General features: G+C 36.9%; 3 protein-coding genes across 5 annotated transcripts; 2 read left to right on the plus strand and 1 right to left on the minus strand.

Annotated features, from left to right (window-relative positions):
- The first annotated feature begins 8,223 nt into the window (after nucleotides 1–8,223).
- Nucleotides 8,224–12,056, plus strand: LOC121239272. 2 transcript variants are annotated; one of them, XM_041136483.1, is made up of 3 exons: nucleotides 8,224–8,376; nucleotides 9,052–10,366; nucleotides 11,937–12,056. In XM_041136483.1, exon 2 carries the CDS (start codon nucleotides 9,123–9,125, stop codon nucleotides 10,332–10,334), a length of 1,212 nt encoding a protein of 403 aa, XP_040992417.1. In that variant the 5' UTR covers nucleotides 8,224–8,376; nucleotides 9,052–9,122; the 3' UTR covers nucleotides 10,335–10,366; nucleotides 11,937–12,056. The 2 variants fall into 2 exon arrangements, with proteins under 2 accessions (XP_040992417.1, XP_040992416.1); XM_041136482.1 differs by lacking the exon at nucleotides 11,937–12,056 and adding an exon at nucleotides 11,265–11,358.
- On the plus strand, nucleotides 12,011–15,173 carry LOC121239273 (1-deoxyxylulose-5-phosphate synthase YajO). Its single transcript, XM_041136484.1, is given in 10 exon segments — nucleotides 12,011–12,182; nucleotides 12,184–12,280; nucleotides 12,510–12,594; nucleotides 12,806–12,922; nucleotides 13,627–13,691; nucleotides 13,779–13,867; nucleotides 13,967–14,046; nucleotides 14,358–14,469; nucleotides 14,653–14,772; nucleotides 14,889–15,173. Coding segments are annotated over 10 exon segments (981 nt in total). The 5' UTR covers nucleotides 12,011–12,152; the 3' UTR covers nucleotides 15,075–15,173.
- Nucleotides 15,174–15,789: 616 nt separating this feature from the next.
- On the minus strand, nucleotides 15,790–54,601 carry LOC121239687 (DNA polymerase epsilon catalytic subunit A-like). 2 transcript variants are annotated; one of them, XM_041136963.1, is made up of 41 exons: nucleotides 54,300–54,601; nucleotides 53,769–53,834; nucleotides 53,588–53,647; nucleotides 53,386–53,481; nucleotides 47,730–47,890; nucleotides 47,414–47,502; nucleotides 47,078–47,295; nucleotides 46,081–46,167; nucleotides 45,755–45,889; nucleotides 42,532–42,654; nucleotides 40,536–40,619; nucleotides 39,428–39,592; nucleotides 39,138–39,314; nucleotides 38,029–38,142; nucleotides 37,621–37,725; nucleotides 36,550–36,668; nucleotides 36,308–36,449; nucleotides 36,137–36,231; nucleotides 35,670–35,775; nucleotides 35,503–35,582; nucleotides 35,223–35,399; nucleotides 34,911–34,998; nucleotides 34,691–34,771; nucleotides 34,461–34,604; nucleotides 33,502–33,597; nucleotides 33,105–33,305; nucleotides 31,012–31,066; nucleotides 30,784–30,926; nucleotides 30,228–30,700; nucleotides 29,446–29,593; nucleotides 29,166–29,363; nucleotides 28,976–29,050; nucleotides 23,103–24,259; nucleotides 22,976–23,024; nucleotides 22,522–22,682; nucleotides 22,385–22,451; nucleotides 19,065–19,175; nucleotides 18,720–18,890; nucleotides 18,411–18,623; nucleotides 17,175–17,281; nucleotides 15,790–16,616 (listed from the first exon to the last, which is right to left on the minus strand). In XM_041136963.1, exons 1-41 carry the CDS (start codon nucleotides 54,456–54,458, stop codon nucleotides 16,256–16,258), a joined length of 6,657 nt encoding a protein of 2,218 aa, XP_040992897.1. In that variant the 5' UTR covers nucleotides 54,459–54,601; the 3' UTR covers nucleotides 15,790–16,255. The 2 variants fall into 2 exon arrangements, with proteins under 2 accessions (XP_040992897.1, XP_040992896.1); XM_041136962.1 differs by having other exon boundaries at nucleotides 23,103–24,277.
- Between the last annotated feature and the right edge of the window lie 12,752 nt (nucleotides 54,602–67,353).

Raw genomic sequence — 67,353 nt, forward strand, 5'->3', positions numbered from 1 at the left:
CTATAGTAGCCTATTATACCTAAAAACCCTCTCAGAGACTTCAAGGTTTTAGGTACAGGCCAGTGCACCATAACTGTTGTTTTACAGGAATCTGTTTGCACCCATTTTCTAGAAATGATGTGACCCAGATATTCTATCTCCTCAACACCAAACTTACATTTTGACATCTTAGCATATAAAGTATGTTGTTTCAACACCTTCAAGGAAGTTCTTACGTGCAAAAGATGGCTAGCCACATTCTAACTATACATTAATATATCATAAAAAAAAAAACTAACACAAACTTTCTCAAAAAAGGGTTTAAAAATGTTATTCATCAACCCTTGAAAAGTTACAGGGGCATTTGTGAGTCCAAATGGCATAACCAAGAACTCATAATGACTTTCATGAGTTATAAAGGCTGATTTTTGGATATCTTCTTCTCTAACACGAATCTGATGGTAACCAGCCCTCAAGTCCAATTTGGAAAACACCCTAGCTCCAAAAAGCCCATCAAGTAACTCATTAATGACAGGTATTAGAAACTTATCTTTGATGATTTCTTGATCAAGTGCACGATAGTCTATGCACATACTCCAAATCCCATCAGCTTTCTTCAACAGTAAAACAGGTGAAGAAAATAGACTTTGGTTGGGTCTCACCATCCTAGGCTGCAACAAATCATGGACTATCTTTTCTATTTCAGGCTTTTGATAATGAGGGTACCTGTATGGCTATATTGATACAGGAGCAGTGCCCTCATTGAGGTTGATTGGGTGATCAAAGGCTCTTCTTGGTGGTAAGCCCACAAGTTTTGCAAAGACATCTTTGTACTCAGTGAGTAATTCAGTCATCACACCTTTAGGATTCTCATCATTTAACTTCTCATCCACATGCATCAACTGTAAAAACCACCTTGTTTCCTTACAAAGTCAGACTTCAACCCTCTACTATCTATCAACACATCCACACTACTAGACTTCAGCCCTTGCAATCTCAACACTTCACCACCCAGTTTGAAACTCATAGCCATATCTGTAAAATCCCACTAGATAGAGCCCAAAATTTTAAGCCTTTGAATCCCAAGGACTATATCACAGTCCCCTAGAGTTAACACATGAAAAGGCACTGAAAACTTGGACCCTTGGATTCGAATTATTTCTTCACCTCTCCCTTGGCTCAAGATCTTATCCCCATTAGCAACCTTGACTTGCAAGCTAGAATCTCTTTCAATCTTCAGTTTAGCTTCTTGAATCACTTAAGGATCCAAGAAATTGTGTGTACTCCCCGAGTCTACCAAAATTTCCACAGCACATGTCTCAATTCTACCATGCAATCTCATAGCATTATTATTAGAACAACCTAAAATTGCATTGATAGAAACCTTTAAGCCCCCAGCCTCATCTTTTTGCAACTCTTCAATGCTAGACCTCTCACTCTCTTCTAATACAGCTTGTTGCATATCATTATGCTCAACTTGAAATAAGTACACTTTTGGATTTTTTACGCAAGTGGGCTGGACTCCACTTCTCATCACAATGATAGCAGAGACCCTTCCTCCTTTACTCATCCATTTGAGATGAGAAAATCTTCTTTATAGGCACATTACTCCTTTGTATCTTAGTATTATCCTCTCCAATCCTCTCCAACTTCATAATGACTTTTACTCGCATACACTACATTGTTCCTCCAAGACTTCCTTGAAGCCAATAAATATTCCTCCTGAGTCTTAGCAAGGCCAAAGGCAACATTCAAATTAATGGGATTACGCATTCGAATAGGAAATCGAATCTCATCTTTTAACCCACTCAGCTTATGTTTTTCAGACAATCCCTTCAATCTATTCAATAGAGGCTCAAATTGTGCCTTATAAATAGCCACATACGACAATCGCTTTAAACGTGTCAACGCCTCCATAGGATCATCATAGGTTATAGGGCCAAATCTGACTTGAAAGGCCTTCACAAAGGAATCCCAACTTATAAAGATGCTACAATCAACAACATCTTGATACCACATAAGGGCCTCACCCTCCATGTGATATAAGGCCATTAAGAGCCTCTGATTCATCGATATTTAATGAAATTCAAAATACTGGGTGGCTTTGAAAATCCACCTAACAAGATTAGATTCATCAAAATGTGGAAAGTCTAATCTAATTCCCCTTGGAAATGTCTCTTCATGATACAAACTCCTCTCATAAAACCCTTCTTCATAATTCTCTTCTCTACCCCTACCAAAATCACTAGGAAAAGAATTAACTTGTTGATGTTCTAGTAAAGTTTGAAGCATATCGGTAAGTTGGTCTAACCTGCCCGTAATGCCATTGATAGCATGATGGAGTTCTTTCAATTGTTTTAGAATTCCTTTTTGCTGCCTCAAAGTACCTTCTTGTTGTGCCTTCAAAGTTGTTGCACGCTTGTTCTCTGCCATGAGAGATCGTCTTCTCTGATACCAATTGTTAAGTATCTACTTCTCCACCAGCCAAGTAACCAGAATTGTGATAAAAAAAACAATTAAGAAGACTCAAGAACAAATCAAGAACCCTCTCAAGAACTCAAGATGAAAATTAAGAAACCATTCTCATTTCTTGAAAGAAATTTTCGAGTAATCTCCCAAACTCCAAACAATTCACACTTAACATCCAAAAGTAAAGCCTCAGAATACGCTACGAGTATCTTTTATACCTACAGCTAATTCTCATTACAACACATCATTTTATTACAAGAATACATTCAATACAACACCATATTTAGTGAAAACCACTGCTGCTCGTGTCACGCTTCCACACACCATTTCATTAAAGCCCTTCCACGCACTGTTTTATTAAAGACCTGTCGCCGACAAGAAGGTCCTCGTTCCACTTAATCCCAAAACGCTCCATTCCACTTAATCTCAACACATCGTTTTGCCAATAGCAGTTTATTCTGTTACATTCTTCTTCTTCTCGCCTTACAACCTAGAGCCCCTTACACAAGGACATAACCGAAGGGGGTTTCCCCGCCGGTATCTCACTGCCAAGAACCCAAACACTACTAGGAAGCCACCCTCTAATTGCCCCGAGACTATTTAGGCCATAGGTGGCCATGAATCAACCTACTTTCATTGTTTGTCACCGGCAGGTGCTACCTTCCAGGTGGTATGCCCAGGTTCGATGAATGGAGGCGGGCATATCGTGCGTGATGCACTTTGCCGGCAACTTCACCCGTCGATGACTCACTAGCTAGCGACCACCATCGACCTCTGTCACTAGCGCAGGGATCCTCGCCCCCATAGCCCTGCTCGCCACACCACCCCAGTGACTCCACAAATGATCGTCGAGCTTGATCGCACCATGTACGCTGCCGAAGGCCTGAAGTCGGGCATCCATGTGCCAACAGGAACATCGGCAGCCACCACCACTCGCACCGCCTAAGATGGATCCATGGGGTCGACAGACACTCTGACCACTTAAGCGCGGGTTACTACAAATAAACTCTTACATCTACATCAAAACGAGAAAGTAACAATAGAAAATTGCAACCCGAGAAAAAATCCACTAATGCCACTGAAAACAAAAAACGATCACCGAGCACAAAAATATGCGCAGTTCACTATCATTCACATACAATCATCTATACACTCAATTATCACACAAATGTTCTTACAAACAAACTTCACAGAAGTCCATCCTCGAAGGACCTAACTACAAATTTCACAAATTCTTCTTGAGGACCACTCATGAAGACCACCATTGCATTGCATAAAAGTAACAAACTATGGACCAGTTCCCAAAATTTCTTTTTATGCAGTTTCTTATAGGTTACCTCTATCACGATTAACTTGAAGATTCTCAAGGCTTTCTTAATAAACAAGTCGACCTTAAGAATCGCGAACATCTATAGGGGTCAAATCAGCAGCCTATAATTCAGTCTCGAGATAAGGCCGAAAAATCAAGCCAAGAGATCAAGCCTATAAGAGATAAAACAAGTTGACTCAGACTCTTAAAAAGAAAGACACTCAGACTCCTAAAAGGATAGAAAATCAAAAAAGAAAAATGTTTCACAAGGTAAGTTGGACTCAATCACTCTAACGAAATAAACCTCTATATAATGAGGAGATCCCCACAAATCTCAACAGAAGCTCCATACGTACAAAACTTCACTACACATAGCGCAACCAAATCTCTCTCAAACGAGGCATCGTCTTCAACTTTCTGAAACTCTGGATTTCTCCATTGTATTTAGCGATATGTGAGGTCATAAGAGATTGTAAAATCACCAACTATAGTGAATTTTTCCCCCAAACAACCCGTGGACTTAGGCTTTTATGCCAAACCACATAAATCTTTGTGTCTCTCTTTATATATTTTATTTGGTCATTTATTATTATTTTTATAGATGAACATGAAGACTACCATATCGACGCCGGAATCACCACCGTATTCAATTGTATAATCTATTTTAAAGTAATTATTAGATACTTTCAGAGTATGTATATATAGTATTTATATCTTATTATAGGATGTCATGTCAATTAAAATTAATACTTCCACTATAAATTTTAAGTGCATAGCATATTAAGATAGGATAATAGTATTACGTCATTTGTACTCCGAAAGTACCTAATAACGTTTCTCTATTTTGAGTGTATGCAGTGAAAACAAAATAATAATCAACTGTAAATTCTAGAGTGGACAATGTAAAAAGAGAAAATCTTAAAATCGGATGAGTGAAAAAGTGAATTTTACACCCTCCAATAGAATGGGGACACGTTAGCAGTCTTATGTATTTACCGTAGATCTAGAGACTTGAATAAAACTTTTTACTTTCACTTTCCCTCTGTGAGAGGCTGAGAACCCATTGGTCACAAATTATGTCTCTGTCGCTCTCTCTCTCCTCACTCTTACCAAGCTTGGTCTCTCCTCAACCTCGATTCTCCCTCGGTCTCTCTCTTTGCCGGAAAACCTTCTAGTCGAACTATCGATCGAGTCCCACATCACATACCATGCAATAATGTTAAGGACCAAAAGTTGCAACAGAGAAGGTTAACCTCTCTAATGAATAACAACATAGATTTGAAAATGATCTTACATTTGCATCAAAAAATGAGAAGCAATGGGGACACAAGGAAAAATCCCCAAAGCTTAAATAAATTAGCTTGCTAAAAAAACAAAATAATAAAAAGTGAATGTGAAAGAGAAACTTCTATACTAGTCGTGTAGATCTTAATTTTTCCTCGAACAAAGTCCTATATAACAAATTTTCTTGGTTATCACATAACTCTTCCTCCACTACAAATTAGTGCAAACAACTGGCTTCTTAATACTGACAGCTTAGAAGCTCTTCACCATTTTTTGATGTTGCTGCCATAATCCCTCCCACCAGAGCCATTGGTGAACTTGTCATTTCTTCTACTACTAAAAATATTGTAGGAAATTTATAAATTATCATTTGCTATTCTGAATTGTACTTCATGTTTACAAATTGTTTTCCATATGCGTGGAAGTATCCACTCGCTTGATATAAGGATGAACAATTAGGGACAAACAAGTAGTGGATTCTGATCATTTTAAACTGAAAAGGAAAAACAAAACAAAATCTCTTTAAGAACCACTAATAAGGGCAGAGAGGGAGGGAGGGAGAGACGGGCTGGCTTGGCCTGTGATTTTGAGAGGAGAGAGAGCTTGAGAGCAATGACATTTGAGTGTAAGGAAAATGTTAGTATGTCGCTTGAGTTTGCCCCCTCATTTTGACCGCTCATGTATTTATTTTTTTTAATTTTTTTTACTTGATGATTAAAAAAGTGATTTTTAGTGTAATGGGATATTTTTTTATTTTTTAAAAATATTTAAATATATAAAAAATATATATATAAAAAAAAAAGAAGATAAAAATTAAAAAGTAACTTTATGCTATCGGCCACACCCAACGGTCAACGCTGGGCGGCACGCTAGCACTGCTCTTGAGTGTAATGAATGCATTTGCTCTGCTACATTTATGTCTATCGTAACAATATCATAAAGGTCACGTGGTTGTGTCTTATCTACGAGTGTAAATCTCAATTTTACAGCGCGTCTAGCCCAAAGAGACCCTCATATAAAAAAATATAGAAAATGATTAATTTATAATTCTTTTTATAACTGTATTGCATTTTTTAATTAAATAAAAAAATTATAAATGTAAAATTTATTTTTAGTGGAAAGACATATTTGCATTAGTTGATTGGGCGTGAAAGAATTGCAATTGCATTGTTGCTTCGTATTGTTAGCATAGGGCTGGAAGGCTATCGATCTAGACTAGAAAAACTGACCGGACCAGACCGATAGTTTTATTGGTCGGTTTCGGAGTGTATTTTTTTTTTTTACTAGACTGGACCAAGACCAACCAAATATATATATATATATATAATATTATTTTATATAGTAGGTGTATAAGTTAATTACGTAATTTTCATCCAAGAGATTACCATTGATCATATATACAATAAAATTATTTAATATTTATTAACCATATATAAAATATTTAAGAGATCACTTAATTTTAATTTTACTAATTTAATTAATTTTTTGAATTAATTTTTCTGCCAAAAAAGAGGAAAAAAACGTTCATGGACTGATAGCTAACAATCTGATCTGGCAAAAATGATAGATCGAAATTTTCGGTCCGTGACTCCTCGAACTGGACCAATTACACCCTTAATTATGCAGGTGAATAATATATTTTGTTTTGAATCATGTCACGGGTATTGATGCATATGACCGATAGCACATTTTCTCCTTTTTTTTAATATTAAAAAAAGGATATAAAATATTGCATCAGTAAGATGCAACAGTTCCGTCGGCATTTTCCTTTTATTTTTGTTATGAATTGCTTTTAACTAATTTAGAGAAAAACTTCCAACTGGTCCATCTATTCTTATCTAAATAACAGCCCTCCAATAAGAAAATGCCATGTATGGGTCCCATTTTATTATCACTGTAACCTCATCACAAACTAATCGTCACGGGAATAGAATTGGATCCCACCAGAAATCCTTCTCCCCCTATCCAGGAGAAATCCTTACTCCACGGACCCTCATCCTCCTCACCCCTCTTGCGACCACCTCGCACCAGCGTCGAGCCCTCCCCCCACCACCTCGCACCGGCATCGAGCCTTCCCTCCAACCCCTTTTAGAGCCAAACCCCTCACCCCCGAGGTGAACCCCCCTCACCTGCAGCCTTCCTGCCCCCATCTCTCGCAACCAAGCCCTCCCCTCGTCATTAGCGTTGTCCAATTCCTACCTTCACACCAGCATTGATCCTCCCCCTCTCTCAATAGAAACCCACAATCTGTCATACTTAAGGCACCCTGTCGGAGCCTTACCCAACCTCTCAACCGAGACGCAATTGGACTCTTCACCCTCTCAGCCGACGACAAGCCATCGGTCATGAAGGTCAATGGTGATGCTATTTCTTATGAATTAAATTTGTGATAACGGATATTTTGATGCCCTAATTTTTTGTTCAAAACAAATGGTGATATGAATTGGATTTGTGATTATTTGATGCATGTTTGGGCCTGTGATCTAAGTTGGTTTGGGAAAAAATCCAACTCCATGAAAGCCAAAGAACTTGTTGTTTTGTTGAAAGCAAATGATTATCTGAAATGGGATGATCTGAAATGGGTCTATGATTATTATGATGCATGTTTGGGTACGGCGATGATGGACACTGCTAAGGGGACAGTGGCAATGGACACTACTAATGCAAATGCACAGCTCTAGACAACGGTGAAACTTGACTGCTATGGACGATGGTGAAACTTCATGGATGTGGACTCAAAGAGGGAATAATGTGAATGTTTGGCGACAGACGATGAACAAAGACAATGAAAACTTGGAATCATCTAGTGCTTTGGTTTTATGTTCTTTAGTGTAGACTTACTGACATGGTGCCCTTTGATTAGGGTGTTAAACGCCCAAAACCAGCAGGATCATTCCAAAGAAAATTGACTATAAATAATACTACTCTTACCAATGGTTTATATCCCTTGTTTTTATGGATGTGATTTTTTTAACTTTTTATTATTATTTTTTTACTTAATGATTAAGTAAGTACTTTTTAATAATATTATGAATTTTTTATTTTTTAAAAAATATTTAAATGTGTAAAAAAATGCATGTAAAAAAATACAAAAAAAAAAAAAAAAGAAAAAATCCAAAACCACTAAAGGTAGCTCTGCGGTAGCCGTAGTGCCACTCAACTGACTATATATATTTTTTAATTTCATCTCAATTTATTTAATATCTTTTACTTATTTTGAGATCCTACCGTTTGCTTATCTTTTCAGTTCCACAGCATTCATATCTTTCAGCTTCTCTCCCCTTCATTTCAGTCCGTTATTGTTCACGCCGAGCACCACCAACGCCTTGCCACCGGTAATTTCTCTCTCTCCCTTTGTCTCTCTCTCTCTCTCTGAGATCTAACTTGTTTCATTCTGAGTCATTGTCTCTCTCGAACGTTTCATTCCGTTGATTTTTGCTATATTTCTGTTTGATGATATTTGCCATTTGGGAGTTGCTATTTTTCTTTGGGGCCGATTGCATGCACAAAAATGGGAAAAAAAACCTGCCCGCTCTGGGCGGCTGGGGGCGGTTTCGATTGTTGGATTAGGGCTGATTACGGTCGACCTTTTCTGACAGCGTACTGCACCGTTCAGTTACTTCACAACCATGCTTTTCAAACCCTTTACTGGTAGCAACAGTTGTCCACTTTTTACCATTTTTTCCAACATAATTAGAACACTGCTGAAACTTATCTAATGTAAAATTATCCAAGTAGCTTTAGATGCTCCTTAAATGCCCTTGATTTAGCTCAAACATGGTCTGCTCATATATTATTTGAGCTCAATTTGAGTTCAAACATGCCCCAGCATATAGCCGAACTTGAAAATCCTGAATACTTGGCTCGGATGGTTTTCACTTCTAGGCACAAACTATTCTATACAGGCATTTGACATAGTAGAATGACACTGTCTTAGCACTATAGAACACATAAAACAATAACAGAAACTAGTTTCTACCAAAGCAAGATTAAACCCAGGCTTATTTCAGACAACAATCGCAAGATCAGAGATACAAACTGAGTTCAAGCAAGTAAGCGAGAGCTAGATTGTATTCGAGAAATGGAACTCACTATGTGCTCGGCTATGGGTATGAAATACAGAAGCATCTCCCCAAAAAATCTCACCAGGCATTATGGACACAAATTCTCTCCTACTGCTCCCAGAAATGGAATGGTTGTAGCAGTAAGCCGGCCCTCCTCCTCCTCTGGTCTAACTACCAATGGGCATGTCTATGAAGTGAGCAGCGGCAGCTCCCAAATTACTTCCAATAATGGTAGGTTTTATAGGAGGCAAGATTCCTGTTTGGTGATTGCTCCACCCAGTGGTATGAAGCCACGTGCAATTATCAAGTTCTTGGGCGGTGCATTCATTGGAGCTGTTCCTGAAGTCACCTACAGTTACCTAATCGAGCAATTGGCACAGGAAGGGTTTCTCATCATTTCGGTACCTTATAATGTAACTTTCGACCACGCCCTGGCTGCTGCACAGGTTTACGAGAGGTTCAATGCCTGCTTGGACTCGGTGCTCACCTCTGGATTGCCTCATGCCAATTTAACACCTGCCCAACTTGCTGGCCTTCCTCTCTTTTCTGTCGGCCATAGCAATGGTGCACTTCTCCAGGTACTTGTGGGAAGCTATTTCTCTGAGAAGGTACCAAAGGCGAATGTCATAATCTCATACAACAACAAGCCAGCAACAGAGGCAGTGCCTTACTTTGAGCAGCTGGGTCCTTTGGTTCGTCAAATCATGCCGGTTGTTGAAGCATCTCCAGTTTATGCGATGACTAGGAGTGCCTCGGAAGATGCATGGAAGATGCTACTTGATGTAGCTGGAGCAATGATTCCTGATGGTGATCGGGAATCCTTAGTTTCACTAAACAAATTTGTTGATCAGTTGCCATCGGTACTAAATCAGGTCACTCAAGGGATATCAGAGTTCAGGCCAAATCCATCTGAGAATCGTGATCGTTGCAAGAGCTCATACAATGTCCAACACACCCTGTTGGTGAAGTTCAGCTTTGACACCATAGATGAGACGGACCTTCTGGAGGAGGCATTGAAGCCTCGTGTGGAGTTAATGGGTGGGACACTGGAAAAGGTGCAATTGACTGGTAATCACATCACTCCATGTGCACAGGAACCAAAGTGGCAAGTGGGTTATGTGTATACTCCAGCAGATGCCATTGCTCAGGGGCTTAAAACTCTTTCCTTGAATGAGACTAGACAACTTGCTAGAACCATAAGCAACTGGTTGGGTCGTTTTGAAGACTGAAATGTCGAAGTTTCTATTACAAATGATAAAGTGTATGTTGTGTACAAAAGTTGAGTTACGTAGCAAAAACAAGTTGTAGAACTGAGCTTGTTTCTGTGTAAGGGTAGCTGGACAAAAAGTATTACTTGATAAGCATGCTTGTGATGATCCATAGAGTTAGAACCCAATTGTTATATGATTTTGAATTTATCAAATGGCCATATATTAGAGTAGCACTTTTCAAGCCCTTGATTGAGTGGGTATCCTTTTATTTTTGGCATTTTGGTTTCCATATTCTTCTCAATATGCTTCTATGCATTGGGCTGTCAATGGTTACTATTTGGATTCAAATGTGATTGAATCTGTCCTTATCAATTTGAAGCTTCAAGTGCTCAAGTTACAAGCTACTGCATTTGAATTTTATTCTACTGCACTGAATAGAGATAGATCTGATTCTATTAGAATCCAGGTTCGATTGATTTTATTCCATATATAAGGTACATAAAAAAGAATTGTATATATACATGTGAGGATATCAAAGGATTTTATGAGATACAATGCTTATCTGTTACCCGGCCAATGAACTAAAAATGCAATACTTACAGAGGAATAGAATCCTCAGAATCCCATCACATAAATCAACTCCTTTGAGCAGGTGAGAGGCAAAGTCTGGTCGAATGAGAGGTGATGCTGGGCCCGACACCAGATCATCACCAACCAGAATAGTCTCCTCCATAGCAGGCTGTGAATCCACTGAAGGTCAAAAAACAATAACGAATCTTAGTTATACCAGTAGTTAAATATTAATTTTCACCTAACTATTTTGTCTGGCATTAGTTTTGGTGTTGAAAGATGGCAACTTATTTTCATCAGGTGTTTAGGGGTAAATCTTATTATGCGATGAAAGTTTCCTGTGCCATCCATGATTGTTTTCTTATTACCCTATTACAGAGACCCTAGGATTCAATTAAATCACAAGTGGTTGAAACCTGGAAACTATCAGACACACTACACATGAACACAGAATAAGAAGAAACTCAAGAAAATATTTTTTTATAAGTAACTCAAGAAAATATCTTCAGTTAAGTTTCTGGCGGTGTACTAGTTTTTCCCACTCACACACTCCAGTCACTTTCACTGGTTTTCTATGTGTGTGTGTGTGTGTCTGTGCCACATGGGGTCTTAATCTACATTATGTTGATCCACAGTCATGTTGAAAACCTGTAGAAACAGCTTCATTTCAAAGCATATAGGATTGGAATTCTATGGCTTGGTTTTCTTGAATTGTGATGCGGTACTCCAAACTGGGTTTAAGCTATGCCATTTATCTGTTAAATGAATTGCTTCAATATTAGAGACCCAACTATAGGATCAGAATTTATGCCTTTGTTTTCTTGAATCGTGATGCAGTTCTCTAAACTGGGTTTAAGCTATGCCGTTTATCTGTTAAATAAATTGCTTCAATAAGTTTTTGTTTAGAAGAAAACTAAAACAGGTTATTAGAGACCCAACTAATAACCCCCCCCCCCCCCCCAAAAAAAAAAAAAAGGAAAAAAGGAAAAAAACTTTGAAATTCATTCTTGCACTTGTATTTTCTTGAGTTTCTTCTTATTCAGTGTTTAGTGGTTTCCAGGTTTCAACTGCCCCACTTGTGCGGATGGCAATGGCAGTGACTCTACGCCCAACTATCTTCACCAATATCACCCATCTCAAATCCACCACTACCAGGGTGAAGACCGCAACTCATCGTAACTCGCAAGCAAACTCGGTGAGGTGCTTCGAGGGAACTGTGGAGGCCCAGCGAGTCACTGTCCAGAACGGGAATGATTCGCTGGATATATGCCGAGTCCTGAACGGGATGTGGCAGACTAGTGGTGGTTGGGGCCGAATTGATCGAGATGACGCTGTCGAAGCCATGCTCCGATACGCTGATGCAGGCCTCTCCACCTTCGACATGGCTGATCACTGTAAGTGGAGGATCTCTACGTATCCTGCTCACCGCTGCTCTCTCAGGCAAAAATAGTCAAAGTTCTTGCTCTCACCTTTTTTTTTTGTTTACATGGGAGATTTTGATTGGGCCATATCCAACTATCTGTGACAGATTGTTGCGTAAATAACCATACCACATGGCCTCTCATTAGTCACTGCTTGACCAAGAATTAGGGTTTGTCTCTAATTGTTATTATGATATTGTAGATGGGCCTGCTGAAGACCTATATGGCATCTTTATCAATCGTGTTCGTCGAGAGCGCCCGCCAGAGTTCGCAGATAAGGTCAGAGGGTGAGTTTCTACCAGTATATTGGACATAAATATTACATGCGATCATTATCCTGTAATTATATTTATTGGAGCAACATCAATCCAGTTTACGTCGTTTGTTGCATAGAAAGAAGTTAAAGCCTTATGATTCATTATTCTGAAAGTTGTGGACAATATAGAAATGAAACTTTACAGTATGTTTGCCTCATTGCTGTTCTATGATGTGATGCAGTCTTACAAAATGGGTGCCACCACCAGTTAAGATGACAAGTAGCTATGTGAGGGAGAACATCAATGTTTCGCGGAAGAGAATGGACGTGGCTTCCTTGGATATGCTTCAGTTTCATTGGTACCCACACACACCCCCCACACACATATTCCATTCCTAGCATATTTTTTTAAGTTGATTGATGTAGTAGCATGGTTTTTCTAGTGATGCAATTACCCAATATCATGTTTTGTTGTCTAGTTTGAAAATGATTCCGAACCAACCATTATTATTTATAGCTGTAAAATTACAAACGTAGACTAAGTAATAATGCTTATCTCAGCTGTGCATGACAGGGTACTAATTTTTATTGGAGTGCCCATGTTACAAAATCTACAAGTGTTCTAAATTGCACCTACAAAAAATAAGCGTTCAGAAGTGCAGTATCTGTTAACTTCAAGCCCTATGAACCTCAACAAGATTTGATAATGACATAAATTTCCTACACAATTATAGTGAAACTAACTTATACGCAAAGGCAAATCTAGATAATGATTTTGAAAAATCCCACTAGTATCTAGTTTGGTGTAGAATGGAATACTCTGCCATGTATAAGTCACCATCACTCTATAGATTGTCATTCATTATTTGTTTTGCTTGCTACTATCCTGCCCCATACAACATAGTTTATTTGTGTTCTATGATTTGATTAACTCAAAAAAAGACAATTTATGGCTTTTTACTTGCACTCCAACGTATATGAAATAATAGACAGCGAAGAGTAAGTTAGTTTTCTTCCAGAGTATTATCTGATAGTAGTCTTCTGTATTTCTACTCTGAAATAGGTGGGACTATTCAAATCCTGGTTACCTCGATGCACTAAAACACCTTGCAGATCTGAAAGCAGAAGGTAGTGTCATTTCTCTCATTAATTTTCAATTAATACCTAAATTGCATTCCTCGACTTGATCAGATTATTTCAGCAAGTGGTTTACAGGTAAAATCAAGACAGTTGCTTTAACAAATTTTGATACAGAAAGATTGCAAATAATCCTTGAAAATGAAATTCCTGTTGTAAGCAATCAGGTAATACTAAATATATTGTTTCTTTTCTTAAATATGTTTTCATAATCCCTTATGTTGCATTTTATATTCTAATGCATTATTAGAATATAATCTTTTTAGGTGCAACATTCAATTGTTGACATGCGTCCTCAACAGAAGATGGCAGAGCTTTGTCAGCTTACAGGAGTCAAACTTATAACGTCTCTCTCTCTCTCTCTCACACCACACACACACGCACAAATGCATATGCGCACACAACAATATTATCTAGTAGACAATCCTATAATTGAACCATCTTAAACACGAGTCATTTTGCCCAAAAAAATGTTCTTCTCCAGTGCATTGCACTGACATTGGCCAATAGGACACCATTTTGACGACCAAAATATAGTCCTTTCAGGGGATGTCCAACTTAGATGTTCAGATTGATGTAGGGTTTTTTTATATTGTCCCTGCTAGACAACTAAACATTCCTTCACATTTCTCTTTTTTGAATGTAATATTAATGCAGGTATGGAACAGTAATGGGTGGTCTGTTATCTGAGAAGTTTCTCGACACCAACTTAGCAATCCCTTTTGCTGGCCCTCCATTAAACACACCCTCCCTCCAGAAGTACAAAAGGGTACGAAGTCCTTTAACAGAACTATCCAGTCTTAGTGATTCTGAAAATTGTAAAACTCTGTTAGGTAATGCAAATTTTGTAAAATAATTTTGGGGTGAGGGGGAGTGGTTTAGTAGAATTTGAATTTTGTGCATGATGTTGATATATCCAAATCTTTGTTTAAAATTTTGCAATATATGGCAGATGGTTGATGCCTGGGGAGGATGGAGCCTGTTCCAAGTCCTGCTTCAAACGCTTAAAAAAGTAGCATCTAAACACAAGGTTTCGATCCCAACTGTTGCAGTGAAATATATTCTAGATCAGGTAAAATCAGTTTCCACTTTTTTTTTTTTTTTTTTGAATTTTTCCCCTTTCTTTGGATAGGCCACATTGAGAAGTCCCCCCATTTTTTTTGTTTTTTTTGTTTTCGGATATGGCAGCCCACAGTGGCAGGATCAATGATTGGCGTTAGACTTGGGCTGTCAGAACACATCAACGACTCAAATGCTATCTTTTCTCTTGATCTTGACGAGGACGATATAAACAGCATACAAGAAGTCACAAAAAAAGGGAAAGATCTCCTTCGTGTAATTGGTGACTGTGGAGATGAATATAGGCGTTTATGAGACTAGACAGTGTTGACTTATATGTTCTTCTCACTTTAATTGCTTTTACTTGAGTAATAATAATAAATAAATAAAATACTTCGCTGATTTTTCTGTTAATGTATGTTGTAAATCTTACCTGAGTTTGTTCATTGTACTTCCCTTTTTGGTTCTATCCAGATTTTATTTTTTGTTTGTTAAAAAAAAAATTATAGATGTAATGTTTGGGCCCAATATTATTTAGTAGAATTTAGGTAAATTGTTTACTATATTTTCTTCAACCTTTACTTCAAAGCATTGTTTAGTCAGTTCAACTTTAAAACATTAATTTTAAGCTCATTATATATGTGAGCCAAGCTCGATCAAACTCGTGCTTGCATCCAACAACTCTGGTTAATTTAGAGTTAAAAATTCTATGGTTTTTTTATTATTTAAATGGAAGTTTGGTAGATTAGCGTTCAACCAGCAACTGCTCTAACTGATTGGAAGATATCTGCACTCATAAAGGTTGTATTATGGGTCCTAAGGGCTGATTTGGATGATAAGATAAGATGTTTTTAGATGAAAGTTAAAAGTTAAATAAAATATTATTAGAATATTATTCTTTTAATATTATTATTATTTTGAAATTTGAAAAAATTAAATTGAAATTTGAAAATGTTAAATTGTTTATTATATAATATGAAATTTAGAAAAATTATAATGATAAGATGATATGAGACTCGACTCAACTCAAAATCCAAATGAGCCCTAAAAGATGTACCATAAATGGAAGGCCGCTAAAATTCATAAAAATGACAATTACATAATTTACATTGAGCACGCCATCTCATTTGGGCCGCCGGAAGAATTCACATTTATTCCATCCCGAGTGACACTCCTTGACCCAAGGTCCCAAACTATATCTTCCAACCTCCATAATCCCCTCCTCCACTTTTGTTTTAATATTTCTTGTTTTCCCATTGAAAAAAACTAAATAAATCACCTCCACTTTTCTGCTCTATTACACCATACAAAATATACAAAAAAATAAAATAAAAGTTGTAGCGACAACAATCTTTAGCCAACTTCCTCAACGTTTACAATTCTACACTCCGCCATTCCAGTTTTAATTTCTTTTTTTGTAACTGCCAACCTTGATCAATCATATAAAAAGAATTCTCTACAAAGCCAAAGCCAAAGGCAAAGGCAAACTCGAAGAGCTAACGAAGTTCTAAAATCCATGAGGTACACTCTTGGAGAAGTTGAAATTTCTGATGAATAGCAATGTTCAAGAAAATCTGCATTTTACTACGGAAGTCATTCAAATCTTCCTTGCATCTAAATGAGCCAGCACATGCGCATTGCTCAGCTAAATGTGCAGCTTTCACCTGTTGGCACCTAAGGCACACCAGATCCTGCAAGTGGTAGATGCGTTCTCTTTGTCGTACAATTTGAAGAAGAGCATTCTCCATGACCTCACGATCATAAGGCTGGCCACATTGTGGCACGGCACAGCGCCACTCCTGATCCACTAAACCCGAATCACGGCATAAGTCTAGGTCTCTGCAGTCATTGCAGTAACTGTCAAGAAAAATGATCACTAATCAGCAACTTCTTCAAAGTTGGGAAGAGGTTAAATGTGATAATTGGATCCAAGGATTTAAAAGAGAGTGAAGGAAATAATAACTTGTTTTTTAACTCTATCAAACAAGGATCAAGCATGTATGAGCTTAAATTCAACAAGCCCCCAAATAAATCGAACATAATTCACATAATCCAACCATCCACAGTTCCTCCTGCCACGATACTTCCTCTAGTTTTGCCATGATTCAGAGTCATACAAGTCCCTTAATGAAATGTCTCCTCTGTCTATTAATGATAAACTGAACTGTTGAATTTATCCAAGGCTCCTTCAAATGTAATTTAACAAATTTCACTCTTTTCCCATAAATTGTTTTCTCCAGGAGTACTTGTACCAACAATACAGTTTTAGTATCTGGAACATATATTATTTGGATTACTGAGGCAATGCAACAATAAACATGAGAAAGAGTTGTGTACACTTCCATTAGTATAATTAGCACAAAACTTAGGAAACGAAAAAACACTTCTATTCTTCGTTTTTAAGAAAAATCTAACCTGCATATAACATTTGGCAAGATGAAAGATGGGCAAGGATCATGAAACTCAGCTTCTGGAGCAAACTCCCTCACACGAATGTATTTTAATAGATTCTTTCTCATCACCTGTAGAATAGGGGCAGATTATCAAAATATCACTTCAGTGTCCAAGCAGACTCAAATAGAACATTTCAACTTGTTCCAATTGTCAGAAAGAGCTGATATTCTGAAGAAGGGAAAAGTGCAGAAGATTTCAGTTGCAAATAATATATAATTTAGAAGCTGAAGTGGCAAAAATCTGAAAGTTGCATGAGAAAAGAAAACTCCAATCAGTCCAACATCACATGCATACTAATTCATAAATACACTTTTGTCCTTGGTATATATGAGCTACTCAAAAGGGCCTATTCCTCAATCTTTCAAATTCTAGAGCTGTCTCTAAGGGTACGTCTGGGTAGTGAGGTGATCTCAGATGATCTGTGAATAGTAGTAAAAAAAATAGTGAAAAAGTAATGATAAAATATTGAATAGTAGTGAAAAATAAGTAAAAAGTACTCATAACTCCACTACCCAAACACAACCCAAGTCAATTGCCAACCAGTCAGCCAGCAAAAGCCCTTACTTGTATCTGGGGTTTACTCCCCACAATGGGTCTGAAGGGCCATACCTTAGTGAGTTCCAGGTCATTTAAAAAAATACTTTGGCGATGCATTAATTGTCCAAGAACAACCTTGCCAAAGCCAAAATTCCAGATAAGATATTTTGGTCTTCAATACTGGCTATAAAAATCATATGATTTTAAAATTAAAATAAATGCAATAATTCAATATAAGAAAATCTCCAAGTAATTAAAAACCTCGAGTGAAGCAGATAAGATTGAGCAAGTACGATATGTGTGTTTTAGTGTGTGTGTATACCTTCGGTCATAGACCCAAGGAAAAGCCAAAGAAATAAAATAAGCATGCATTATACTAAAAAACTATTAGGTACCACTTAAACTTTTTCTAAAGAGCAATTACTACTAGAAGTAGGATTGCCGTTGGGAGCAATAATAACAATGAAAAAGGTTGAAAATAATAGCGAACAGGTAAACCCACTAATCACTGGATAAAACATCTATTTACAAGGTTTCTCTAAAAATGTGAAGATGTTAAGCATATTGCACAAATGTTCCTCAAAATTATATTAAATTGAAATACTGTGACTGAATATGATTTTTACAATATCATGACTTGATCAGTAGAACAAGTATTACCAGAACATCGTGTTGGACATTTTCATCCAGGGCCAGAACAGCACACACATGCTTAATGAACTCCAGCGCAGCATCCCCTTTGTGGGTTTTATCAGCGAATTGTTTGAGGCCAGAAGATGTATGCTGGTCATTTTCAGTATTGTTCACTCCCTTCATATGAAGAATGGTATCACGAACAGTACCCAAAAGTTTGTCTGTGAAGTAAGAGCTGATCTGCAGAATTTTAATAGTAAAAAACAGTTAGTATATACACACAATGAGGAATCAAAGGGTCGTCCAACCTCTGAATATTAGCATTCCCATTTGTACCTGCTCTCTAAGATATTCGGTCATATGTGATTCAAAAGTGTCATTAGCTGCAACAGTTACAGATGGTGTGCAGGAGTTGCCATCCCGCAAAGAGGCTCTTATTGCAGCTTGCTTTTGTGCATAACTCCAAGGAATATACAAGAACTGTGAGACAACGAAAACAAAATGATCCTGCAGAAAGAATAGAATAACTACTCAGCATGGGAAGAAGATGAATCCCCCAAAAACAATTGAATGGTAGTATCACATTTAACTGATAGAACTAAAGCACAGTATATTACTTTACTGGGAAGTTCATCAAGGTTGCATCCCGTTGGACTGCAAAAATATTATTGAGAAACTTACCTGGATTTTCTTGGGCAAATATTCAGCGATATTCCAGCATGACACAATATCCACTTGAGAATCATCATGTATGATATCATCAGCTTTGGCCGGAATTCCACCATAGTTATACTATAAAATTAAAACAACCAAATATTAATAGGTCTATATGCATTGATGGACGATGGACATGATCAAGGTGAACAAAGAAAAAGAGAATAATCTTACTAGCCAAGGCATAACAGCTCCAAGTCACAAATGTCCTAATGCTTTTTTTTTTTTTTTTTTTTGGTTGTTGTTAATCCTCTCAATTTTCACACCAAGTTGGAAGATTTTGTCATTAAGGCTTTGATGCTTAAGTTATATCAACTGAGGAAGGATGATAATATAAACAATTTATTTTACTCAGTTTTTCACTTCAGTTAAACAAAAAGACGAGACATGTCTCTATTATTAAGATGTATACTCCAGCATAAGGTTCTTAAAAGTTAAGTCTAGAAACAGAGACTGACCCATCCCCAAACAGATACAGATATCAGGGCATGACTGTAGCAGCTAGTATTTAGCTCAGGCTCATGCAACCTAAAGCATAGACAATCCTAAAAAATTAAGATGACAAATTTACACCAAAATTTACGGTATTCCAGATTGTAGGGATAACTCTCAAGTGAGATGGATACAGATATAAGATATTAGAAAAACTCAAAGGTAAGGATCCGTGCAAGGTACGGTGTATTCATTGCCCATTGTTGCAGCCATTCAAGAGTATGATAGAGGTGGGATGAGGGGCTAATAGCCATACCAGAAGGTCCCGCATGTAAGGGGTGGATAACCTAAGAGGAAGAACTGCACATGGTGGCAAATTCTTTGGTAAATGCAGCTTGCTTTTGGTAAGCAAAACATTTCAGCCTTGGCGCTTCGCAATTTGTGCTAAAGTGTGCTTTTATCAAAACTGATTGTATGGAGAATTAAAACACGGGTAGGAGCAGCTCCAAGGGTTCTGGGTCTAGTTCTCCCCACTCAAGAAACAATGGAGAAGAATAGAAAATCTCTAGCCTTCAGTAGCAATGGTTGAGGGCATGTGGGTCAGAAAATGCCAAAAATCCTCTATTAATGCTCTATTTGTGCAGAGGAAGTAATGCTCAAAGTTGAGGAAGCCAATGCCAACCCTCTCTATGTATCTCAATGAATACTGACAAGGAGGTTATGGCCAAGGATCATAAGCGTAGAACCCAAGAATATCTCTGAGGGGAATGAGAGTGTGCAAGAAATTGAAGTGATGCATGGGGCATGTGAAGGCATGACAGTTATTGATATGAAGGGGGTAGGTTGTGAGAGTCAAACGCAAAGTGCCAAACAGAGGTATCTTTTGTTGGGGGGGTTGTAACCGGTGGTGGTTTTCCAGTGTCCAAAGATTTGATGGGCGTGGGAAGTGTAATGAAGTTACAGAAAAGGTTTCTGTAACTGAATGGGAAATAAGAATGGGGGAAAGGCAGCAGCTGGGGGAGGTGGTTCCAGAAAATCTCAAAGAGCTGGCTGTGTTAAAAGACCGCAGAAAACAAACATCCTCCTCTGCTCATTTGATTCCTATTGATGGGAATGAGCTGAACTTCTATGAGCAATTAGATGGTAAACCCCCTGAGCCCTCAAGTCGTACCTCAGCCTGGCTGTTGCAAAAGGGACAGTATCTTTGCGATGTAATGAAGATTAGTGAGATGGAAGCGGCTTTATGTTGTACCTTTTTCCCCATCCCAATAGATGTGACCAAACAGTTTTGAGAAAACGTCAACGAGATTTTGTTTGTGGTGGTGTAGATGGTGGGTACAACTACCATTTAATTAATTGGCCTACTTGGTTGTGTTTAATCAAGCATTACTAGGCAAATAGTTGTCACGGTTTGCAACAGAGAGGGAGCACATGTGGCGATCGGTGGTGGAAATGTTTTTTTATAGGCAATTAAAATTTTATTGAGACAATTAAATAGGCATAGCCCAAGTATACAGGAAGGATACAAACACAGAAACCTAGTTACAAGTCAAGAACTAGAAGAAAGAAAAGAAAAAAAAAAAAAAAAAAATCCAAGGAAATCATGGACACTAGATCCATTGAATACAATGGCCGAAGCCCAAAAAAATAAGGTGTTAAAAGAGAAACATCTAAGTTCGTCCACTAAGTGATGTAGCCCTGCAGGAGTAGATGTTCACTTCCTAGAGATTGGCAGTTTGGGGAGGCATATAGGAAGGAAAGTATGTATGGATAATGGTTCTGATGTGCTTGATGTATTTGAAACGAACTCAATGCTGCTGCGATTTTAAAGACCATGAGAGATCACGACTGGAGCTAAAAATTATATGCTTAAATCTTTGTATGAATGGTCAACCATCCACAACACTACTAGATTTTCTTCTCTTATGGCTTCGCAAGAATGAAAGAAGCCTCGATTGCGGATCTATTAATCATCTCCAATAGTATTCCCCAATGGAATGTTACATCCCTCAGAGATGAACAAGATTGGGAAATTGACACTTTTTCGGCGTTCTTTAACCTTGTGTACTCCACCCGTTTGTTGGGGGGAGTTGAAGACGAGATCTTTTGGTGCCCCTCTAAGAAAGGGACATTCAGAGTCTGCTCTTTCTACCAAACCATGACCACACACAACACAAATCCATTCCCATGGAAGAGCATTTGGAAGACAACGGCACCTCCAAAGGCAGCATTTTTTGTATGGACGGCTTCTTTGAGGAAGATTTTCACTCTAGACAACTTGAAGAAACGTCGAATCATAGTCACGGATTGGTATTGTATGTCCAAGAAGAGCAGAGAGTTCGTTAATCATCTACAACTTCAGTGTGAGATTGTCATGACTTTGTGGAATGAAGTCTTTGATCAGTTGGGACTAACTTGGATGATGCCGAGAAGGGTAAGCGACCTCCTAGCTTCTTGGAGAGGCATTCAAGGAAACTCTCAAATTGCATCAATGGAAGATGGTCCCAATATGCCTATGGTGGTGGTTTTAGAGGGAGAGGAATGAAAGAAGTTTTGAAGACAGAGCGGTCAATGGATGAGATTAGAAATTTATTTTTTAATACTTTACTCCATTGGTCGATTGTAATTGATTTTCATGGCATGACCTTTCATGAATTTCTTGTATCACTAAACTAGCATGCTTAGGTATTGCTCTTGTATATGTCTTGTATACTTGGACTCTTGCCTACTCTTTTGATTAATAAAAATTTGTTTACCGATAAAAAAAAAACTTATAAAAATAAAAGATAATAAAAAACTCATAAAAATCCAATCCAGCACAAACCAAGTTACAAACAAGGCGAAGGTGACAAAACCTGATCCATGAAAAGCAGGGAATGCCAGAAATTCAGCGGCTCAAACTCAATCCACTCGAATAGGTCTCTGTAAACGAAGATAAAAAATAATGGGATGGAAGAAAATTGCAATAATCTACTTAAAATTGGAAACCTACCTAGCTTTCAGAGTTTTAAGCAAGCTATCACAGTAAGCCTTGGCAGCAGAGAGATCAAATTTGCCCGTGTCTATAATAATCTTTGAGAAGTTTGCAAAAACAATTTTGGCACCCAATTTGCGAAATTCTGCCAACAATAGTGCAAACACTTTCCGCATCACCTGTAGATATTAAGAAGAATCAAAAGCAGTCATAAATCATTGCACGCCTGCTTTTACATGTACAGACAGTTATAAAAGGGCCAATTATGTAGAACAGAATCTAAATCATTGTAATCATTCTTTTGATTACTTCTCTGTAAGAGGAATATGAGACATTTTGTCAAGAGAATGAAAAAGTAAAAGGAAAAAAAAAAAAAAAAAAACAAACCTAGTGAGCAACCTTATAGTCTGTGCACCCTAGAACATTTTTCATGTCACAAGGAAACACCCTATGTAATCCAACAAGTATTTACCTTGTGAAGAATGCGGTGAAGAGCTGGGTCATGAAGTTTTGATTGAGGGCTGCAATATAAAAGGGAAAGAGGTAATTACTTGAACCAAAAACAATAACCATAAAAATTAAAGTTAAGATACTGCAACCTGCAGAGCCATCGATAGAGATGTTGCAATATTGCATCAGCATATACATTTCCAAATGTGACTGCATCCGCAAGGCACCTTTGGATCAACTGTTTTAGGATACGAAATGCAGGTGCACATGCAGTATCCTCATCAAAGCCACCTTGTTCATTCAGAATATGTACTCCAGAAGTCATGTCCTGGTCATATCCTAACAAAGCACCTCCTTCCATTTCATTCACTTGGTTACTTTTTAAAAGACCATTTACAGCCAGGTGATGAATCTTTAGCTCCACAGTTATTTTTCTATATGCGCCAGGGTATGTAATAACAGGTTGATGGACCTCATCAACAAAACAGGTCTCTTCTTCATTAATGCCTCCTAGATCTGGAACACCATCATCAGATATCCAAAGTACCTGTTGCTGATCATGTAGTGCTCTTGAAAAGAAAATATCTGCTGTAAAGATGAGCCAGTCGAGTTCAAAATTCCCTACTGGTACATGGGCATATTTCGAGAGAGAAATTCTCTCATTCAACCATTGGGATGAAGCTGCACACCGTTGCATCCCTATTTTTGCAGCCACTTGTTGCCACCCAAGAACTTGATAGTGACTATCACGAGCATTGGAAGGAATGTTCACACATGGGAAATCATCTAGAGCTCGTATACCTGACTTCATTGATTGAGGATTTGGGCATTCAATAACAGCAATTGTAGGCCCAGGGTGCTGATGTCTGTGCTCATTTATTGCCCTTTGCAAAATCTTTTCAGCATCCTTAACATATCCAACATAGTCCAACTTGAAAACGACACCATTACTTGAAGGCTGCTTTTCAACAGACACAGCTTGGCAAGCTTCACGGAATTGTTTTTCAAGAAATAATGGTGATAAATCTTTATTTTGATAAGGATTAACCACCACAACCAATATTGTTCTTGATGCAGGAAAATACCCAATGCATATAGCTCGCCTTTCTGACATGCTGTGATACAAGTAAAAGAAAGAGATGGATTGTTCCAGATAAGAGCATTCCGTTGTAGTCTTCATGTGAAGTTCACTTAGACTCCAGCCATCCTGAACATTTCGTTTCTTGGCTGTTTTTTCCACCTTACAGACACAACCAATCTGGAGGACAGCATTGAACTCCAATGGAACCTTCGTTTCGTATATCCCCTGACAAAGGATTGCATTCTAATCAAACTAACATATGCAATTCAACCACTCAAGTAGATATTTCAAATTAGAACTCCAATTGGTAGCATATAAGTTATTCTAGCCCTACTCATAAGAAGTTCAAAATTTCAATGTACTAACCTTAGAGTTGAATCCTCTCAAAAAAATTATTTCCTTTGTCCTCAGAAAAATTTTCATTTTTTTAAAAATGCTTGAAAATTATGATATGAATATGTGGAAGCTTTAAACACAGATACAGTTTTTACCAGCATTTGGAGGAAAAATAACGATGTGCGGAAGCTTTTAAGGCTGAAATATATTTTTTATTGGCATATGTGAAAGCTCTATAAAACTATTGCAACCATAAAACTAATTATTTTACACAGAAAAAGTAAAATTTTTCAAATATAAATAAGAACCAAAGGGGAGCTATACAATGATTTAATAAGGGGATGATTATATACTTTAGGCTTGCGTTCTATACTTTTGATAGCATAGAAGTCAGTGGCTGAGTGATGATGTCTGGGGGAGATTGACTGAGTGATTTGTGAGTGCATGGATAGGAAAATGGTAGCTCCGAATGTTGTTAACATTGAATTTAAGTCCTTTGTGGTGGCGAGAGATGGTTCTTGGGTGCTTATGGTAGGAACCCATGTCTTGTGGCCCATGGTCAAGCCACTAGCCAAGTCAAGACAAGGTTGGACATCCCCAAAACAGGCCCACGGGCATGCCATGGGGCCTGCCTTGACATGCCCAGGATGCCCAAGTAGGTTGGTGACCAAACCAGCCCATTCAGCATGGCCAGCGCGCACAGCACGCACAGCCCAGCGCGCCCAACACGCATGCCGCGCGCTCCCACAGCGCGCAGCACTGTTAGGGACCCCGGTCTTGTCCCAAACACTAAGGTCCACTAGCTTGCCTTAGTGAAGATGACGACTGAGTGACCTTGCCAACTTGGTTGGCCTTCCACAAAATGGTGGTGTTTGGGTGATGGAATGATGATGTATTTGGGTAGGCTAAGTGTTTAGGCTAAGACAAATCAACGTGGGTGGCTAGACTTGTTCTTGAGTGAAGTGCCGAGATGATGGAGGCTAGGGTGAAACGGATGAAATGAGGTTATGGTTCGGGTTGGAAGCAACTAGGGTTGCCGTGGACTATGAGGAAGAAGGGTAGGTGTGGTCTTGGAAGATTGGCTTAGGATTAAGGGTGTGTGATGCAATGGGAATGCCTAAGGTTTACCCTTGATGTTTGGGCCACTTGGATGGTGACTTGGGTAAGTATGGTGTAGTGTAGCTAGGGTTTTGTGGGGTGGCTAAAATGGATTTCGAGATTAGCAAGAGATGGCTTAGGGTTTGAGCTTAGGATGATGCTAGGGTCTGGTTGGCTTAGGAATGGATATGGTAAGTTAGAAAGATGGAAGGAATCTTTGAGTGATGAGGGAAATTTGAATTTGAATTTGAATTGGAGGAAGTCAAGACTCCTAAAAGGAAGGAATCACCTTAGGGAGCCTTGAGGGATTTTAGGAATTGGATGAGTGATTGGAGGGATGGAGTGATTCTAGGGAAGTTCCTAGAATTAGGGATTAGATTGGATTGAGTCAACTTTCCTTGAATTAAGGAAGTTGCCAAAGAGGACTCTTGATGGATGGCTAGGTCAATGGATTAGATGATGGACTTGGCTAAGGTTTGTGTTTAGGGTTTTGGAGTTGGAGTAAGGATGTGGTCGGCTAGGGTTGGCCGAACAAGGTTAGAGAGTGATTCTAGGAAGTTGTTCCTAAAATCTAGGAACTCAATTTGGAAATGATTTGGCCGAGAATGGTGAAGTGTTTGGGTCAACTAGGGTTCCTAAATTATAGGAACGCTAGTTTGGCAAGTGGAATGGGCGGCTAGGGCAAATTCAAATAAGGCAAGTGATTGCTGAAATTTGAATTTGAATGCAAATTGCGAGAGTGTTTCGGCTAGGGCAAGTTTGATGGAGGGAACAATTTATGGTAAGTTTGACAAACTTATGGAAATGATGACAAACTCTATGGTGGTCGAAATTTGTGTATGGCTTGGATTGAATGGATGACACCAATGAATAATGGATGAACACTATGAATGAATAGACTCAACAAAGAATATGAAGACTCTTTTTATGATTTAAGGATATTTTGATATGCAAGAAAATATATGAACAAGATGAAGAACATATATGGACAGGGATAGATAATAGATGAACAAGATAACACTCCAACTATTGATTCACGGATTGCACAATAATTTAAATAAACCTCATATATTGATGAACACAACTTGAATTCACGAATTGCACTAAGTTGCAAGAACAAAATAGATGGATTGAACCACACCTATTCACGAATTGCAAGGTGTGATCCTCTCTTTGGGATTCACGAATTGCGCTCAAAAAGCCCAAGTGCTCTAGCACCGAAATATGATCTCAAGAACAAAAAGTCTACCCACTAGGGAATTTGCCAAAAAATGTGAATGCAAAAACTAAGGGTCCTATTTATAAGGATTACAAGTTGGAAACCCCCAATAGGTCCCTTGAAAAATAAATAATTAAATAAAAATTAATAATAAAAAATAACATAGTTGGCATGGACCAAGTTGACCCATGGCATGCATGAGCCCAAGGGTGGGCTAGGCTGGCTGACAGGGACCTGGGCTGGTCTGGGCGCTGGGGCGCGTGCGCGGGGCTTGCGCGTTGCACGCGCGCTAGGCGTGGGCGAGGCGTGCGCGCGGGGCGCTGCGCTCGCGCGCGGGGCGCGGTCAAGGCTTGCGCACGCGGGGCGCGAGGTCGCGGCATGCGTGCTGGGCGCGCTGGGCTGTGCGTGCTATGTGCGCTGGCCCTGCTGAATGGGCTGGTTTGGTCACCAACCTCCTTGGGCATCCTGGGCATGTCAAGGTAGGCCCCATGGCATACCCGTGGGCCTGTTTTGGGACTGTCCAACCTTGTCTTGACTTGGCTAGTGGTTTGACCATGGGCCACAAGACATGGGTTCCTACCAAGCACGCCCAGCGCACGCAGCACCCCGCGCGCACGCCTCTTCCACGCCCAGCGCGCTCGCACGCCCCAGCACGCCCAGCGCCCCAGCACCCAGCGCCCAGACCAGCCCAGGGCCCTGTCAGCCAGCCTAGCCCACCCATGGGCTCATGCATGCCATGGGTCAACTTGGCCCATGCCAACTATGTTATTTTTTATTATTAATTTTTATTTAATTATTTATTTTTCAAGGGACCTATAGGGGGTTTCCAACTTGTAATCCTTATAAATAGGACCCTTAGTCTTTGCATTCACATCTTTTGGCAAATTCCCTAGTGAGTAGACTATTTTGTTCTTGAGATCATCTTTCGGTGCAAGAGCACTTGGGCTTTTTGGGTGCAATTCGTGAATCCCAAAGAGAGGATCACACTTTGCAATTCGTTAATAGGTGTGGTTCAATCCATCTATCTTGTTCTTGTAACTTGGTGCAATTCGTGAATCCAAGTTGTGTTTATCAATATATGAGGTTTATTCAATTCTTGTGCAATTCGGGAATCAAGTATTGAATTATCTTTTTTGTTCTTTGGTTCATTCAAGTAGTTAAGTATTATTGCTTTTGCTCTTGAGTGTTCTTCAAAGTGTTCTTCATTTGTTCTTTGTGTTCTTCATAATTTTTGTTCTTCCAATCCATCTAAGCCACCAAAGTCTACCAACAAATTGTTTGTCACTTACCATATTTGAATTGCCTCTTCAAACCCTAGCCTAGCCGAAACACACTTTTCCCCCCTTGGTGCCAAGTCCAATTCGGCTACTACTTGCCTTATTTAGACTTGACCTAACCGCCCACTCCACTTGCCAAACTAGTGTTCCTATAATTTAGGAGCCCTAGTTGACCCAAACACTTCACCATTCTCGGCCAAATCCTTTCCAAATTGAGTTTCTAGATTTTAGGAACAACTTCCTAGAATCACTCTCTAACCTTGTTGGGCCAACCCTAGCCGACCACATCCTTACCCCAACTCCAAAGCCCTAAACACAAACCCTAGCCAAGTCCATCATCTAATCCATTGACCTAGCCATCCATCAAGAGTCCTCTTTGGCAACTTCCTTAATTCAAGAATAGTTGACTCAATCCCATCCAATCCCCTAATTCTAAGAACTTCCCTAGAATCACTTCATCCCTCCAATCACTCATCCAATTCCTAAAATCTCTCAAGGCCCCCCTAAGGTGATTCCTTCCTTTTAGGAGTCTTGACTTCCTCCAATTCAAATTCAAATTCAAATTTCCCTCATCACTCAAAGATTCCTTCCATCTTTCCAACTTACCATATCCATTCCTAAAGTTGTAACCTTTTTTTCTTTTTCTGGCTAGCTGAAATTCTGTGTAATGTGATAATATGGTTAGAGTTGCAACAGTCCCTTATATAGGGAACTAATCTAGTAAGGTTGGTTTGTTATCTACAAATAATACCCCACATTACTGTCAATGCACAATAAGAAAACACTGAACTAAAAACCATAAAATAGATTTGCTAAAAATGTCATAATGATTCATAGCCATCACAACAAATGCAAGCAGAAATAACATGAAAGAAGTCCAAGAAACTTGTGACATTTACCGTAAATGATGACCAGTAATATGAACGAGGTACAAAAACAAGAATCAAATATTACTTTTTTTATCTTTTTTGTTTATGAAATGATTAATGTACTTGGTTACCGAGTGCTAACCTCAACTTCAGGGTCTGCCAGGAGGGCTGCAAGTTTTTTACTATATTTTCTAAATTGATCTTCATCGATTGTAACCTATTAAAATTCATCAAAGCAGAAGAAAATCAAAACCTCAGACCTTGAATGTGAAAAATAAAATCAGATGAAAGGACCATTATGAAAACTATAAAAGCCACAACACCAGGCATACCTCATATAAGTTATAGCTATGCCTTCCATGAGGAAGAATCTTGTTGACACGCCTTCCCAGAAACTCTTCAGTTACAGGTGCTTTTGAGTTGAGGTAAAATACTCTGGGAACAGTTATAGGAATCTTATGCATGAATCCTTCTACAACAACCCAGGCAAAAAATTGGCCATTCTCTGAACTCCGAACTAGCTGTACAACCTGAACCATAGATAGATGAGATCAAGCTTTCACATTCTAATCATTCAGCCCAAACATTCAAAAGGAATTAAAGGCATATTACCTGCCAGTGGCAGCGTGTCAGGGCTACTTCATGCCTCCTAAAATATGAACTGACACCAGATTTTTCCAGAGTATCTTTCTGATTTATCACTCCACCCAGCAGTTCAGAAACACCAGTACCATAGTGTCGAGTCTTTGAGTTGCTCAATCTGTAAAAGCCAGTGCCATTACATATGTAGTAGATTATTAATACCATAGGGTAAAACATATCTGCTCACAATAAGGAGGCACACAAACAAATCACAGTCATCCAGATCTGCATCCAATTGGTGAGGGGAACCACATATTTGATCAATCCAAAATAAATTATCAAGCATGTGTTTGTTTTCCCATAAAATTTGGATGGTAATACTGACATACAGCCTAAGCAACATCAACCATCTTGAAGTCATTGACAATAGTTGATGGTATGGATTGATTTTAATAAATTATGGAAGTTCCTTATTTTTTTTTTTTTTTTTATGTTCATGCTTTCCACTTTTGAATTGTCACTAGCCATGATAGATTTTTCACAAAAGCAAACCACCTAACATCCTTTGAAGCTAATAAGGATGATCAACCCCTCTGAACTTTCAGATGGAGCACAAATAAGTGTGACCTTTTAGGTAAATATTTAAACCTAACTATAAATCACATCCCATTCTATAAACAATTTTATGTAAAACTCTGGTTCTCAGAATGAAGGTTGTACTAGGAAAATCTCTGTATCCATAGGATGACATTTTGTACCATATCTCAATCTGCATCCAAGCCTTCATATGTAGGTAACAAAGAATAGCATACCTTTGCCTCTTCCTTCTCTCCAGAGTATCTTTCCACTTTCTTTTCTTCAGTTCAAGCCATCGTTGGTAATCCACATTCCTGTCAATATTTTCAGAAGAGCGAGCATTTTGGTGCAATTGTGGAGACTCTTGAAGCACATTTTCACTATGACCAGTTTTGTTTTGCACAGAGTGTACTTGGCCATTTTTCTTGACCAAATGCTGTTCATCATTAACTTTATAGCTACGAACAATCGGTCTAAGTCCATTTACAGAACTGCTGCTTTTGTTTCGAAAGTCTTCCAAATCTTCGATGATTTCTTCATTGCTCACAACATTGGTGTCAACAGGATCACTGTTCTTTCTTAACAGATCATCTCTGTTCAATGAGTTGAAGATGTCAACTAATTTACGTTGTCGAAACTTGTCCTCCTTTTCACGAACCTTCTTATGCAGCCAATCCGGATGTACAACCCTAGGGACAGGATTTGCAACCTGAAGAATTCAAACAATATGATACAAGGCATGCAAAAGAGAAAGGGAGGTAAATAACCTCAACAAAGAAAAAGTAACAAAACCTTTTGCATTGCTGCCGGAATGGTGATAATTTTCTGAATTGCTGAACTAAGCCGTTGCTTGTAATAAGACCAGTCAATAATGGATCGAATGCCAACATCCGATGAGATCTTGCACCATTTTCGTACATAAAACTTCATTATTTCTGCAAATTTGAACATTTTACCCCCTTTCTTCAATAAACAAACAAACAGAAAATGAAGTTTAAGAAAAAAATGGAAGAACTTTACCTGCATCAGTTTCAAATATTGCAACAGGAACAGCACGCTCACTTACAGGTGTCCCCTACTCAGCCAACATAAAAAATGTTTCCATCAAAATGCCCCCCAAGATAAGCAAAAGAAAAAAGGAAAGAAAACTGAACATAACTATGCCGTTTATTAGAAAAACAGTTACTGAGATAGCAAATAGAGATGAAACTTGCATAGCAGTAATCCATATCACCAAGGAAAAACAAAAAAAAAAAGCAATGACATCACATCATGAGTAGTACTCCATAAATTTAGGAAGTGATACGCAAAAACAAATGGCTTAATTAAAAGACACTGAGAAAAAATGTTTCCATATGGAACTTACAATTACTTACCAAAAAAATTGTGAACTTACAATTATAAGGCATACAAAATCTCTCTGAGAAGTTGCAGAGAAGAAGAAAGAAAAGCATTGAGAGGAAAGAGAGAAGAGTCCACAATGACTGCCAGGTTAAGTAGTGATGTTGGAATTTTGAAGGCGTCGTTTTCTAATTACCAAGAAGAAGATGAGGAGCTGAAATTTTCTGTCAAATGATTAGATAGTGGATGTGTTATTGAGCGAAAGACTGATTAACCTTGACGGAGTAGACCTTTCACAGGAGTGGGTTCACCAGTGTAATAGCAAAAGAGCAACTTAAATCAAGGAGAGTTCCATATAATTTTAGCTGGGGTCGAGGCATGGATGAAGTGAGTAAAAAAGGCTGATGAAATTACCAAGGCAAAGAAGCATTTTTGTGACAAATAACAATGTCTCCGATGGTGACATTGTCAGCAAAATAAACATGATGCAATTGAACATGTCGGCTTTGCTGCCACTATTGCTTATTATTCATGAGGTCCAGAAGAGCATAAAATTGCTCTTTCTTTCCTTAAGACATTTAGAACAACTTTCCCATTGCATCTTATCTCAGTAGTGCAAATTAGATCAGTAATCCATTTTGGGTGAAAGACAACAAAAAGAACAAAACGCCAAATCTACTATCACAACACCCTTCCGGGTCAATCAAAGAGTATATATAACTAACCACACCTACAAAACTCATGTCAATGTAACACTGATAATATTAATGTACATAGAGCTGCAATATTGCCCATGGTAATTCACCTAAACACTGCAGAAACAAAAATGTGACAGATAACCTTCCCTCCGTTTTTCACTGCCAGTGAGGAGTGTTCAGTCATGAACTCCAAACTACAAGTATATAGACTGGCTTCAGTACAAAAAATAAATGCTTGTAGACTTAACTTGCAATGTTATGCCAACAAAATCCTGAATCCAACCAGTACTGTTGGCTATTTTAACCTGTTCCCAATGACATAAACTTATCTTTTCTTTCAGGATAAATAGCACTTTCCTTCCCATGAACTATCATCCCTTTTTCACTTACACCCAAAAACTTTTGAGAAATGATAGTTGCAGTCATGAGTGCGCAAGCGCCGTGCAATCATTTTAAAAAAAGTGAATAAATACGGGACCCACATAAAAAAAATAATAGTTTTTTAATGTAGACCTCACTCTTTTTTAAAACGATTGCATGACGCTCACACTCTACGACTGCATGTAGCATTACTCACAACTTTTATTTAGTGCAACTTCAACCCTATACCATAGTTTTTGGTGACATATTACCTCATCTATATAAAACAATCATTAACTCAGATGAAACACATGAGAAAAGACAAGATCATTCTTAAAGGGCTTGCTTTTAATTTTAAGGGCATTTTCGTCTTTTTGACACATTTCTGTCCATATTAATATTGGTTGACACTTGATAGAGGGGCCAAATAGAGACAGAAATTACTAGTGGGGGGGGGGGGGGGGGGGTCCGAGTCGCACTTAATTGAAGTTTAAGGTGTAAGAAAAAGATGGTAGATAGCTCATGAGGGAAGTATCATGTACCCTTTTATTACGTACGGATCCCTATTATCAATACAGTAACCTATTTCTGATTGTTCCCTTGATTTGCCACTGAAAATTCCTAATGAATATCAGAAGATAAGAAACTGCATATGCTAAGTAAAACGTGAAAAGATCCATCATGATAAATTCAGACTTAGAATTAAGAATGTACCTTAGGTTCACATGCAACTATATACTGGCAGCGAAGTCCTTTATCTTTAACCATTGCATCACCAAGAAAATCAGAAAGGCGTTTTGCAGTAGTTACTGCACATGACTTTTGTTCACCATAGTCAGCTAACGACTTGCTCATAGTGCTTGACTCTGATATGTAGTCAAGTAGCTCACTGTCCACAACATCTTTTCCTTGATTCTGAGAAGAGAAATTTTTTTATCAGTATTCTGATAGAATGAATGAGAGGGCATAAAAACTGAGCAATCCTGACTGACTTGAAGATATCCAATTGCCAATAAAATAAAAAGAGAGAAAAAAAGAGTTCCACAACAAATCCCAGTGCTATACTTTAAACAAAGCAATATGCAATACTAAACCCAATTCATTAACGTACATCAAGAAGATCAAGCCAACGGTTTGCAACAGAAGCTACAGCTGAATAACACTCCTCTAAGGTGGATCCATGGAGGAACTTATCGAAGAGCTCAGCCTGCAAAAAATAGATTTTTTTTTTAGAAGTAAAAAGAAATATATTAATCCACGTAATTAGGCATAGACCAAGTACGCAGGGAGTATACAAGAGAAAACACCTAATTCCAAGCTAAGAACTCGAAAAAGCAACATAGAAATCATGAAAACTGGTCCCATCCAATACAAAAGCCGATGCCCAAAGTAATAACTTACGGAAGAAAAAATCTCTAATCCCTCCCAACGAACAGTCTCTATCCAATGCCCAAAGCAAAAAAGAGAATATTATATGCATTGAAGAAGACAATCTGGAAAAACATATTATCAGATTCATCTAAAGCAACTGCAAAAATGAACGTAGAGTTTCTTTTCCAGTTTCCTCAGAAGCAAAAGTTGGTTCCATAAAGCAATGACATGGGTCTTTGAAAAAAAAAAATTTTTTTTTGGTAGGTAACACAGGTCTCTCAAAATATATATATATATATATTTTATAAGTAAAAATCTATTAATATCAATAGGTGTAACCAAGTACACTGGGTGTATATAAGAGAGAACACCTAGCCCTTAATAGAGAACTCCTAATGACTAGTAAGTCCATCCAATATACACCAAGCCCAATTGGGACAAAACGCTCCTCCCCACAGCAAAGCAAATCACTGTAACTACCCCAACCCCTTGTTTCCACAAAACTAAGACACCACCCAAAACTCCCTTAGAAGCTACAGTATACATACTACACCCGAAACTAATACTACACCCCTTCCTACAAGGACGGAGGAAGGCTTCATAATACAACAGGTCTCTCAAAATATGCCACAGGCAAGAAGAAAAAAGACCAATTATATAGCAGGTAACAAGCAGGAGAGTATCCAAATAAGAGGTTACCTGGAAAACTTTGATGAGCTTCAGTTCACCTCTTCGTTTGATCTCAAAACCTTTAAGCTCAGCAAGGGTTCCATCATCATTAAAAACAGCATATCGCTTCTTAATAAGGATTCCTTCTTCCTTAGAAGCAGGAAGAATCATTGCCTACATGAAGATTAGTGATAAGGGTAATGCAAAGACAATGAAGAACAAATAAGTTGTTCAAATCCAATCATAACTATCAACATTACCTTGTATGGACCATCCACTTCAAATTCAATTGAGCATTCACTATGAGTTATATACGTTTTATTGATAGGATCTGTCAGCGTCTGTAAAACACAGTAGTTAGAACTTCAAGAAATGTCGTAGTTAGCATACTCAGCATGAGTACATAAGTATATAAGCATAAGCAGAATGGAACAAAATACATCAGGAAGTACACACTCTAGGAAAAGATCCCAAGCTGACCTGGTATTGATCATTTGTATTGTTTCTAGCCACATCAACATTAAGCATAACACATGGATATGAGATTGTCAGCTTCTTCCTGAGGTCTCTGAAATATGTGTTCCCATATGATGTAGTCAGTGTCTTTAGATACCCAACAACCATATTTTCACAAATTAAGATGAAACGTTGGATAACACCATTAAATTTGACTATGTACAAGTAATATATATCAAAATATCAATGAATGCCATATAAGTGATAAGGACTTTGACACCTGCAGTAGTTAATAGATACCAATGACTACTTAAACCATGAAGAGCCAGATCATACTTGGTTTTGAAAGTAAAGTTCTCTGGAAAAGACCCAGGAAGCACACACCAGATACCATCTGTGTCTAATTCAAGTGGTTTTCCAATTTTATCAACCAATAAGCGAGCATTCTGAATTATTTTTGCTCCTGTATATGTAACTACTCCAGCCATTTCCATTGAGTACCATCTTGCACCCCTGAAAGAAAAATAACTTTGAAGATAAGACCAGCATAGAAGTCACTGTAACAGCAACTTCATATAATAAGAATTTCAAACAAAATGGAAGTCCCCAAACTCACTTGCGCATGACATATCCATAGAACGAATTAAGAATACACTTATGAGCAAGTTGTAATGAATCATAAAGCACTACCATATCCTGCAATAACAATATGAGACTTGTAACTTGTCGTCACTAAAATGGCTATTTTCCAATTACTCAACAAGCTGAAGAATAATTCCATACTTGTGCTTCCTGGATTTTTATAGAATTTCCACTAGCCTTGGCTTCTGACAACTTCCCTTTCCAAACCTTGTTAAGTCCTTTGTATTCATACCTTCGATCCCGAAAGCTTGAGCAGGAACAAAAGCAAATATAAGTGGGAAAAAAAAGAGAGAAAAGAAGTAACAAAGTAATTTGGGAACGCAGATATACACAAACGATTCGTCTTATCTGTCAACCTCATGTCTATCAAATGCATATCATAGTGAGAATTCACTTCCAGTGTTTCATTACTATCTTTCTTATAAGTAAAAGAGTTTTATTAATAAAATTGAGAATAGGCATAGCCCAAGTACACAGGTCGTATACAAGACAAGACATCTAGTCACCTCCATTGTTTCATAACTATTATCTACACTTACATAGTAAAGATTATCTTTTTCAGTATTTAGTATACAAAACTTATGATATAACAAATTTTAACCGCTCACCTACGAACAGTGTCAACATAAAATGGGTTTTCCCGCATGCAGATTCCTGCTTCTCGGAGTTCAGTGACTGGCTTTTCAAGTACCCGTTTATATGCCTGCAGAAGAAAGCAAAGTTTAGTCTCTTGGGCATCAGTTATGCAAACATATCTACCAAGAAAGTGAGAAATCTACCTTCTGACAGTATTTTTTTAGACGTTCTTTTAGCTTTGACTGTTGTTCTGTCTTAGGAAGGTCAAGAAAAGATTTTTTCAACTGACCATCGGCACCATCAACAAACTCAGACTCAATTTGCCTCTTCAAATGGTAATAGTCACTGAAGTTATTCAAGGTGATGTCCAGGCACAATCATCAGTTAGTCTTTTTATGGATACAGCCTATAGATATATGGGAAGATCTAAACACAGAAATTATACCTTTTCTTTGCCATGAATGTCTCTCCCCGCCAAACCCATTCAAGTTTTCGTAGACAAGTTTTGCCTGGACGGTCGAAATCACATGCAGTGCACACCTCATCTGTAACTATTGATGGTGGCTAGAAATAAAACAAGGAGAAACCTTAATATACATTGATGGTAAAGGCATGTCTAGGCAGAGGGGGCGGAGAGACAAAAACAACAATTTGAGGATGCAAGTGGGCAAAAAATAAGGCATTTTGTAAAACAAAGAATAAATCAGCTACAATTTTGACAGGAAGAAACTGTAAAATATGCCGATCAGGAGACAACTCAATTAAAAGTAAAAGCCACTAACAACCCTTGCTTATAAGTGGCAATAAAGTTTCGTGTTCATTCTCTTTATTACACACGGAGAGAGCCAATTTGACTAATGTTCCCTTGGAATTGCATATAGAGGACAGGTGTTCCTCAGGAGGTTTCCTTTTTCATTTGAACAGCTGCATTGGGGAAGATCTTGATAAGAGACAATCTTTATAAAAGGGAAGCTGTCATAGTTGCTAGGTGTTACATGTGTAAAACCAATGGAGAGCCTGTTGATGACCTATTACTTCATTGTTTGGCATCAAGAGAGACCAGTTCACTTGTCAGTACTCTTTACAGGCTTTCAAGGGAAGCATCGTTTATGTAGAAGTAGACAAGAGAATATGGAAAGCTACTCCAGTATGTCTGTAGACAATTTAGAGAGAAAAATGACCTGATGGTTTTGAGCCGCATAAAGCATCCATTTCCACGTCTTTTAGAATTTCTTAGCTTTTGGACTTAGAATGAAGTGTTTTAGGAGCATTTCTTGTATATTTCGGTTACTTGAGCTTTCTGCTTTGATATATGATTATTCTTCACATTATCATGATAAAAAATGCCTTAAAGATACTCTCTAGTTACACTGTCATATACTTCATACTATAGTGAAACGCACTGCACCCTTGTCACATATTTTATAAGTGAATGTCAAATAAACCCCACCAAAAAAAAAAAGAAGAAAAAAAGGGGGTTGATCATAATTGATTAAAGCATTTATTACCAGCGTACCTGAAGCCTGTTTGTTAAAATAATATTTGGATACATTGCAGCCACATCGAGATGATATATTAGGGGGCATTCTTCACGTATGGGTTCATCTCGCAATCTCACAAGCTGCAGATGAGTGAATAAATGAAAAACAGTTTTTCCAGACATCACTTTTAAGGTTCAGATGTTAATATCATGGAAAAACTTCTTTTTATAAGCATTTAGGTGAAAAAGTATTTAACAAAAAATAATATTAAGAAAGTATCGCATGCTTTGTAGATGCAACAAAAGCTTTAAATATTAACAGAAAAATGATGCATTATGGACACTAATGCCCCTTTGTAAAGAAATTAGCTGAACACATTTGGATGAGTCCAAGCCCTATAATTAGAGATGAGCTCATATGCTTGAAAGAGAAATAATCAGCACCTTTCCCATTATAGAATCCTTCACTTCATCATAATTAGACACCGATTCCAATTCCATCTTACCCTCTACCCTTATAGCATATTGTAAATCCCGGTCAAGGTTGTTGATCAGTTGCTGCAATTCAAAATAGCATATTCAGGAAGCATGAACAACAAACTAAATAATTATTCCAAAATCTTGATTGAGTAACATCTAATTAGACCCAGAAAATTCTTTTTCTCAAAGGAAAATGATTGCAAATATTTCAGTAAAGCAGCTTCCATGGAATTGTACAAAAGGAATGGATCAATCTTGAAGGAAGTTGTTGGAAAGAGATATCTAAAAGTAGAAAGTACAGCATCAAAAGTGAAGTGATTAGCAACTTAAACAGTATCTCAACGATGTACACCTCGGTAATAACAAAACCATAAGGTTAAAGAACATTTAGGTTGTTAGCACTTGTACACACGTACAAATTGCTTTTTTGGTGTACATCAAAATATTTTGACTTTGAATAATTATACATTAGAAATTTTTTTTTTTATAGGTAATCAAGAAGTTTTATTCGTAAGAGAAAAGGGCATAGTCCAAGTACACAAGAAGTATACATGAGAAGTGCCTAACTAGAGTTTACAACCGAACGTAGAAATTCATGGACATATAGTCCATCGAAATCAATGACCCCCGCCCATAAGAACAAAGTTTAAAAACAAAAGGAGAAAAAAAAAAAAGAACTTTAAGCTCGTCCATTGTCCTCTCACGATCCTCGAAGCTTCTATCATTTCTCTTCCGCCAAATGCACCAACACATATATATAGGGGCCATTAGAAATAAAAAAAACCATTAGACTTGCTTGGAAAACTCGTCACACAAAATAGAAAAAATTCGCCAGACAAAGGCCTATGAATGTTGCAGACAGCAAAACAATAAAAAGGTACAAGTATCTGGATAGATGTGTACCAGTTTTTATCAATTTTTGGTAAAGACTTATCAAAAAAAAAAAAATTGGTAAAGACTGGCTCAAGCCAAACTAGGATAGCAGACAATGTAGAGAAATAGGATGAGCCCTTCTTGAAACCAGAACTATCAGTCATTTTTAAGTTACATAAACAAAGACAGAAACTGCATACCTCATAAGCAGATGGATCAAGCTTAAAACTGGTAGGAATATCGGATCTAAAAACCCCACTCTCAAGGCATTCCACATGGCCACCTATATAAGTCTCACTCTCAAGAAGGTGATGATTATAAAACTTCTCTGGATCAGATTGGTGTTTGTTAGGGCAGATAACATTAGCCTTGTATGCCTGTAAAGGTAGCAAAACCACAAATGAGACTGAGAGAACCATAATTGTTTAGTGGTGGAGAATTTGCTTTGCAAAGTGTAAAAGCCTCAGAATGCATGTGCACAAGAACCCACCTGAACCATTAGAAGCATTTCACAAAGGGTCCCACTACCTTTGCGTAAAACCTCATCAGGTGACATGGGTATAATAGTAGCAAGAGAGAATATGAAGGGATGAACATAGGTCATATATAGGTAGTAAGTAGCAACAGCATCAGAAACAGAATAGGAGGCCATCATCTGTAACACCATTTTCAACAACAGACTAAAAGTATTAGCAATGTTCCCAAGAAGGCGACATACGAAAAGAAAGAAAGAAAAAGAGGCTAAAAATAAACACGTCTAAACTTGAAAAAAAAAAATAACTAACAGGAATTAGCAGGCAACGATGCATAAGAAAATAGTTTGACATTGCTGACTTCCAAGCATAAGAGTTATCGTATATACCCTTCCTATGCACCATAACATTAACACTTGAGATGGGGCATCTGATACGTTGGCAGCCAGCAACTTCCATAAACACATGTATGTGTATTGAAATAAAAGGAAGCCAGTGCAGCTGGTGGTGTTTCTTGCATTTGTTGGCTTATAAATCACCAAAAAGACAGACAGTCCAAGCGCAAGGGTATATTATAGCAGGATTACACTCAGCCCCCATCACCCTGATGTCATATACCGTTTGTAATAGAACCAAGCATATGACAGTTCCCTACTTGCCTTTGAGTCATAAAACCAAAGCAATCACGAGTCACTAGCAGCTGGTCCCTCTAGAATACCAATGAATCATCATTGGATCACATCAGTATAACTTTGTAAAAGTCAAAGATTTGCCTATGCATCTGCTTCTCTATAACCCTAAATGTAAACTATATACTTGCTGGAAGACACCGAGTTCAACCAAGTAACCATATCACTTACTCCGAAAGACAAACAAAGAAGTAAATTTCACACCTAATGCACATGGTGGAAGCACCCACTTTCTACAGATGTAAATGGCCGATCATAAGATTTGCACTCGAAGCACCCCCCACCCCCCAAAATGGGCAAACATCTACATGACCTTCATATAGTGATCCTTTTATCCTTCGTCATCATTTTCATATAACATTATCCTCATGTTCTATACAAAACCCCAGTAAACCTGCCACTGCTACATCAGAAACACTATTTCAGTCTGTCATACCTGAGGCTTTTCCTTCGCAAAGCAAACCATATCCTCGGGATTCACCTCCAGCGGATCATAACCCAACTTTGCTTTAGTAACAGCCTGACATCAGTTCAGGGAAATGGAAATGCATAAGCTTTCCAATTGTAAGGGGAAAACATGGATATTTGAAACTAAAAATAATGAAACAAAGAATTGTGTCAGAACCATTACAAACTCAGGTAGAGCAATGTACTGTAATGGTGAAGGAAGAACATGAATATAGCAATCAAGCTGAATTTGTGTTCATATGTTAATTGAGCAATAATTACTTGTCGTTTAAAGTCATCATGGCAACTCCTATGTTGTTATATTAAAATTTTAATCAAGCAGAACCCACTCCAGTACAATATAAATAGATAATCAAACCATAAATACACATTAATACATTATGAAGAAGCAATAGGTGAACCTATTCTGTTAGGATATCACTTTTGGTTTCGTAATATTCTCTTGGATTTGATCTGAGTGGTCTAGGATAGGGTATAAAAAACTGTCAGGCATACAGCATCAGGCAAAACATGACATAAAATTCTGAGTGCCTTCATTCGATAAAACTGTTAAAATTAAGATACAAAAGCCAACAAGAATAAATCTTAGAAAGTCCTCTATATAAGTTCAAATGATAACTGCTCTTGGAATATGCAATTTCCTTTTTTTTTTCTATATTCGGTCAACAACAAGAATTACGCCTAAGAGCCCTCCCAAGCCCCACCCCTATAATTTCCATTAACACTGCGCTGTGGCAGCTTTGGCATTAAACTTAAAAGGCATTCATTCAAGAATCTCAAGAGGAACACAAGCCTGTTCAAACTGTGAGTGCCACAAAAAGTTCAACCTCACATAAGAACCCATTCCAATGGGTGTTGGCAATCTTTTAAATAGATACCAACTGGCAACTAGTCATTGACAACCCGGTACAAGCGAATCTAGTCTTACACGGGCAGCTAAAATTTTGTTCTAGGATGTAAGGACCCAAAAAACCAAGTCACATCTGGGCTTATACCCCAAAAGTAGTCATAGTTACAATTGGAGCCCCTTATAATTATTATGAGAGGCAAGAACTTCTTCCCCAAGCAATGTGTCATCCCATTCACCACCCTCTTATTCTCCATCCCGGGTATCACAATCCCTCCCTTTAAATCCCTAGCATCCTCATGAAGTCATTCCATTGTAGGTGGCATAGCTACAGACCCACACTTCTAACTGATGTTCACTTTGATACCATTTTTAAAAGAGAAGTCCAAGCCACATCTAAGCTTATACTCCAAAATAACTTGTCACTGTAACTATTGGAGCTCCTCACATCATTATAAAGGACAGGAACTTCTCCCCGAAGCAAGTAGGATCTCATTCACCACCCTGCTTTACTCACTCTTGGATATTTATTACAAGGGAGACGAACTAGATTGAATTTTGTCTTGGGGCGCCATTAATAAAATATTACAAGTCCCAAGAATTTCTATTTTGAATTTTGGGGGCCAAAAGATTTCTTTTCCCCCAGATTTTGGGGGCACCTGAGATTTGTCCCTATTGTCCAGTCCCATTTTTGGAACATCACATAAAGTTAGACATCAGAAACTCAAAAATAAATATATTACATATCACTAGCATGTGGGACGTCTATTAGTCATTTGAGACCTCAAAAATGAATAATAGAAAAATAATATTAAATATATTTGTTTCTTATGTCTACCAATAGTAGTCGGAATGAAAAGATTTTTTTTATAAGAAGATAATCAGAATGAAGATATTTTATGTCAAAACAACTAAAAGCTCATTAACCATGAGAAACCCTCTCGTGATATACATTTTTTTATACATATTCTATCTAAGAGGACTTTTTTGGGAAAAGAAAAGAATAAGAGCACTTATAACGAACACAAGTTGAACTAATAAGAAATAAATTCCTGCTTTTTAGCTAAGTAAATAATAAAACAAAAACAAAAAACAGAACCAAGCTGGAAATTTGTACCTTTAGGCCCTGGCTTCCTTGTGGGAGATAACTATCGCGTTTGACCCAAGCAAAACAATCCAGATGACAAGCAAATTTAGCACGACATTCCCCTTGATTCTTGTCACATTGAAATCCTAACTCCTGCATGCCAAAAAAGAAAAACAAAGTTCAGATTGAGAGGGAAAAAATCAATAACTTTTTTTTTATAGGTAAATCAATAACTTTTTACAAGTAGCATGAGCTTAACTAAAGAATCCCGTTGATAACTGAAAAGAGAGTATCTCCAAAATCCAGCATATATAAGAACAAGATTATTCTAATACTATACTTATAAGAAGAATAATGTCAAACTCACATCAAGCCAAAAAAGCATTGACGTCCAATGAAACAAAAGAAATTTAATTGTCATGACCTCCTTCAAAATCCTACTCTGTAGTTTTTTATGTGATATTAATACAAAACCGTAAGTTCAAAGTATAATTCTTGCTATTCAAAATACCAACAGTCAAAAAAATTCATGTGTGTCAAATGCAGTTAAATGCTCAAAAAGCTAAACATAAAAAAAATAAGGCACCACATATCTGAAAATCCTAGGCATAATCTAGACAACTAAAGTAACATAAATTTATAGGAAAAACAGATGCAGGCAGAAACATAGACAACAATATGGAGCCAGGTCTTTTTTTGGTAGAATGATTCCTGAAATCTTCTTCTACAAGCCAGAAGTCATTAGCCAACAGTAGCCAATGGTCACTTACGATGATGATACTATTTACAGTTGATTATGTTTACACACTATAAATTGTGCAGTACTATTTACAGCCATTGATCATATGCAATGCTATGAATATCTATTTTTTGAGAGGTTTGCTTGGAGGCCTAAGTCTAAAGGACTAGCATATGAGACCATAGAGGAAGAGATGGTCACATGCTTGAGAGGCCCTTCAAAGAGAATGGGGTTCTCAAAGTGGTAGAAAGTATGAGCAGTACAAAGCACCAGGCCCAAATGGTTTTACAATGGCTTTCTTTCATGCTTGCAAGGATGTGATTAAAGACAACATTATGAAGGAATTCCAGAATTTTCAAACAACTAGTAAGTTTGAAAAAAGTGTTGATGGCATTTTCTCAGCTCTCATTTCTAGAAAGCTGAGGCAATGGATTTTAAGGATAATCAACCGATTAGCTTGTGAATAGAATGTACAAAATAATTGTTGAAGTCCTGGCTAATCTGTTGAGTAAGCTTATTAAAAAGATTCTTTCAAAACTAGAGAATGCATTTGTCAAAGGTAAACAAATTTTATACTCGATGCTTATAGATAAGAAATGCTTGGATAGTAGGCTCAGCTCAAGTGAGCCAAGGGTACTTTGGAATTAGATATTGACAAGGCCTACAATCATGTTAACTGTGAGTTTCTTTATTATTTACTTGGCATAAATGATTTCTTTCTATTTTAATTGGTAAGTCTTGAGAGATATGATTTTGGGGAGCAATGACTGTCTTGGATGGTGTAATGTATCTACTCAGTGCACTTTATGTATTGGTTAATGGTATTCCCTCTTAGATTTTTCAATAGCTCTTGCCTCTCCTGGTCTGAGACTGGTGATCCCTTGTCTTTGTTACTGTTTGTTCATTTCATGAAGGCCTCAGCAAAATGTTGTCAGCAACTGTTGATGAAGCCTTTCTCTCAGGACTTATATGGGGGATAGCAATTTTGTTGTACTCAACATTTCCCATCAATTGTTTGCAGATGATACCTTGAGATTTTGTGGGGCAAACTCGTGCCACCTTTGCCCTTTGAGGGCACTTTTTTTGTACTTCAAAGATGTTTCTAGGTTGAAAGTGAAATTGGGATGTGGGTAGTGTTTCTAAAGTGGATAAGTCTAGCTAGCATATTAAGTTGCAAGGTATCCTCTTTGCCTATGAAATATCTTGGCCTCCCCTTGGGAGTCTCTTTAAAAGCCAAGTCCATTTCGAGTGGTGTGATAGAGAAGATTGAGCATCGATTGGCCAGTGGAATAAAAAACTTATAGCAAGACTTTTTATGGAAAAAGATAGGTGAAGAGTTCAGATTTCGACTATCAAATTAGGCCAAGATAAGTTCCCCGATTTCCAAGGGAGGTTTGGTAGTTCAAAATTTGTTCTTGGTCAATCGAGCTCTCCTTGGAAAGTGGCTTTAGCGTTACGAACATGAGGAAGGCCTTGTGTAAAATTGTAGTGGCTTCTAGATTTTGTTGTACTTAGGGTGAGCATTCTAATGAGAGGCACATGGGTTGTATGAGAGGTTGTCAAAAAATATCAGAAGAGGGGGAGTTTTCCCGTCACACTAGACTTCAGGTGGGTGATGGCTCTAAGATTAGATTTTGGCATGACGTAAGGTATATAGACAAGGCCCGCATGCATGTGCATAAGGTAGCTAATTTATTGTAGTTCTCTGGTGTCTCACCACAATAGAATGTTAGTTTCAATAGAATGTTAGTTTTCTCAAAGTGGCTCATTGTGATACCCCATATGATAAAGATAAGGGTAGGTGGTGTATGGGATCCCACATTGCTTGGGAAGAAGAAGTTATTGATCTTTATAAGGTTCCAATGGAGCTCCAATTGTATCATTGATTAGTTTTTAGGGCATATGGTTTGGGTCTTCCATTGGGGCGTTTTGATATCATCACGGAATTTTTCAATCTCTTGTACTCCACTAGATTAGTCTTGGAGGTCAAAATTAAAACTCTTTCATCCCTTCCAAGAAAGGGAGTTCACCATTAGATTTTTTATTGGGTTCTTATGCCCACAAGACAGTAACTCTTCCTATAAGGAGCATTTGGCAGACTAAGACACCTCTAAGAACAACTTTTTTCACTTTGAAAGAAATTTTAAGGATAATGAGTGGATGTTGAAGGAGCTTAAACTTTTCTTTTTCAATCCTTTGTTTCTTTGGTCGGCCACCATAGATTTTAGTGAGCTGAGTTTCCATGATTTTCTCGTATCTTTTTCTATTTCTAATTAGGAATCAATTTCGTTGATGCCCAATGTACTTGAGCTATGCTTTTTACATTTTTTTATAAAATCTTCAATTATTTAAAAGAAATACTACAAATAAGAGAATGTTATAGACTAAAATAGAGAAAGTAAACCTTATGCAGGCAGCTAATAATAACTATGCTTTTTCCTTCTCAGTAATTAAAAGAGCTAAAATTTTAAGATGATGATGTTGAAATTCAATTAACAGAAATAAACAACGCACTTCACTCATTTTAATGCCATGATAGACTGCTCTGCTTTCCAGGAATGGCCAGTCAAAAAAATCACCATTGTATGTGACATAAATACCGGGCTTGAGCTCTTGCATATGGGCAAACCACTGTCTAAGAAGCTCTACCTGCAAGGAGTACCAGATAACAAAACTTGACTCGTGTATCAGCATCGTAATTGATGTAAATACATACGCGTGTATACATGGAGAAATTATGCATACATAAAAGACATAAGTAAACGGATGCCTAGATATATACATACATACACATACTGAAATTGGTATGTACATATGTGTGTGAGTTTGTGTGTCATTACCTCATTTTTAACATTTGTCACTTTAAAGTACCCTTCAAATTCTGGTTTCGGAGTGTACTCTAGGTCCTCTATATCATCTCCAACACACTGGGGATAAACAAAAGAAATGGTGGTTATTTTTAACAATTGCCAATGAAGAAATCAAGTCTATGAACACGTCCAATTAAATCTCAACTAAGAGATCAATTGATAGTGGGCAAAGGCAATAATGAGGCCTACATGGATACAAAACAAATAAATGATCATTACGCCTCATCAGTCATCTGAGAAGAAAATCAACAAACAGAGTAATTAATTCCAAAAGGAACCTGCAACAACCATATACCATCCATAACCAATCCTACCATCAACTTGGTTAATTAAATACAAATACAAACATACCATTGTATCACAAATTGTCTAAAAACATAAGTTTGTCGTAACTAAAAGAGTACATCTTAGACATTGCAAAAAGACAGTCTTCAATGCTTATAAGCGAACTTAATCGATGGTATCAGAATGTTAATTTTTCAACACACATGGAAGAGCTCTAGATATCATTCACTACAAATGGCCATACAAAGAGTCTTACAGAGACTTCTTTATATAATATCTCCAGCTAAAAAATCAGTCGTAAAACCAGAAAATCACTATCTGAGAGTTTATTCCTATGCACTTATCATCTCCACTTCATCCATCAGCAACCCCCCCCCCCCCTCCCTCCCAAACCTTAGATGTTAAACAGGCCTTTATGAGAGGAATCAACTTCTACCAATAAATCTCAAACTTCAGAATCAAAACCGAGATTATAGTCATTCAAGACATTTTAGAATGATCACAGTTATACAGACAACAGATGCAAGATTAAGTTCAACCATGTATGCCATAAAATGCTAGTTAAAACGTTATGCAACTCTTATGTCTGAACATATGCTGCAGACTAGGAATCACAAGATCTTGTTAAGGAACAAGTGAAGAAATACTGAAAGTGCATTAAGCTTAAGCCTGTTATATGTACCTCTCTGTTAATGATCAGGTACCCTTGTCCATCAACCATGTATGAGATCATCATTATCAAATCGTATTCAGCATCAGGAAATTTCAAAGGAAGCTTTGTGGTCTCGATATCAAATGCACAAACATGCACTTCAGCACGTTGCAAAAGATCTGTTCTCTTCTCTAGCATAAGACCAGTACTAGATACACTAACATTGTACCACTGCCCACATCGTACATCTGAATCATATGAAATTCTCAATGTCTCGAAAAAAAGATATGCAAATAAAACATAACTTCTTAATCTTCATAAAAAGTAAGTAGAATCTCAAAACCAGCATCAAGAGATAAGAATCACCTTTGTCAATGGCAAATCTAACATGGTAAGGAACATCATACTCGCGGAGGTCAAAAATGCAATCTAGAAAATCTTGAGGTCTTTGTTCTCTGCAATTAGTCTTGAAATCATCAGAGAGATAACACTTATGATGGGAGGAAAAGGTCAGGTGCTCAATCCAGAAAGAGAAGCAACGGAAAGAGCAGTTACAAGGTAGAACAGCAGAAAGAAAAACAATAAACTTTTCCACCAAAGTAACAACCAATATTTAATTATTTTGCAAAACAATGGCCGTTCCAATGCAAATAGAACCTGAACCTGGACAATAGAGCCTTACTTTTTCCCTGTTATTATGGACTCGTATGCTTCTGCAGCATCAAATTTTTCCTGGTTTCTTTCAACAACTTGCCATAGGTCACTCTTCACATTCATTAATTGTTGAACAGTGTCAAAAGATAGCTTTAAATAAGGTTTGGTCAAACCCGATAAATGGTTTTTCTGTCAAGGAGCATACAATGATATCAGAATGCATTTAAAGGGAAAAATATTAGCAAACAGTTCCACCAACTGAAGAGAAAAGAAAGACATTGAGGACCAAGGGATGTAATGATCGACTGGATTAGCAAGGATCAGAGTAGAGCAGACAACTATATGCTCTAAATGTGGTTTGGTCTGTTATTTGTAAAATGTAACAGTGCTTTAATCATGAAATATATAAAGGAAACATACCAAAAAGTGCAAACCCTGTGCCTTATGCCCCCAGTTAGAGGTTATTTATGAATATGACAACAGTTCAAGGTGCTGGTTTTTACTGGCAGTTGAATTGTCAACAGATCTGCAGTCTAACTAAAACAAAGAAAAGCAATGCACAGGGTATGACAACAAGCTTATTGTGTACAAACTGCAACATACACACCACAGCGATGTCAAGGGACGTGTGGCAAAGCAAGAGACCATTTAGGAAACCCTCTTTTATTTCTTTCTCTTTTTTCTTTAATAACCAGAATTGCATCATGTGAAAATACCCATTCAACGCTGAAAACTATATTCTGGTTCAGTAAAAATTGCAATGACTGCCATGGGGAGACTGAAGCAACATGCTTTGCTTTGTACATGTGAATTGATGGAGCTAGACATTTTTCTTTATATAAAGTAGGACAAAAATTTTTTTGATAAGTAATAAGATATTTTATTTATCAAAAGTAGGCATAGCCCAGGTACACTAGAAGTATACATGTGAATACTATAAAGTAGGACAAAAATACATAGGGATCAACTTTTATGGTCAAGGTTGGTAATAAATACAATGGTTTTTAGATTTTTCACATGGTTTTGCTACATCAACATGAAGTGTTTTTAATTGAAGTACAATAATCACTATAATTCAAAGATGGAGACTAGTTTTAATTTTTATTGAACCATTTGTGTGTTTATGACCAAAATGCATGCCTTTGAACTATAATTGCCATGTAGTTTCATTTTCATTTCCAATTTCCAAATCTAGCTCATAGATTTCAATAGTTTACATGATTTCATGGAGCTTCATGGTCCATATGCGGTGTTTATTGATTACTTTTATGCTCGTACATAACCAGGCATATTCCATTATTACAAGGCCTTCTCTAACAATGGTGAATATGAAGTAGGAACAAGATAATTTCCTCTCCACCTAGCCTTAAACACTGCCAATATTCTGCCCATTGGTACCCTCCCCAATTTCTACATATCATTAGCTAATTGCATTTACCTTGCATACCAACAAACAAAAGCTAAGTTCCACAAGTGATTCCTAACTTCAAAGTACATTTTGTGGCACTATGACTATGCATGTGTGTTATATACACTTTTCCAAAGCTCCACCACATATAAGCCTCTGAAAAAATGGAAGGCATCTTACTTTATTGTAATAAACTGCTTCCTCTTGAAGCATTCGCGTAAAATGGATTGATGGCTATAAAAACTATGATTTATTCCAAGCTTTAACCACCCCCCCCCCCCCCCAAAAAAAAGAAAAAGAAGATACTAAAAATTTTAAAGTTGTTCAGGACACTTCAAACTCAATACAGACCTAGCCCATCACAATTCATCAGTTGTTTTTTGGATAAGGTAGTTGTATAATAAACCAAAAAGAAAAACTTTTTTGAAAAATCAAAAAGAAAAATAATAATAATAAACGATGAAATATGTACAATAAAGGTACAGACTAGATAGACCCTAGGTCCTAAAGCAGCATCCCAACTAACTCCTCTATTTGAAGAGGCGTGGATAGATCAACTCCTTAGATGAAGAGAAACAAGCATCGGTGACTTCTAATGCACATTACGATTAACTCCCCTATTGGAAAAGAAAAATAACTTACTCCTATTAAAAGGGAGACTAAATTTCAAGCTTTAGGAAACTATGCCTCGTTTGGATAGTCAGATGAGATGAGATGAGAAATCTGTGAATAGTAGTGAGATGGTTTGAGTTAAGATGAGATGAGTTGGTTTGTAAAAGTGTGTGTGTTTGGATGTAGAGGTGAGATGAGATGGTTTTAACTTTTAATGGGGATTTGATAAAGTGGTGGGTCCCACAAAGTTATAATTATTGATTATAGCTTGGAAAATTCCCAAGTTTATTTTTTTCCAAATTTTTTTAATTCAAAAATTCCCAAAATTATCTTCAATTATGGATAAAAATACACCATCCTAATTATCAATTATAGCTTAGAAAATCCCCAAGTTTATTTTTTCCCAAATTTATTTAATTCAAAAATTCCATAAATTATCAATTATGGATAAGAAATACATCATTCTAATAATCAGTTATAGCTTGGAAAATTTCCAAGTTTTTTTCCAAATTTATTTAATTCAAATATTCCCAAATTCTCAATTCCCAGAAATTTACATTTTTTTTTTTTTTTTGTCTACTATGTTTAATAATCATGTCTAATACAGGATGATGTAGGCATTGGGATAGCAAATTAAAAAGTGGTGGGTTTTTTACATGTGTAAAAAGCAGCCATACTTTGAAAGCTGTACGTATTGGGATACCAACCTCTGGTCTTTTCAGCTTTTTGTATGATGTGCGGTAAGTGTCAAGAGTGTACTGTCAATGAATAGTGTTGATAAATGAAGAAAACGACTGGGATGAGAGTATCCTAAGACGTTAAGACGTTTGGATACAAAGTGTGTTTTATCCGTACGAAAGCATCTCAAATTTTTTTTATCTCGTCTGGCCATCCAAACCAGCCCTAAGTGTATGTCAGTCACATCTCAAGAGGCTAGGAAAAGGCAACAAAGTAGATAAACCATACAAGAATAGTTTGCATTCCTTAAAACCCAACTAGTATGATGAACATAGAGGCACCATCAAGAGGAACAACCATAATGTAATCCAAGCATTTCAAGCACTTTAACCACACTCCTTCAAGCCTTTTCCTCATCATCAAGAGGCCCTATAGCTTCTAGCCCATCAAGATTTAGGGTTATCCACACCATGGCTTCAATCAAACATTGGCTCATGCCCTAATTATGTCTAACTCACCATCCTAACTTAACTTTAAACTTCCATGTGTTGATTGTTTTACCAAACATGTAATTTCTGGGACTTCTTAATATACTTGCTTGGGAGGTGCGGATTTGGAGAGAGATGGTACTCGTGGATCAGATGGTGCATCTCAACGGTAAAGTTTTCATTGTTGGTAAATAGTAGTCCAATTGGTTTCTTTAACAGCTCACGAGGCTTAAGACAAGAGGATCCTTTGTCCCCACTTTTGTTTGTCATTGTTATGGAGGCGCCTAGCAAAATGATCTCAACCTTAGAGAACATTGGTCTTGTGGCTAGATTTTCAGTTGGTGACCCCAATAAGGGTATTCTGAACATTTATCACTTATTATTTGCAGATGATACACTGATTTTTTTGTGAGGCAGAACAAAACCAGATGTGGGCATTGAGGACTCTCTTATTTTGTTTTGAAGCGACATCAGATGTAGGCATTGAAAGTGAATTCAACAAACTAGAGTTGGTGCCAGTTGGTAATATGCACAACACCCGGCAAGTGGCTAACATTCTTGGATGTAAGATTTCCTTTCTTCCCATGAATTACCTTTGTCTTCCGTTGGGAGCAGCATCAAGGACTAAATCGATTTGGGATACAGTAATTGAGAAGATTGTACATAAATTGGCTGGTTGGAAGAGATTGTACTTGTCAAAAGTTAGTAAGATCACCTTAATCAAAAGCACTCTGTTTAATTTATCAACATATTTTTTGTCTTTATTCCCAATTCTAGCAAGTGTGGTGACACGGATTGAGAAACTGCATCGTGATTTCTTGTGGAGTGGTATGGGGGATGAATTCAAATTCCACCTGGTCAAGTGAGTTAAGATATGCTCTCCTATCTCTTCTGATGGGTTGGAAATCAGAAATCTAAGGATTTTTAATAGGGCTTTGGAAAATGGTTGTGGAGATACACTATGGAACTAGAAACCTTATGGAAGTCAGTAATTGACTCCAAATATGGAGGTGTGGGGTTTTTTTTTTTTTTTTTTTTTTTTTTGGGGGGGGGGGGGGGGGGGGTGAGGGGTGGAGCACTAGAGAGGTGAGTGGAGCTTATGGAGTGGGAGTCTGGAAGCATATTAGACGAGGATGAGGGGTCTTCACTCGTCACACTAGACTTGTGTTGGGAGATGGCCCTAGAATTAACTTCTGGAGCAACCTATGGTGTGGAGATAACGCCCTTAAGAACTCATTCCCCTCAATTTTTAGGATTGCATGTGAAAAAAAAGCCTCAGTGGCTGATGTTAGGGTGATATCTCAAGATCAAGTCCAATGGAACGTGAACTTTAGTAGGGCTGCCGAAGATTGGGAAGTTGGTAGCTTTGAGGATTTTTTTCGTCTTCTATACTCCATGAGACCGAGCACTCAAGGAGTTGACAGGTTGTGGCGGATACCCGCAGGTAAAGGCACATTCTCGGTTCATTCTTTCTATAAGTCTCTCACACAATTGCAAGACAATCAATTCCCATGGAGGAGGATTTGGCGAAATGGGGCGCCTCCTAAAGTGGCATTTTTTGCTTGGTCAGCTTCTATAGGTAAGATTTTAACGGTGGATAACTTACAGAAACATGGGGTCATCATAGTAGACTAGTGTTGTATGTGCAAGAAAAGTGGCGAGACTGTAGATCATCTTATACTACATTGTGAGGTTGCTAGAGTGATATGGGATGATGTGTTCTGCAGGTTAGAGCTAGCCCACCACAATGGTTGCATTCTTGGCTAGTTGGACAAATCTAGGAGGTGCTCCACAAATCACAGCTGTGGAAAATGGTGCCTATATGTGTCCTGTGGTACTTATGGCAGGAGCGAAATGACCGGACGTTAGAAGACAAGGAACGCTCTCTAGAGGAAATTAGATCACTCTTTGTTAGAACATTATTTCTATGGGCCATAGCTGTAGATTTTAATGGCCTTGGTTTTTATGACTTTCTTGTTTCCTTTTCTTCTTCCTAGACAAGTGTTACCTCATATATACCATCTTACGTACTTGGGTTATGTCTATTCTTATTAATACAATCGTTTACTTTTCAAAAAAAAAAAAGTAATTTCTAAAATGCCTATCATTATATATCTACTTCCAAACCACTTGTCAAAAAAATCTATATCCACTTCCAAATCTATTTTAAATGATTGCAATATGATTATATTTAACTCAACAGTGCACAATGATACTAGTCTAGCTCTGCCAAAACAAAAGGAGCTTCTACAATTTTCAATAGAATAATCATTGGATCCCCCCCCCCCCCCCCCCCCGTGGGGGAAAAAAAACCGCAAACAAACAACTTCAATTATTGGGCAGATCCCAAAAGTTGTTGGATAAACACTTAAATGGATAGAAACTAGAAATATTTGAAGGTAAGAGAAAAGAAAGCAGTGAAAGTATCAAAGAATTCTAGTATTTTTAAGGAAGCAAAAAAATTAAAAGAGTAGTTGGGCCAAAAGCATAGTTCTTACTAGATCAAGGTCTTCTTTCTCCATAATTTCAATATCAGCAATTTGTCTTTCATAGCGTCGTCTCAAATATGCTTCAACATCTGTTTCCATTTTGTCCTAAAATATTGACATCATCAATGCAACAACATCATGGAAACTATTGACCAATAACAACATTAAAATTTTGATCGGCAATAATAACATTTAAATATAGAAAGCATACCTTTGTGGCAACATAAAAATAAGGTCGGAACTTGTATTTTGACTTGAAAGTAGAACCATCCTACAATCAAACTAAAAAGAGTTATATAATCAACTAAGTCGGTTAGCAAGCACACAAGAAAGAACGTATTACAGCAGGCAACCTCCTGACCCAAAATTATATATATTCAATAAAAGTTTACCTGTGACACAAAATAAAGGTCGACACAACTATAGACTTGTCGGGTGTCTTGATCCTCCCAAGATGACTGCAAAATTACAAGTAGGCCTTTAGAATGTCCACATGACAAAATTTAAGGAACTTGAATTCAAAGTTTACCGTGTCTGGATATGAAATCTCATGCATGTGAAACAAAACTCAACTTTGTGAATCCCATATTATAAGAAATTATTTTCATTCGTGTGAGTAGAGTTGCTAAATTATTTGGCCCTCGACATGAATATTGCAACAATTACTTAGTTACTAGGCTGAGTTTATGAAAAAAAAACACGCCACGCACTCCATTTTTCAATTTTTCGTTTTCCCATCAAATAAACCAATCTTAAAGATGAGATAGTTAATGATACAAACCAAATTGATACACACACACACACACACATATATATATATATATATATATATAATTATGCAAAAAATAAAGGCAGAAAATGCGTGCATTTAGGAGAAATAGAAGTGCATTGAGGCAAAATTGATTCTTGCATAATTAACTTACGGGAGCGAATGTAAGCAACCATCCTAGCCGCTTGTCGCCTTCGGAAAAGAGATCGAACCCTAGCTTGGACTCGAGATCCTCCTCGGCGTTGCGTATTAACTTCAGCTTCTTCGAGTTCCGAGGGTTTTGGCGGTCCCGCCTTCGTCCTTCGCCATTCATGGTTCGTTACCTGATTGAAGGTCTCTCGGTCAGAGAGGGAGGATTTCAAAACCCTTCCGAAGTTCTGATATTTTAAGTGAGAAGCCGATGGAGTGGGGAGCCTGGGGACTTGGCGAGAGGAGTGAATTTCCCGCGCTTTTGTGTTCACCTACTGGACAAATAACAAAAAAATAAAAAATAAATAAAAAAAGATTAAGCACCGTTTTGCAACACCGCACCACTCTTTTGTGAAAGTATTCCACACCCACGTGGGGTTGTTTGCGAGGGGCTGACATGCAATTCCAGAAGAGTATTGAGTCTATTGAGACACATAATATATTTTTACAATAATATTATAAGATGATAATATTTTTGTAAAGTAATGATATTTTTATAAAAAATTTTATAAAATTATCCATCATTTAACACATTATTATAAAATATATTATGAAAAATATTGTATATAAATCATTTTCCATTATAGAACACTCAATAAAATTTTATCAAAATTCTTGAACACTAAAGAATTTATTTTTATAAATTTAGCTAGTTATTTTTTAACAACATCAAATAACAGACTATTCAAATCTATCGTTATTTCATTAAAATATTGATTTTAATATTTTCATTTATTTTAATTCTAATTATAATTGAAATATTTATTCATTATTAAAAAATTACATATTAATTTTATAACACTGATATTAGATTTTAAAAGAAAAAATTGACATCAACTAATTATAATATTATAGAATTAAAACTTAAAACACTCCAACAAGATGATGTCACGTTATTAAAATGATGACTGATAGAGACTGACCGCCTTCTGTAGTTGAGTTTGAGATTTGGATACTTATTTTTTTGAGATGAAGAGAAATTTTCTATAGAAAGAATATTTTATGTACAAGCTTGAAAATATAATAATTAAAAAAAAACTATTATTTTAGTCCCTTCATCTTTCAAACAGGAGAATCGTGTCACGCCAGAGTCCTTTTAACCAAAAATAATAAAGATAACAATTTAAAATATAAAAACCCTCCATAATCAAATTGTCTAAAAATTCTTTCAAGAAAAACTAAGCCGAATATTCATAAATTTTTTCTTTGCAATACGACCAATCTATTCATGCCACTTGGCACTTTTTTTACTACTCTCATCTAATTCCACCCTCTTACTATCTATTATTGGTACCGTCACGACCATCGATGACATTTGGAAAATTTAGAAAAGTAAACAGGCGAGTCCACCAGTAACCGGTACATCAAAATTTTAAAAATGTTTTGTATTGACCGATATTTACCGTACTGGCTATTGGGCTGGTATAGACACTACCTTCATTTTGTACCGATTTAAATACCGATCGATACCGGTCGTTTCGGCCTAAATTTCGGCCTTCATTTTTTTTTTTTTTTTCAAACTACAAGTTCATTTTTTGACCCTCAATTTAGACTAGACTATTTATAATTTATATATATGTATGTATTTATATATAATTTATTCATATATAAACTATTATTTTAGAATATAATTGTTATATATATTTATATATATAATTTATTCATATATCGACTATCTCGAAACGGTACACGAAACGGTACCGGTATCGAAATATTTCGTTCCAGTACCTTGACCGGTACGTCATTCGGTACGGTATTCAAAACAGTAGAACATGTACTAATGTGCAGAATACTTTCTCAGTCGGGCTACTCTGCCACTAGCTCATTTGACCGTTAGTTATTTTTGTAATTTTTTTATTCATATTTTTTTAATATATTTAAATATTTTTAAAAAATTTTAAAAAACTATATCAATACACTTGAAATTATTTTTTTAATCATTAAGTAAAATAAAAAATAAAATAATTTTTCAAGCAGTTAAGTAGAGCAGTAAAAACTGATAGGCAAGACTAATGAACAAAATCAATAACAGAGTAACTCAATAAGATTTATCCCAATGTCATAAACAATAACAACAGCCATAGTTTTATGCTCATGGCAAGACTAATAACAATATCAGTAGTTAGTAGCCAATAATAATAACGGTAACCGAACAAAAGTAGAGATTTAATAATTTGTAGTCCTTCCCAACGGTACATATCAACATGTTCACATTTTCACCAATTATCTAACCACTACTAAAACCCGTAATAATTGTACAAACCAATATAAACTCAATTCTTATAATAAGAGTCTAGGAATTTACCTACTATACAAAGGTTGTAGCTTCACACTAAGAGGAGTAATAACGATGTTGGACAGCAACCGTGGGCAGTGTGATTGAATTGAAACACAATAGATAGAGAGAGGAAAGGGAAGGGATCGAGACAGGCTTAACCGACGTTGTGGAGAGAAGATGGAGCTGAGTGAGAAAGGGTAGCAACGTGGTGCTCATGGCATCAGGCCTTAGCAATAATGTGGTAGAGATGGCTACTACAATGAAGCAAAGAGAGAGGAACCAATTGTGAGTGAGAGAGAGAGAGAGAGAGAGGACACAAAGAAAAATGGACAAATAGAAAGACTAAAGAAAGAGGAGAGAGAATCAAGAGAGACAAATTCTTACAGATAGCAATGGAGCACGACAGTTACGTGGGTAGGGATGGAAGAGGCGATAAGCGACGTAACAACATGGTGTTGTTGGAGGTTTGTTAGGGGTGGTAATATATGGCATGATCCATAAACCCAACGCGAACATAATATAAAATAAATCGATCTGGATCAAAACAGGTTGATTCGATGAAACACAATTGTGAGCCAACTCGCAAAACTTGCAATCAACTCTATAACACAAATAAGTTCTATTTTCAAATTCTATAAGTATTTAATTTTATATGATTTATTATTATTGTTGGGAATATTGATATTTGACTACTTAACTATTATATAGAAATATTAATTTTCTTATATATTATTGGTTTAGATATTGATCATAATTTTATCATGAATTCAGTTGTAATTGTGAATGATTTATAAAGTTATCTATGTATTATGAGAAATTCTATTTTGAGTCTGATTTACAACCACACACCCATTAACGTGGCAAACTCGGCCTGAAACCATGTCACGATTCATCAGCTAATTTTGATTTATTCTTCGTTGAAGGTTACATTTTTACCGAGCTAAGGCTAAGAAATTCTTCCCCGTGCGAATCCCCCCAGTCTGGTTACTTCCCCCCACCCCCGTGCGATTCTCACCCTTCTCCTTAGTCTGGTTCCTTCTCCCCGTGCAAATCTCCCCCCTCACCCCGCATTTGGTTGCTTCTCCCCCATGCCTCCCGTGCAAATCCCTTCCTCCTTGCCCCAATTAGTTTCAAACCCTTTTTCGGAGTACTGCGTTGATTTCTAAGGCTCCATTCTGCCTCGCTTCAACTCTGAATCGACCTTCTCTACAGTCCACATTTTTCTTTGGTGTCATTTGGTAAGTTTCTAGCCATAACCCTAGATCTATGTTTTGTTATGTATTTCTTTTGTTTCAACCAATTTTTAGGCTATTATTGCATGATTTTTTTAAGGTTGAGTTCTAATTTTTGGGTGTTTTTTTATCGTTGATTTTGGTTAGTTCTAATTTGGGTGATTTATAAGTTACTGATTTTGGAATTTCGTTATGTGTTGGAGTTTGCATCACACTTTTGGTGTTTGAGTTTACATTTCTTTATGTAAATACAACTAGCGAAGTTGATCAATTCAACTTGATTTTAATCGGGATCATTTTCAATCTTGTAGGCAAGTGATTTTGTTTCTAGAGAGGAAATAAGTATGAGGAAATCACAAAAAGATATTTCATTCTTTGGTTAGAAGTTTGTATTGAAATATCTTGAAAAAGGGAATACAAATCGGATTGTGTTTGTGTGTATCTATGTTTAATGACTACCAACTTCAGTTAGCATTAAAGAAGTAGAATTACTGTTGTAACACCCCGAATTCAGGTGGGTCAAAGAGTTATTTCCACTCACTTAGAAACGTATCTCACAAAAATACCCAATCATCAAAACACAACAAAAACACTAAAACAAATTCTCCAATGATCATAGCAACCTTTTAGGCTTAATCCGCCATGCTTAACTCATTTCACCCACGCTCTCTAATCTCGATCTTCAGTTGAAATATTCATATTATCTGAAAAGTATTGTAGAGATAAGGAGTGAGTTATCAACAACTCAGTATGCAGAGAACATATAATAGTATATAAATATGAGCACTTGCGGAGTTCAGAATGCAAAACGGAACTTTTTTTTATTTCAGAATATAAAATCAGAACATATTATCAAAATATTAGAGCGACGATTCAAAACATATTCATATTCAAAAGTCCTTTAGCTTAGCATCATCATCATATCATAGCGTCATATCAAAACAGAGGCCATGTTTAACCCCTGAGGTAGGTTTGTGCATTTACGGATAGCCAAGCAGATCATAAATCACTGTCACCAAAATGGTGTGCACTATAACAGAGACCACTACTATTATCCATGGCAAGACAGTATGCCATTATTATCACACGTGACAGTGTCATATGTCACTACTATTACTAGTGGTAGGGTCGTATACCACTATTATTACTCGTAGCAGGACCGTATACCACTATTATCATTAGTAGCAGGGTCTTAATGGAACAGAACAGAAACAAAATCAGATACAGAATTAGAAAGTCATGACAAGGATTTTTCAATTGGCACATCATATCAAAACAGAGTATTGGATAGATTCATATCATTTTCATATAATAATAAAAAAATATTCATGGCATCTTCACTTAATCAATACAATAATTTTCATATCTCATGTTCACTCTTTTTGCACAGTTCAGAAATAGAATGCAAAAAATAAACGCATGTTTACACCAATCATAATAAAAAATACTTTCTTCTTATACAGATTTCATGGGTAATGCATAATACATGACTGAAGTTGTTTTTACATTTTTTTTCAAAACATATCATGCGCATTTTTCATAATATCAACCTTAGTCATTTACTTTTTATGCAGAGTCTAATATAGGAATGTTGTTTACCTGGACTTTTTAAATTCTTTAAATTTTCTCGTAACAGTGTTGAGGGAATATCAATCATCACCTTTAAATTAGTCATATAACTTGCATAAATTTCCAATTAAATACTTACTTCGTAATTAAAACTCAAGATATTAAATAAAAATCTATATTCTCCTAAAGTCTAAAATCCTAGAACCTTAAAATGTCATCACTTCTTGAATACATAATTTTTAATTACTCGATTAAAACCTAAGATCATATTACTTGTAAATTGGTCTTAAATTATTATCAAGCAACCACGTGATCTTGATACCAAAATATACATATTAAATTCATGATATCCACTTGTGACATGTAAACCTCTACAACTCATAACCTAAAACATAATAGCATACTAATTTCCATAAATAATTAAACCCAAGCCCACCTAAGAAATCAATTTCCTCATAAAAATTGGGCTCATAAGAAACTCACACAAAATCAAGCCCAGAGCACGTGAACATCCAAACCCATCATACCAAAAATGGCCTTGAAGTAATTACAAACACTAGCGCTACTACTTCATCTAAAATCCAACACATGAGAGAGAAAGATTATGCATCAGATGCTCACCTAGAGGAAACCAAGCAACAAGCAAAGGAAATCCAGCGGCTATCAAAGATGAAATCACAGTGGCCTCCTACGTGGCACGTGGTAGAGTTCAGAGAGAGAGAGAGCTCGATGGCTTAAGCACCCCGATGGGGAAGTTGCTCTGTTTTTGGCAAGGGTAAACAGAGGCCTTTTGGCGTGCGATGGTGGCTTGGGTTTCACAATGCAGGTGGCAGCAGTGTTAAGTTCTCGATGTGAAGTGGTGGTTGGAATTAAATGAACGTGGGAAAGGCTTGTGCAGTGGTGGTGCATGCGCTAGAAGGCTGTGGGTGTGTGAGGCGTGAGACGGTGGTCCTCCGTTTGGATGTTGGTGGTGAAGCTACAGCTTGGCAGCAGCGTGCAGTTGCATGGTTTTCTGTGTGCAGATGTTCTGGTTGTGATGATGTGGGGAAGAAACGTGCAGACTGAAGGGGTGGTGGCCGTGAAGTGCTTGATATTGGTTTCCGGCGTGATTTGTTGATTGGGTGTTGGACGACGGGTGGCTTATGATTGTGCGGTAGTTGGCTTCACGGTGGTTCTCTAAGTGTGCTACGATCGTGGCTGATAGTAATCTATTATGAGTTGCATAAAACAAATTCTTTCAGTTGGATATTGGGGGTGCATGGCAGTGGCGCATAGTAGGACTTTGGGTTTATGGTTAGGCTATTCCCAAAAGGGTGGTACTTCCGTGTGATGCTTCTCGTGGCTGCAAATGCTGATTCATGGTGTTGCGTGTGGGATGGTAGCGGAGGAACATATGGTGATCTGGTTTGCCACGAGATCTTGTGTTTGGGAGGAAAGGAAAAATAGAGCTGCTTGGGTGAGGGGTGTTTCGTTTAGAAAAATTTAAAAAGAGTAATAGGGTGGGAGAGACAACGCGTTGGTGAGAGTTGGTGGGAAGTGGTTGAGAATAGGCGAGGGAAAGAGACGTTGTCGAGGGAAAATCTAAAAAAATAATTGTTGCGGGTCATCGGTGTTACAATTGTGATGTTATAATAGCCACCCTTTAGGCCCTGTTTGGATACTGAAAGTGTTTCATTTCTTCTCATCTCATCATTACAACTTTTTCAAATTTTCACACAAAATATAATTAAAAAAAAAAGTAACTTTTTCAAATCTTAAAACAATAATAATATTAAAAAATAATATTCTAATAATATTTTATTCAATTTTCATCCCAACTCATCTCACTCAACTCACTATCCAAATGGCACCAAAATCTTTTCCTTGATATGTCATCTTATTTAATAGTACCAAGTTGGTTTCATCATTATTCCAGTTTATCAACATATGGTTTTTGGTCATACAGTTTGTACCTACTTTAAAAAAAAAAAAAAAAAATCATACAATTTGTACCTTTCCTAGAGTAGGGGGAACAATATAATAGACTTCGTTGATCTTAATTAATAATAGAGCAAGGGAAACGATGGAATAAAAAATGTGCTTTTTTTTTCTTTGTATAACTAGACAAGATAATCAATTTATAAAACTAGTTTTTTGGTTTTAATTTTGTCCTTAGACTAAAAATTCTATGATTGGTCATTTTGCTTGCTTTCATAATTGGTCCAAACTTGGTTTATGATTCTCATTTAGAGCACCTATGGCATCGAGTTAATACAGTAAATTTCTGGAATGAATTTTATACATGTCTTAAGTATTATACAGTAAAGAGCATTTTAATTTGTCAGTAAGTTGGATTGCTTTTGAATGGTTGGAAACATTTAGCGTTTCAAAATCTTGAATTGTATGTAAGGAGAAGTAAGATGTGAATTCTTCGTATGAGCAAACATACTTCAATTGATAGATGAGAAAATTCTGACAAGAGAATATACAGTTCGGAAGATGGAGGATGATGTATTATTGCGCGAGTATAAGCTCAAAAAAAGGAAAATAAACTAAGCGTGAGAGAGAATGATCTTCACAAGCTTAATAGCGAATTTCGAAAGTGGATCCTAGAAAATAGGTGTATACGAATATTATTGTGTTTGTACTAAATTTCATCTATTGTAATAATTTTTGGTTGGTTTAGATCAACAATATTGGGCACATGTAAATAGTTGGTTAACGGCTATATAGATGTATGGTGTTAATGTTATGTTATTGTTAATGTATAGATTGTAGATGTATGGTGTTACTATAATGATATATTCAGCATAGATTTTTGTTTGTATCAAAATTATCTAATTTATTGCCCTTTCTTAATCAAGTGTTGAGGGACCTTTAAATAGAAGGTAGAATAGATAACATATGTAGTTATGTTTCTCTTCTTTATTTGTAGTGAGAGTCTCCCATCAACCTCTATGTTCGACTTGAAGCTATTATGATTTTTTTAAAAAATTATAACATATAGTATTTGGTTTTTTTATTGCTATTTTTATATGTAAGAATTCAATATCAAACTCTTCGATTCGGGATTTAGACCCAAATAAAGGTAGGGAGAACAAAGAGAAATGGGCAAAGTGAAAAAAGTGAACTCAATACTACTTTTATTGAACTCAAGTTCAAACTACACTTTGCAAAACAAATGAAGCCCAACACTTCACCAACCCAAAGAAAAAGTGGAGATCTACTTATAATGGCATGTCTAGGCAGCTACATTTATCCTAAAAAAAGATTCGATAAAATAGAAAAATATAGAAAATATAGTACAACATATCCACACTTTCACACTGAAAATTTAAGAGTTCACGTAGCTAATTATAGTACAACACATAAATTATTGTTCATTGAAATTTGTTCATCTCTCGATGTCCTCATGTCGTGCGCTTCCAATTCTTTCAACTGCACAATCCCATACACGACCCCCAACAAAAAGGAAAGTGGCAACTGTAGAGAAGGTTGCAACGAAGATAAGAAAAAAAAGTAATAATATTCATATTTTAATTTTTTAGCAAATCTTTACTGATGATTTTCTTCAACACTTGTTATGTTTTTTTTTTTTTCTTCTAATAGATATATGTTTTCTTTCTCGGAATCTAGACTTGTAGAAAAATCTCGGTTGATGAAGATCATTCAAGTGAGGTATAGCTACTTTTTATAGGTACAGTTTAGTAATGTCACACAACCAAGACTATTGAGCAATGAGGAGGTGTGAAGAGTGATTGGAACCCAGTTTAGTGATGTTGACTTTCTGGAATGTGAGCAGCAAGTGGCTTTAAATACTAAACGTTTTGTTTGTGGAAGAAAGATTTATTTGTAGTTGGATATGTAAGTTTACTTGTAGCATGAATGGAAAAATGTATCTGTTAGGCGCTGGTTGCAATTCTTTTTTAACTTTGTAAATTTAGCATAGATATGTAAGGTTACTTATTTGATTGATGTTGAATGCTTGGATGTTTGGCTGGTTGATATTGCTTTTTTGCAAGAAAAAAGTCTCAAAGATACATTTTGATTATTGGGGTAAGTATTAGTTGGATGCATTATAGTTGTGAACAAAGATATACATTACCATCTCGGAGCTTTTGATCAGTTCCCATTTATGTGAGTATCAAACATTTGTTTTTTTATTTATTTATTTTTTCTACAGCTAGCAAGGCCTCATTACATTGTTAGGCACAATGGATGAATCTTTTATGCGTTTTGTGGTCTCTTCAATAGTTTTCAATGTTTTCGTATTACTCGACAATGTATGGGGTACAATATCTTACAAACAACACCAACAACACATATTCGTGTATAATTTGCTAACCCAATAGCATCCATTTTATGTTACTTCAAAGCCTTTCTAGTTAGTTAAAAGTCGTTAAAAAAAAACAAGTGATAGCAAAACCTACAATGCCTTACTTAGTTGGACAATTAATTACAAATTAAATAGCAAAGTTGTAAGAACATCTATATTTACGATAGTAAATCATGGATTATTGGCAAGCTTTTGGCTAAATCTAATATAAAAGCACAACCAATCAAAAGAGTAATTTATGAAACATTACCAAACAAAGGAGCGGATGAGCGGCGGGAGGCTAGACCGAGCTTTGCTATGTACGGACGGTGAAGGGCGGTGGGGCTCTGGGCCGATGAGAGGCATGAGGCTGGTAGGGGAGAAGATAGGGAAGTACAATGGCAATGCATAAGTTGGAATCACAACCACAGAGGCTAGGCCGATGAGTGGCAGGGAGCATATCGGAGAAAATGGCAATGTAACAGCGTTAAATCACACCCTTCTCTACAGCAGCTACGGGCAATGAGCGGCAAGAGGCTGGGTCGTTGAGTGGCTGGAGGCTTGGTTCTATAACTTAACTCTATGAGTGTTTTTATTATTTGTTGAAGGCCGAATGAGGGAAGAGACTCAAGAGAGTGTTTTGTCTTTGTCAAGGGAGAAATGTTTCAAAAAGAAAAAACAAAATAAAATAAAATTATATCCACGTTGGAGGTGTGGCCCGTGTTCCCATAAGGGGCTTGGAGGTAGCAAAACTCATGTATTATATAAGAAATTAAATAGGAAAATGCTAAATGTACTTAAGAAAAACTTACAAAAAAATTACTTATTCACATGTTAATTATTGATACGTTGAAAATCATGAAATTTGAATTTAAAAAAAAAAACTAACAAAATGAAACTTATAAGTAAAAGTGTAAGTACATGTAGTACTACTCAATTAAATATATTAATTAGAATAAAATAAATATACAAGTCGGCGTAACAAATTTATATGAAATGAGTTACATGGGTAATGTTCAGACTAACCCAATAAAAGTTAATTATTAAACGGGTTATGTGTATCGTGTCATGTCACCTATTATTTATATGGGTCGTGTTAGATTTAGAGCTTGACCTATTTGATTAAACAAGTCGTGTTCAGGTTGACTTATATAATCTAATACTCGTGACTTGAGACGATTCGCGAACAAAAATTGTCACACCTATTTCGTTGCAGAGAAAAGATGAGATTGATAGGGGAGGGCTCGAGAGAAGATGGGGAGAAAATATGGGGTTGTAGGCATTGTCCAAAACGGTGCGTGATTTTTTTTAATAAGTAGATTGGACTTTAAAATGGGCTTTGGACTTGGGTTAGGCCTTTGAGGGCTGGGTCATGACATGCTAAATGGTATAGCGATATAAAATCAAATTTTTAAAAGATGATAAATTGATAAAAAAAAAAAAAAACTTGTAATAAAAACCTTAGCAATATAGCAAAGGTAAATTGGCTGCCATCATGGCAATTCCTATGGATGAGCTTCGACTCTGACAGACTCGAAAAGCCCATCTCCGACCTCCGACTCTAAGTTAGAGGTAAAAACGGACTCCAACTCTGACTTAGATGGGAGTCGGAGTTGGCCCAAGGCCCAATCTCTGTTTGGGGCCTTGAGAGCCTCATTTTCGAAAAACTTGCTTCAAATTTAAAAAAAAAAAAAAAGATTAAAAATTACTAACAATATAGTGGGCTTCCCATTTTTTAAAAATAAAATAAAAAATAATTTTAAAAAAATATAACTACAATGAGTAAATTCCATACATTACAAAATTAAAGATAAGCACAATCACAAACACAATCATGTAAATACACCACAATCACAACCAAACCTAACAAACTTCACCAAAGTTCTCAACCAATCTACCAAGGTCGTGGGGAGCTACCACCTTAGTTTAAAGACTGACCATTGTTGTTGTAATTACTATATAAGTCATCAATATCACTCTTTAGCAGTCTAATAATGTGATACCCCATATGATAAAGATGAAAGTAGGTGGTGCATGAGATCCTACATTACTTGAAAGAAGAAGTTTTTGCTTTTTATAAGGTTTCAATGAGGCTCCAATTGTATCATTGACTAGTCCTTTTGGAGTATAGGTCATATGCTTTGGTCCTTTCATTGGAGTCCATCGTAGATGACACGACTCAAGTTCCACATTTTTTGTTAAGATAAGCTTTAATACCATTTGTAACGCCCCAATGGAAGGCCCAAATCATATGACGTATACTCCAAATAACTAGTTAATGATACAATTGGAGCTCCATTGGAATCTTATAAAAAGCAAGAACTTCTCATTCCCAAACAATGTGGGATCTCATATACAACCTACCCTTATTCTTATTATATGGGGTATCACAAATAAATTGATCAAACTTCTCATTATCGAGAACGTCCCTAATCTAAAATTCTACAATAACCAATTTATATCGGGGATCAACAATCGCATCGATAAATAATAATCTATTTATCTTCTTAACATCCTCCTAATATTTATTATATTTGGATTTCATTTTCATAACCATACCATTCAACAATCTGGCAGTGTCATCACAGCTTTGTTACAAGTGGTCATAAAGCCAGAGAGCTCCTCAAAGTAAATGTTCGCAATATAATATTTGGAACTATATATGCGCACAGTTACATAGTAAAATAATTTCAAAAATTAAACAAAGTACCTCACATTGGCTCAATCAACAGTGCCCAGCGCATCGAGCTCCCTTCTCCCCTTATTGGTTCTAGCACAGTATACATCAGGCCTTCATCCTGGACCTTCATCTGCTTGAACACTCTTTGGTATTTTTGTGCTACATCTAACATTATGTATGTAGAGTTCCATCGAGTGGTAACATCCAAGCTCAACATATAAGAAGATGTGATCTCAAATTGTTCAACTATAGCCTTAAACTTGCTAAGCTTTTGGAGGGAAACCTTCACATATCTCACAAAATTGTGGACTTTTGGTAATTGAATCATCAACCTCATTCAACCCCTCAACAAATATAAGGTTGATAATGTGAGCACATTATAGAACGTGGATAAACCCGTTCTCACGAATTGTATCAACTTTTACCGTCGTATTTGAACCAATCTATTCCAATGCCATTGGCATTGGCATTGTTAACTGTGATACAAAATACTTTTGTAATCTCTCAATCATTTATACAGTTATCCATCTCATTTTCAATGGATGAACCCTTGTGATTTTCAATTTGTTTGAAGCCAATAATCCATTTGTGTAATGTTTACTCACTATAAATGAAGTGGGTTGTGATACACATGTAGCTGAGATTCTGTATGGACATCCATGTTTCAATCGTGAATAACACTCTCTGGCTAATGGTAATAAACATCTTCTTCATTTGGCCTTTCTCCTTGGCATATCTCTTCAAACAACCTCACGTCTCTGTATACAGTGAAGATATGGGAAATCGAGGCTCAAGACACTACATAAATTTATGGAAGCATTTTCCCTCAATGGTGAGAAAAGGAATCTCATCCGTAATGATCATTTCCGCAAGAAAATCTATAACACCCCAATGAAAGACCCAAATCACATGGTTTATACTCCAAAAGAACTAGTCAATGATATAATTGAAGCCTCATTGGAACCT

Source organism: Juglans microcarpa x Juglans regia, chromosome 7D, assembly GCF_004785595.1.
Source record: "Juglans microcarpa x Juglans regia isolate MS1-56 chromosome 7D, Jm3101_v1.0, whole genome shotgun sequence".
NCBI classification, from domain to species: Eukaryota; Viridiplantae; Streptophyta; class Magnoliopsida; order Fagales; family Juglandaceae; genus Juglans; species Juglans microcarpa x Juglans regia.

What these genes read in the sequence shown, in the direction of transcription:
- LOC121239272 (XM_041136483.1), top strand. Translation starts at nt 9,123, where the DNA reads ATGGAACTCACTATGTGCTCGGCTATGGGTATGAAATACAGAAGCATC.
- LOC121239687 (XM_041136962.1), bottom strand. Translation starts at nt 54,458, where the DNA reads ATGAATGGCGAAGGACGAAGGCGGGACCGCCAAAACCCTCGGAACTCG. An exon ending in TAAAAATCCAGGAAGCACAA is followed by an intron (nt 35,583 to 35,669) that starts GTATGGAATTAT and finishes TTGTTATTGCAG; the next exon opens with GATATGGTAGTGCTTTATGA. An exon ending in TTCACCGCATTCTTCACAAG is followed by an intron (nt 22,683 to 22,975) that starts GTAAATACTTGT and finishes TAATATCTACAG; the next exon opens with GTGATGCGGAAAGTGTTTGC.